We start from the raw sequence: 72,089 nt of genomic DNA, 5'->3' as shown, positions 1-72,089 counted from the left end.
CCCACACTTAGCATATTTCTGTAAAAGTATCTCATTGTTTTAAATGCAAATCTCAAAATGGCTTTCCCCTCTCCAGTCAGTTTCACTGCCTTTCTCTTACTCCCTCTTCTTTCGCCTCCCCCTTCCTTTACGTCTGCTTTCGTTCCTCTGGTCCAGGTGTTCATTCAACAGCGCCTTATGGGTTCAGCCCCTGGGTCGGGAAGATCCCCTGGAAAAAGAAATGGCAACCCCCTCCAGTGTTCTTGCCTGGAGAATCCCAGGGACAGAGGAGCCTGGCGGGCTACAGTCCACGGGGTCGCAGTCAGTCAGACACGACTCAGCATGCATTACGGAAGACCCTGTTTCCAGGATCTCTGAGGGCTATCAGAAGCTAAAGACAAAATCCCCCATGTGGAGGAGATTACCTGCTGCAGGGTCATCTTTTAACATTGAGATGATGCTATCACCCATACCATTTAAAACTATCCAATAGCTTCCCACTGCCTAACAAAATTGGCCATCGGGTCTCCTTAAAACCCTGAGTAGATGGCCCTAACTTCTCTCCGGTCACACCCCACTCTCTATCCCATCTATTCTGCTGCTGCTGCTGCTGCTGCTAAGTCGCTTCAGTCGTGTCCGACTGTGACCCTACGGACAGCAGCCCACCAGGCTCCTCCGTCCACAGGATTCTGTAGGCGAGAACACTGGAGTGGGCTGCCGTTTCCTTCTCCATCCCCTTTGTTCACATTTCTCCAAGCTTTGGTCAGCTTTCTGAATTCAGAGGCTCTTAGCTTTACGCCTTGATTACATCCTCTCTGCCATTGAGAGCCCATATCCTAATTTACAGATGTGTGCTTCTGTGGTCATTGATCAGTGTTGATCTCCCCCACCGGACACAACCTGCAGGGGTGTGGGGAAGAGGTTAGAGAGCCCCAAAGAGGTAAAACAGAAACATTAGCAGGAGTCAGATTGTAAAGAGGTTCACAGGTGCCAGACTGAGGAAACTGGCTATTACTTTGTATGCTCTGTGGAGTCCATAATGTTTTCTGAGCAAGATCAGAGATGCGCTTTAGGAAGAGAGTTGAGTCTAGTAACAAAAGTGAGGAGAGATAGAGGAAGATGGAGCACGGGCCCATTTGGGAGGCTGTTGCTGTAGTCTGAGTAATCGACATGAGATGTTGCACAAAGGTGATGGGGAAGAGAGAGAGGGCACAGACTGAGGATACTGGGCCAAATCAGCATCAATCAGTGTTTGTCGATGGGAACTGAGGGATGGGAAGGGTCCCGAAGGATTCAACTTCAAGTTTCTCATAAACAGAAACCAAAAGGTAAGAGGAGGAGGCCCCTGTGAGGAGAAGATGGTAGAATCACTGCTGGAATTTTTGGCTGGAGGCCAGCCTGAACAGAGGATGGACAGATGGGACTGGATGACAGACTAAAGAAATGTCAAGCCAGTGAAGACGTCGGCAGCATGTGCATGGAGATGGTGTTCATAAAGAGGAGGCGGAGAAGGAGGGAAAGGAGCTGGGGAACAGGAAGAGCACTGGGAAAGAAAGCAGAGAATTAGGAAGCCAAGGGAGGAAGGTTCAAGGAGGAGGCTGTGGTCAGTAACTCAGAGTGCTCGGCCAAAACTGAAGAGAAGGTGCATGGGAAAAGCTGGCTGACATAGAGAACAGGCTTGTGGTTGCCAAGGTGGGAGGAGCAGAGGGCAGGGAAGGTTTGGGAGTTTGGGAGTTGCATATGTAAACCAGTATAGACAGGATGGATAAACAACAAGGTCCTATTGTACAGTGCAGGATATCCTGTGATAAACCACAGTGTAAAAGAATATGAAAAAGAATATACATGCATGTGTATTATATATACATGTATATATATGTATACCTGAATCACTTTGCTGTGGAACAGAAATTAATGCATGCATGCTAAGTCGCTTCAGTCGTGTCCGACTCTGTGCTACCCTATGGACAGCAGCCCACCAGGCTCCTCTGTCCCTGGGATTCTCCAGGCAAGAACACTGGAGTGGGTCACCATTTCCTTCTCCAATGCATGGAAGTGCAAAATGAAAGTGAAGTCGCTCAGTCGTGTCCAACTCTTCAAAACCCCATGGACTGTAGCCTACCAGGCTCCTCTGTCCATGGGATTTTCCAGGCAAGAGTGCTGGAGTGGGTTGCCATTGCTTTCTCTACAGAAATTGATATAACATTGCACATCAACTCCCCTTCAATAAAATTTAAAAAAAAAGAAAGAAAGAAATGCCAGATGGCCATGTAATAAGGGAGATCTGAGTGAAGAGCCTGATAAGGGTAAGCCCACATTGCAAGGGTTTAATTGAGACTGCAAAGGTCGGAAGTGATTCTGCTGCCCTCTGCTGCTGGACTTGATTTAATTAATTAAGTAGGACAAACAGAAACATTTACTTGACTGTTGTTTAGTTGCTAAGTCACGTCTGACTCTTTGCGACCCTGTGGACTGTAACCCACCAGGCTCCTCTGTCCATGGGATTTCCCAGGCAAGAATACTAGAGTGGGTTGCCTTTTCCTGTGCCAGGGTGCCTCGGTCCAGCCCCGGTGGATCCAGGGAATTCGAAGCGGGGATGGCGTCGGCGAGGATCAGGAAAAAATTGCTTAATTAAGGATATAAAGAGTGGTGAAATAAGGATAGCTCAGCGAAGAAATTCAGTGAAGAAAAGAGGCTGAATAAAATTCCAAAGCAGGGAATTTACATCACCTACGAAGGCCGTAGGCGTCCTCTCGTTCTCCCGAAGGAGAGGAGACACTAAGGCCTCCCTGGTCAGATCTTAGAAGCCCAGGCAAAATTAGTAGGCTTGACGAGCTTCCCCGCCTCAGAGGAAAAATTCAGCCAGAAGGTGAAAGAAAGAACGACATGGGGAGACAAAATTTCGATGAACAAGGCCCGCACTTTATTTTTCAAAATAGTTTTTATACCTTAAGTTATGCATAGAGGATAATGGGGGAAGGGGTAGAGTCATGCAGGGACAGCAGTTCTGATCCTAATCGAAGCCAGGCTTTCAAACTTATCATATGCAAAAGTTTAGGTGATTTACATCATCTTCTGGCCAGGAGGCCTGTTAACATTTTAAGAAACTTATTTTTCTCTAAAGGTGATTATTCTAAAGTCAGGCGCCAGCCTCCAAAAAGCATTGGATAAAGTTGCATTCCTATAGGGCAAAGGTGAGGTGGGCTCAATCGAGAAAAGAATTAACTCAAGGGTCCAAGGTTACAAACATTGAGGTTACTACTTACATTTCTAGACACCCATTATATCAATCAATACACTGCCAAGGACACAGTAGGTAAGGGATATGGAGACTTAGCAGCAAACATTGGCCCAAAAAGTGAAAAACCCTTCACCAATACAATTTCTAATCAATCTTTTAACTACTCAAAGGAATCTGTGTTTAGACAGTTTAGAACATCTCTTGCCTCTCACAGTTGGGAGGCTCTGAACAATCACATGTGGCCAGAAAAACCTATTCAGGCAGGCTAGAGGACTTCCAAAGGAGTTTGTAGGTTGAAACACTGTCACATCCAGGAATTATTAACTGGAGCTGTAAGTTAATTCTTTTTTCAGAGAGAGGTAGTGGGGGACAGCCCCCCGTAAAGTCAGAGGTGTAGGTGAGAGCACAAAGCAGGAAGTAGGCAGACTCTGCTTTTGGGGGGTAGATGCTCGAGAATTTCCAGGGGGACTCCTGAGGCTCGATCCCGCCTTTGCCTATGCCAAGCCTCCTTCCTCATGACCTTTGCCAGGGGCGGAGCTCCTGCTCCCGGCACCAGGGGGTCTTCCTGACCCAAGGATCGAACCCACATCTCCTGCATTGGCAGGTGGATTCTTTACCACGGAGCCACCAGGGAAGCATATTTGCTTGACTACCAGCCACGAACTAGATGCTTCATGCTATTTAAATAACTTTTCACCATGGTCTTGTGAAGAAAACATCTTTCCTTATTTTAGTTTTCTAGTATCTACATAATACAGTTTAACTACATAATATACAGTTTAAATGGAGCTCAGGGAGGTACTGCCTGATGGGCTCAGTTCATGGGGTTGCAAAGAGTCAGACACAACTGAACAACTAACACTTTCACTTTTTCAGGGAAGTACTGTAATTTGCATAAAGACACACAGTGAGTCAAGTCACTGGACTATAAGTTTCACAAGGGTCAGACCCATGAGTTCTATTCATCGTCATTTATGCCTTCATAGATAGCAATGCTCAACATTCAGAAAACTAAGATCACGGCATCCGGTCCCATCACTTCATGACAAATAGATAGGGAAACAGTGGCAACAGTGGCTGACTTTATTTTTCTGGGCTCCAAAATCACTACAGATGGTGATTGTAGCTATGCTCCTTGGAAGGAAAGTTATGACCAACCTAGATAGCATATTCAAAAGCAGAGACATTACTTTGCCAACAAAGGTCCATCTAGTCAAGGCTATGGTTTTTCCAGTGGTCATGTATGGATGTGAGAGTTAGACTATAAAGAAAGCTGAGCGCAGAAGAATTGATGCTTTTGAACTGTGATGTTGGAGAAGACTCTTGAGAGTCCCTTGGACTGCAAGGAGATCCAACCAGTCCATCCTAAAGAAGATCAGTCCTGAGTATTCATTGGAAGGACTGATGTTGAAGCTGAAACTCCAATACTTCGGCCACCTGATGCGGAGAGCTGACTCATTGGAAAAGACCCTGATGCTGCGAAAGTTGAGGGCAGGAGGAGAAGGGGACGACAGAGGATGAGATGGCTGGATGGCATCACTGACACAATGGACATGGGTTTGGGTGGACTCCGGGAATTGGTGATGGACAGGGAGGCCTGGCATACTGCAGTTCATGGGTCACAAAGAGTCAGACATGACTGAGCGACTGAACTGAACTGAACTGAGATAGCAATGCTGGGCATACAAGATAGGATGATTTTTCGAATGAATCAAGTTCGGTGTCAAAGTTAAGTCTAATTCCAAAGCCCATAAACCTTCCAGATATCCACTGGTGCCTCTCAAATACTCTTTTTTTTTCTTTTTTTTTTAATTTAAATTTATTTATTTTAATTAGAGGCTAACTACTTTACAATATTGTATTGGTTTTGCCATACATCAACATGAATCCGCCACAGGTGTACACGTGTTCCCAATCCTGAACAAATACTCTTGTTCCAACAGAAGAGACTGTGGTATTGCCAGTTTTGCAACTGAAGAAAGCTCGCGTGCAGCCATAAAGACCCAGTGCAGCCAAAAATAAATAAATAAATCTTTTTAAAATAGTGCTTAAGAAATAAGAGTGAAGAAGCTGACACCGAGAGACATTATTTCTAAATAAAAGTATGTGATTATAACCTCACTTTGCAAATTACCCAGAAGATAAACCAATCAATCAAGTCAGTCAAAGCTAAATTCATCATATGTATATCAAAACTGACAAGTAAGTAAATGTGTATGAATTTTAAGAAATGTATTTTAGGAGAGGAAGTGCCCCTCATCCATCCCAAAACTCATTCTTGGGCCAAATTGTTTCAAATTATAGGGGACAACTTTTCAGATATTTTTTTAAAAGGAGATTATTTTCCAAGGTGACATTTCTTCCTATATATTTCAGAAGACAAATTCAGGGTAAATAACACTTATTATTTGAAACTAATTATTAGAAGTTGAAAGGGAAGAGATTCAAATATAACTTACATAAGTTGTACTTTCTGAGTGTTTCTGAAAACATTTGGAAAAGACATTTCATTATAAGAAAGGTCTGAACCACAGCAATCTATGTGTTTCTGTCACATGGGGAGGGGACAGACATCATCCTGATAGTCACCTTCTTCCAAGTACAGCTGGGAGCTGGGAGGCTGTATAGTTCATTCAGAAGCATTGTTGATGGAAACAAATTTCAGGTTTGTCTATTAACTAAATGCAAGTCTGGAAAATCAGCTGGATCTTCTAAATATCAGTTTTTCCATATGTAATGTGGAATTTTAAAGCGTCTGGTCTACTTGATTGACAGAGTTGTAGGCAATACAAGTATAAAATTGATAAGAACAATCATATTATACAAATGCAGGGTCATCCACATTATCTCTTTCCTAAAAGACGCTTCTCATCCAATCCCATCCAAACAGAAGAACAATCTGCAAGGAGTCATGTTGCTGTTGGGTTTTCTCTGTGCCATCATCTTACAGAAACATAGAATTGATTGGCTCTTCAAGAAGTCTCCAAGCCAAGCTGCCTTTAAGCACCTTGAGCGGGGGGGGGCGGAAATGGTCTTCTCTCATCTAGAGTTGCAGATGGCTGCCTTTTGGAAGCTTCTAGATGGTCCTGAGGTTTGACCTTCCATGAAGCTTCTAGAATCATATATCCCCTATATATTTGAGTATATGATTTCCAATTCTCAGGTGGAAAACCCCCATTAGCATCTTTCCCAAAGTAAAATTCAAGGAGGCTGTGGCCAGGATCAGCTTTGGGAGCATCCTTCCAACCAGGGAGGCCCCTGAGACTTAGCACTGTGGCTCTTTCCAGAGGTTGAGCCTAGACTGTAGCATTCTCCCTCTGGGCCCCATCTGGGCTAAAGAGATAGTTGGGAATGGGCCTGCTTCGCAGGAAGCCAGCTGCTTTCTCCTGGCCGAGTGCTGCCCTGTCTCGGGTTGCGAGTGGAGTTCTGCAGCTTTGTGCGGAAGTGGATGATGTGCGGAAGTAGATAATGATCGCTGGTCAGGGTGTCCCCTTCAGGACACCCCTCGAATGGCTCTAAGTGCAAACGAAGATGTTTGAGGGTGTGTAGGAGAAGACAGATGGAGAAGGCAATGGCACCCCACTCCAGTACTCGTGCCTGGAAAATCCCATGGATGGAGGAACCTGGTAGGCTGCAGTCCATGCTAAAGGTCGGACACGATGGAGCGACTTCGCTTTCACTTTTCACTTTCATGCATTGGAGAAGGAAATGACAACCCACTCCAGTGTTCTTGCCTGGAGAATCCCAGGGACGGGGGAGCCTGGTGGGCTGCCTAGGTCTATGGGGTCCCACAGAGTCAGACACGACTGTAAGTGACTTATTAGGAGAAGACAGGTAGAATGCAGACAGATTCACATTTGAGGGTTACCTGGAATAAGGTAACAGAGGGCAGTGGAGATGTTTGCCAACAAAAACTATTGTTACCATATATTTATTCAGTGCTTCTTATGTGCCAGGAACTTTAAATACATTGCCTCATTTAATCTTCTTAAGAGTTAATCCTTCCGGGTAGATATCATGGTATTTCTTCTACAGATGAGTAAACTGAGGTGCACGGTCTCATTTCCACAAAAGATTTATCTAGCACCTATCTTTTTTCAGACACTGTGAATATGGTGACAAATACAGCGCATTATTTTTGAAGAACTCATGGCCAAGAGGAGGTCGAATATCTTGCCCGGAACATTGTCCCTGACAGGATTTAAGAGTCAGAATTTGAGTATAGATCTGTATGCTGAAAGCATCGTTTATTTGATTAATGCGGCCCAGAGTCCGATATTGAGCACACACTGTGTGCCAGGCACAATGTCAGGGCTAGAGCAGCTAAAACCATAAGTCAGATCAGACAGGCTGGGTTCCCAGCTTCACGGAGCTTAATCCCTGTGTGGCCCGGGGAAGAGCTCAGGAGCCCGGAGCGGCTGTCCTCCCCTCCCACCGAAGCCTGCCCCCAGATTTTAGGCTGGTCTCTGGGGCCCCAGTTCATGTTGGTTATGTCAGGCACCACGGTGGGGACATTTCTAGCTGATTTTTCTTTCCATTTACGGACAAAACATTTTCTTTGAGAAAACGCCGGTTCAGGACAGACGAGATCGTTCCTAAGTGAGAGGTACACAAGTAAGTAAATGAAATAAAATCAAAGAGACAGAGACCCGCTATGTCCAAAGCTTGTTTCCTGTGAGGTGCATGCAGCCTCCAGGTCTCTATGACACACATCCTCTGGGCTGAAGGTAGCAAAAGGGCCGCTTTGTCCTGGGGCTGCGTCAGTGCCCACGTAGGACCCACGCACATCCCTGTGCACGCACATCCCTGTGCGGTCAGCTGCCCACGCTCCACTTGGGCTGCGATTTAGTTCTCCGGCCGCGTTAGCAGGATGGGAGGGGTGTTGTGTACGCCTGATGAAGTGGGATTGCCACCGCGGGGAGGCGAGCCCTCTGCGCCACACGCCCCGCTCCCCGCTGAAATCCACGGGGTTTGCAGCCCCCCAGCTCCATCTGTTGACTGTTCCCGGCAACTGTCGTCGCCTCTCCGGAACCCTCTCAGCGTCCCAGGGGCTGTGATTGATGCTCTTTCTTCCAATTTCCTTCAGCTTTTGACTTCAGTGTTAATTGTAGGATTAAGCTTTGTGTGACTAACCCTGGCACTGCCGGACTGTAATTTTGTGTTTGTTCCTAGTATTCAGGAAGGAAATTGTTTATGCCATTCTTTAAAAAAAAAAAAATTATTGTATAGTTGATTTACACTGTTGTGTTAATTTCTGCTGTAAAGCAAAGCTACTCAGTTACACATGTATATTCTTTTTCATCTTCTTTTCCTTTATGATTTTTCACGGTATTGAATAGATTCCCTATGCTGTGCAATAGGATCTTGTTATCTATCCATCCTCTATATATAATGGTTTGCATCTGCTCATCTCAAACTCCCAATACTTCTCTCCCCCCACCCTCCACCGCTTGGCAACCACAAATTGTTCTCTATGTCTGTGAGTCTGTTTCTGTTCTGTGGATATGTTGATTTGTGTCATAGTTTAGATTCCGCATGTAAATGATATTATATAGTATTTGTCTTTCTCTTTCTGAGTTACTTTCCTTAGTGTGATCATCTCCAGTTGCATCCATGTTCCTGCAAACGATGTCATTATTTCCTATTCATACCACAGAGGTCGACTGATGTTCGTGGTTCAGGCTCCTGGCAGGAAAGCTATAGTCATTATTACACCTATTACTTTGGTCATCTCTCCTGGCTGTTGTCTTGTCTCCTGGCTTTACCCACCTTTCTGGTGCCCTTACAAAGCCCATTTACATGTCCTCCGCCCTCAGCATGGCTGCATATTCCTTTCTTTTCTGAGGTGTGTCTGGGATATCTCGCTGTAGCACTGAAATGTTCTCTTTGCTGTTTACCTAGCTCTTTTCTGTAATTCTCCCAGGCTTTGTCTGCATGTCACATCTCAAGCTACTCAAGTATTTTGACAAACAGATGAATGACTATCCACCCACCTCAGCCTCTATTTTTCCACTAAAAAAACATACCAATGATAAAGATGGAATTTTTCTAAAACTGCATTTAGGTCAAATTTAGCCCTGATAGGGGAAAATTCTTTGTCTATTCCTTGGCACAAAACAAAATTTAATACACGTTTATTCCTCTCCTTCCTTGGAAGAAGTCATTTAGCCTGAACTGTCTTAGAGACTCTCCATTCTTAGATATGCACGAGCCCGAACTCAAGACGAGAGCTGTCAGAGTCCTGTGCGTGGGCATCTCCACCTTTCCTAAGGAATCCAGTATGGCAGAGCTTGTGAGATAATCGAATTCTGGAGCCGATATGGCCCTTCGAGATCATCTCCGTTGATCCTTAGGCAATTTGAAAGACTTTAAAATAGACCAGTAATGTTAAAAATAAGTGGACCGTGAGATGGTGGTGATTACTGGAAGATCTCATCTTAGTTTTTCTCTCAAGCACAATCTCCAGTGATAAACTAACCATATCGATTAATTGTGCCCAAGAATGATCCCCTTCCCAAGAAATGATCTGCTTCCCTCGGGTTTATGTCCTTTGATGTATCAGTTGCTTAAAAAAAAAAAAAAAATGCCACTGACTTAGGGTGGTCCTTAAAGAGACACTGCAGGCCCCTGGTGAGATCCCATAACTTTTAAACTGGAACAATTCCCTTCAGAAACCACACTACCTAAACCACATACCTAAACACAGGTATGCCCCCCAAAAGAGGGGACTTGGCCTGCAGCAGAGAGCACAGGCTTTGGAGTCAGGCACGCCTGGGTGTGAGTTCAAAGTCTGGCACGTTCTGGTTGTGGGACATAGTGTCAGGGAAGAGAGTTATGCCTCTGACCCTCAATTTCCACACCTGAAAAATGGGAGAGTAATACCTTTCACTGGAGATTGCTGGGGAAGTAAAATGACTTCATGTATGCAAAGTGCCTGGTAGATGATAAACACCAAGTACATGGTACTGATTTCCTGTCATGTCACTGAGAGTGGGAATGCAGACTGTAGTTTTTTTCTCATGGTGGTCTACATCCACAGACATAAACAGATTTCTGACAAATATGATAAAGAAGGCAAAAGAAAGACACTTTGCTGTTGTTTTAAATGTTGAATTCCACTTCCGCTATGTCGCTGCTGCTGCTGCTGCTGCATCACTTCAGACAGTACAAGGCTGTCGGAATCTGTGTGACCCCACAGATGGCAGCCCATCAGGCTCCCTCATCCCTGGGATTTTCCAGGCAAGAACACTGGAGTGGGTTGCCATTTCCTTCTCCAATGCATGAAAGTGAAAAGTGAAAGTGAAGTCGCTCAGTCGTGTCTGACCCTTAGGGACTCCATGGACTGTACCCCACCAGGCTCCTCCAACCATGGGCTTTTCCAGGCAAGAGTACTGGAGTAGGGTGCCATCGCCTTCTCTGGCTGTGTCACTAGATATGCCTTGTCTTGCTTGGAACTGTATTCACGCAACATTTTCTCTTTTAATTTGCTATCATATTTTTAGCACCTCTCATGTATTTTATTAGGTGTTTTATATACCCTTTTCTTGCTTGAGACTCCCAATAATCTATGGATAGAGTATTGTTATTCCAAGATTGTAAATAAAGCTCAGTGAAACTAAGTGACTTTTCTTGCTTGCCTGACATGAAAAACCCCCTGGATTTTGGAGGGTGTGTCTATGTGTGCGTGCACGTGTGTGGGTGTGTGTAAGGCTGACTTTCTTATGTGCATGTCACTGACTATGTTTGGAAGGAATGTACATGAGTGCTTTCTTCCACAATGAAGGTCACTGGTGCTCACTAGATATTTCTTGGGTAAGTAAATCTTCTCTTTCTCTTCAGACCTTACTTGTAATCAGCTCTGTCTGTGATATAGCTAGCAAGGTCCATGGATTGGAGTTTTCCCCTCTGGGCAGAGTACTTACTTTTGTATTTGCTCTGTTAACTATCTGGGATGAAGGCAAGAGTCATGTGTGGTCTCTTCTCACAAGCTTTGTACTGTCTGGCCCTTGTCTCCCCTCCAGCCTCCACACTAACTACTCTCCCCCAGGTTCCCTGCATGCTGGCTACACTGGGCTTCTTCCAGTTCTCAACAGTGCCACGATTCTCCAGCCTTGGGGTCTTTATGCATTGCTCCATCTTCCTGGAGCATCAGCCCCTTCTACCCACTCTTTGCGCTTGTGCAAAGTCACTCAGTTGTGTCTGACTCTCTGAGACCCTATGGACTGTAGCCCGCCAGGCTCCTCTATCCATGGGATTCTCCAGGCAGGAATACTGGAGTGGGCTGCCATGCCCTCCTCCAGGGGATCTTCCCAACCCAGGGATTGAACCCACATCTCCCACTTCTGCTGCACTGCGGGCAGATTCTTTACTGCTGAGCCACCGGGGAAGTCAATACCCACTCTTCAAATCTTAGCTACAATAGAACTCCCACCAGAAAACCCCCTTGGCCCTCTGTTTCAGTTCTCTTTTATGCAGAACAAGCCTCCTCAAAAATTAGGGGCTTAAAACCACCACCACGCATTTGTTCGTGAGTTTGTGGAGATGGGCGTCATGGGGGGCAGCTCACTTCTGCTTCACGTGGCCTGGACTAGCTCAGCTGGGGGTGGGGGACCCCAGGTGGCTTCACTCACATGTCAGGCACCTCAACTGACATGCCCAGCTGGGACTCACTCTCTCCCCATGAGATTTCTCTGGCTGGAGTTCTTCACGCGGTGGTTGGTTTCTAAGAGGAGTCCAGACACACGACACAAAGCAGTTATCACACATGCAGTAAAAGGGAAAGTGGAAGGTGCCTGGCACCCCAAGGAGTATGCTTGGAAGTCATGTGATGTCCCTTCTGCCTCTTTCTACTGATTAGAGCAAGTCCCAGGGCCAGCACAGATCAAGGTGGAGGGAAAATGGACTCCATTTCTTGAAACGACAAGTGCTGAGAGGGTTGGAAGGAAAAGCTGGTGGCCATCTTTGCAGCAATCTTCCACACCCTCCCAGGATAGATAGTTCTAATAAATAGATAGCCATTTAGCTATCTATTAGCTATAGCTAATAAATAGCACCACCTTCTTCTCTGTAAAGGCCTTCCCTGGTGGCTCAGCTGGTAAAGAATCCGCCTGCAATGCAGGAGACCTGTGTTCGATCCCTGGGTTGGGAACATCCCCTGGAGAAGGGAAAGGGCACCCACTCCAGTATTCTGGCCTGGAGAATTCCATGGACTGCATAGTCCATAGGGTCGCAAAGAGTCATATACAACTGAGCAACTTTCACTTCACTTCACTTCTCTGTAAAACTAAGAGCACTTGTAGGCACTTATTCAATGTCTGCCTATACTCTCCCATCACCTCTCACACCAGCCTGTAAAATCTATTAGAACAGAAATCCTGCCTGTCATGTTCATTGTTAATTATAAACATTGGAGTGAATGAATGGATGAGTAGGTGAGCGTACTGTAGTCCAGGCACATAATACAAAGCAGTTATCACACATGCAATAAGCGGTTTCTTGTTGATTTTAAGCTTGACACATAAAGTCCTGTGGCCTTGCTCTCCTCTGGAAATCCTGGCATGTCACGAGGACTGAAATTTGGTGATCTCTAAAGGCACAGAAAAAAGCTCATAGTCTTTTAGACAGCTTGGGAAATCCTGATTTCTCTAGGAGGGAAAGGCAATGATCATGTTGTCAGCAATTTTTCTTAAAGTTATTCTGACTTGTTTTTGGTGCCTGCAAAGCTGTTGCTGCAATATTAGAATATCTTGCCTTGATGTTTGTCTAGAAGTGGCTGTTTTGGAAACACATTGGAAAATCCCTTCCCCCGTCCCATCTGTCTTTTTTGTTCTAAATATTAACAAAAACCAGAAGGGGATTTCTAGAGAACAGCAAAACCAAACATGGCTATGTAGCCTTCATGGGAGTTTGTTTTAGAAACTCACATTTCAAATGCTAAATTAACTGCAGGCTTATGCGAGGGAAAAAGAGAAACTTCTGAGAATCAGAAGAAAAAATGAAAAGAGTAAGCCAGGGAAATTAATCAATGTACATTTCTTTTGATGTTATTTTCCATGAGAACAGAGCAGGATGTGAGGCACAGGGAAATTAGGCCTTTTTCAGCTAAAGCAAGGCTTGAAAATCTGGTTTTGACCTATGAGTCATTTGATGCAAATCCGGGGCCTCACTGGTCCCTGGCCATCTCTTTGGCCTTCATCTGCCTGAGCAACTGAGCTGAGCTGAGCCAAGGCAGATGACAAGCAGGAATTGGACGATCAGCCATGCCTGCATTGTGTCTCCCATGCTCCGCTCCATATTAATTATGCTGAGGTGCTAGGAGTGTTTGCAAGCATTTCTAAGAATAAAGGAAGGCCTGTTAGCAATAATGGTTCATTGCAAACTTTTAAAAACAGCTTAGTAAGGAAGAACTCTGATTTGCTTCAAATTCCTGTTAAAAAAACATATATATATATACACATACATATGTTTGTGTATTTGTGTGTTTTAACTTTTCCATTTCAGTGAGTTGAAAAGATAGTCTGGAAGCAGGAGAATGAGTCAAGCATGGCCTCTTAGCCTCCTAGACCAAACACAGCATCTCAGAGCTGAGTGGCACGTTTTTCATGTGGATTTCTTAGCCTAAGTTCATCACTTATTTCTTTATAAATACATACAAACAAAGTTTCTAGGCAACCATCGGGGAATAAAGTAAGGAGTTCTGAAAAGCAGAATACTGATGTTCATTTTATTTTTATATTTTGCTACTTAGAAAATCTCTTTCACTCTATACTCACCCCCGCCAACATTCCTTTATAAAAACAATGGTAGTTTGCAGGCTTTTTTCACCACCAAAGAGGGAAACTTTTCTTGAGCCCCAACACATTAAGTATCTGAGGCAAATGCCTTTACAAAATTCCATCAAGGTAGTGTCCTAAATTGGTGCATCTTTCCACCTAAAACATAAATCAAAGACTGCAGGCGATTCCACAGGCTTCTGGTATCATCAGCCTCCATGCAGACTGCTGGCATTGTTGCTAGTTGCCTAGCAACCAGCCTCACTCTTTCCTGCTCTTTTCCTTACACTGGTCCTTGCAGGGGGTTTTGTTTTGTTTTGTTTTTCTGTTTGTTTTGCCCCACAGGAGCAGAATCTGAACACACAATCCCTGCAAGGGTGGCTTTGAAGGAAGTGGGCACACGGGGACAACTGTTGGTGATTTCCTCCCAAGCTCCAACACATGACCACTGGGCTGTCCCCTGACCCAGGCTGATCCAAGCGCAGCACCTCCTTCCATTAGCCCCGTGATTGGTCCAAGCTGGGCAGGGTCCTTGGCTAGCATGGCCAGGATAGCGTAGCCGTTCTCAGAGGCTGAGCTCTGGAGTCTCTCCTTCATTTGGGAAGTGGTGTGGAGTTACTGTTATTTTGAAGCAGCAACAGGATCCACGCTTCTTACTCCAGCTTAGGAGGTGGTGAGAGTAACAGGCCACAACAGTGACCATCAGCATGGACAGGACGCTGCAGAGCACAGCCATGAGCCTGCAGGAGAAACAGTGCTGTGAGGGCCCTGGGGGGCCAACGGCGCGGGTATAGCTCTGAACCCGGGCTGGGGCCATCTGCAGGAGCAGTGAGCCAGGAAGATGTGTGCCAAGTTAGACATACTGGATCTGAAGTGTCAGAGGAACCGAGAGGCCAACGTTTTCCCCCAAGTGTCCTCCGGGAGGTCTGTCACCAGAGAGAGCATCCCAGGAGCAGGTGCTTTACTAGGCAGCTTCCTTCAGATCATAAGGACACTGAGAGGAAGTGGGCACACGGGGACAGCTGTTGGCGATTTCCTCCCAAGCTCCAACACACGCCCACCAGGCTGTCCCCTGACCCAGGATGATCCAAGCGCAGCACCGCCTCCCACCACCTCCACGATTGGTCCAAGCTGGGCAGGGTCCTTGGCTAAGGAATCAAGTTCCCTGCAAACATCTTCAGTGGAGGCTCAAAGAGCAAAGGTTTTTCATCTGAAAAGATCCGAGTCTAGAGCATGTTCCTGGCCATCAAATGCTGCCCTTTTTCAGAAGGAGAGGATGAAACCAATTTTCAGAGTCGGCAAAGAGGAGAACCTGGCAGTCTCGGTGGAGATCCAGCCCTGAACCCAGCCAGCTCTGAGGCCCAGCCTTTCCTCCGCTGGGCTCCAGGAGCTAATAGAGCCCCTTTTTGGATGTAGCAAGTTCAAGCTGAGTTTCCATCACTTGCAACTTAAGGAGTTCTGAGAAGTGTCATATTGCCATCCCAATTTTACTGAGAGAGAAACTGATGCTCAGAGAAGTTAGCTAAGTCCTGTGTGATCACAAGAACACTTTAGAGCACAAGCTTTGGAACCTGAGTCTGCATGGACTCCATAGCCAGCATTCTTTTCTTTATACCATTTGCCTCTCAACTAGTCCCACAACTGGGGCGCTCAAGAGAAGAGGTAAATAAACAGATGTGTTTGGATCTCTGCACATTGTCTGTAATCCTCCAGTGAAACCATCTGTGACATTTTTAGATGCCTGATGCCATGAAAAACAGGAGATCTGCTCATTTTACAAATGTTTTTCATTCTTTGTGTGATGATAACTCTTCCACCTGCTCCAGCTTTACAAGCAAAACACCTACTTTCAGCCCCAAAAGAATCATCAGACAGACTATCTGCAGCCTGCCACTTTAAGGGAATGGGAGAGAACTTTGTATCTAGGGTCAAGTCTTCACTCAGGACCACGGTAGAGATGGGGAGAGGTGCTCTAAATGGGGCAGCCATCCACCTTCCAGCTCTCGAGGAACCGGAGCTGACTCAGGTGGCTAGGGATTCAGGATTGCATAACATTATGAAACCTGCTCTCTAGAACTTTCTTGTTAGCATGTGTTGGCAACTTCTGAGCTTGTTTGTTCCAAATTTCAGACTCACAGAAGACAGATACTGCTTGGTATAGGATGGGTCGGGGGACGAATCCTAAATTACCCACCCAGGAGAGGGCCAAGGTCACTGAGGTCAGTAGGACCACAGGAGCCAGAGGAGAGAGGGTGGTGGTGAGTCAAACGTCCTAGGAGGGGTCCGCTGTAGCATGATGGTGGCCCACAGGTAGCGATAACATACTCTCACCTAGCTCTGCAGGCAGGACCGTGGGAGGACCACGAGATCGCGGCAGATGTTAGTGGTCTGTGAGCAAATGCGAGACACAAACTGGGAAACCAGGAACAAGAAGGACAGGCAGCTAGTGTGGTGAAAAATAAATAGTCATTGCTATCCGTTATTCAGTCGTCATGTACACAGCCCTGTCCTAAGCTCTTAATTATGCTAACCCATGTAATCCCCACCTCCACCCTATACAACAGGCACCACTGCACTGGACAAGCAAGTCGACAAGAATGGAGAGACTGAGCAACTTTCCCAAGGTTACACGCAGGAAAGAACAACGCCTCGGCTTTGAACCCAGACAGTTCAACCCCAGAGGCCCCATGCCTTACCAGCATTTTACTCAGCAAATCCAGCAATGAAATACGGGTATTGTTCTTATTGGGGCCCCATCTGAAGCCACTGATTACAGTCAGGCCTGCTGCGGGCATTCAGCTTGTTTTGTTGTTGTTTCAGATTGGCTTTATTCACCATTTGACAGAATGTGTCCAAGGGGTAATTACTCAGAAATACTTTATTCTTCAGATTCCACATATGTCTTCACGTTTGAAACTGTCTATATCCTTGCAACAAACTTTTCTCTACTGTAACCCGTAATGATGATACCATTACGTCCCACAGCATGCAATCGGTCTGTCCCACATATAGATACTGAACTGTGTCATCCAAAGCTTGTCCAAAGGCACCAAAGTCTGGACGTGTGTATTCACAGGCCGCCCAGTCCTTTCTAGAGGAAGGCATGGGGTACACCGGCTGTGATTTTTGTGGTCATGTAGAAGCTGCTGCTGTTGTTATTTAAGTTCTAACTGTGGCCTTCCTCTTAATGCCCTTTGAACTAGACCTTACCATGCTCACGTATACCTTCTGGAGGCATTCCTAAGCCAACGAGCATGGGTTTTTACATATGCATTCAGAGTTGGGAATGGGGTTGGATGGTGAAGAAGCAGGTTGTGCAGATGCGTTTTAAACAGATAAACCACCAGAGGGAGCTATAGTGGACTGCGTTCAGGGATGGAGCAATTCATATTCAGAATCCCTCCAGAGCCAGTAAAAGAAAGACTATAGTCTGGGGCTACATTTCTGTCATGAAGATTTGCCATCTAATTCCTGCATGTTTAGCTAATTATATTTTCTCAGCTCCCCTTAATTATACAGACCAGATGCTTTATGACTAGAAATAAACACAAAAAGAGAAAGAGCATCAAAGACAAATCGTCTATGACGAAGAGTCATAAATCGCAAGAAACCAACAAATTAAGTAGTCTAGTCACTGTCACGCTTCACTTGTTGCAGTCCATCTTCTGCATTCAATTAGTTTTAGCGCTGTGTGTAATGGTAAGCATTTTTTATAAAATTGGAGCCAAAGTATTTTGGTTAATTTCTCTTCTTTTTTTGAATAAACAGTAAAGGAAAATATCAATGCTAATTTCCAAATCCTTTAATGGAAAAATTCATCAGCTGGAGAATGTGTTCCAGAAAATCCGTTGGTAGTGCTCATTTTTTAAAATTAAATTTTAACTGTAGAAGTAACACATGAATACATTATCTTTGTTAAAAGAAAGTCCCCTTTGAACAATATCCACAGTCTTCCCCCACTTTCCATCTCCGCAGTGATCATCAGGATGTCCTGTTAGTGTATTTTCATCCAGACTCTTGTCTAGTTATTTATGTAGGTGATGATAATCTATCTGAAGGACAAGCTTCCTTATACCCTTCTGATCAGCCAGGTTTGAGTGAGGCCTTACAAGACACTGCACAGAGCACCAGGCTTGGACTGGGTCAGCCTACACTTGAATCTCTACTCCATTCCCTGTTATGTGGCTCACTTTGCAAAAGCCATATTAGTGCCCTGCAAACAAGGTGAGCAAAACCTACTTCACACATGGGCTTGTTCATATATTCCACAAATATTTTACTGAATCCCTTCTAAGTGCCAGGCACCTGGGCAAAGCTTTGATCTAAGGCAGCTCATAAAGAAGTAAACAGACAATTATAGTATGATGCAGTATGGTAGGGAGCATGTTCTAGAAGTACACGGTGCTGTGGGATCATGGCACCCGGGAGTCAGGGACGTGTTCCCGGGGGAGATGATGACAATACTGCAGTCTGAATGATGAGAAGGCATTAATCAGGAAAACAGGAGTCTGGGGTGTGGGTCCATGTGCTGGAAGTTTGGGGAGGTAGAAGCCATTTCCTAGACAGATAGAATGTTCTGTCCAAAAGTTCCCTGGTTAAAGAAAATGAAATATATTTTAGATTATTTTTAAGCTTAATAAGCTGAAGCTTGGTTGAAACAGACAATTTGGAGGGGACATAACTAAAGATGAGGGGGGAAAAGCTTGGCAAGGACTTTATGTGAGGGAGTCACAGCTGGATCCCAAGGACAATGGGGAGGCACTCAATTTAGCCAGGAACATGCTGTGTTCAGATCTGCCCTGGAAACGGTGAGTGCTAATAATATTAGCTGTTACCAACCCATTGTATTCCTTTAGCCAACATCGCCTGCACTGTTGTCAGCAGTAATTGTTATCTAAGAATCAATTTCCAAGAGAAGAAGAGAAAGAAAGAGAAGGCTGGCTGGGGTGGGGGTGTGTGTGACAGTTGGCAGCAGTCACTTGGAATCGATATTCCTTCACGTGGACCGTCCATCCCAGTGGTTGCTGTGGAGTCCAGCTGTGACTTTCACATTTTCCCTTCCCTAAAACCAGAGACTGAGAAAAGAGTGAAGAAGAAAAACAGAGAAATCTTCCCAGGAGCACAGAATCCAGAGACTCAGGGCTCCAGGTCATTGCTGGTCCTGTCCTGTTGGGTGGATTTGTGCTGTTTTGGTAACCCCCTGGCAGACACAGGAGTGGGACCATCAGGTTAGAGAGGCCAGGCTCCACCAAGTGCCACGGGATGCCTGGAGCATTGCTGTTTTTAGGGTCTCTCTCGGCTCAGAATCGGGTCATCAGACTGGAGACGAAGCTTACAGTTTGTGCTTGTGTGTTCTTGATGAGGCCACCCTCATTTCTCTTTGTTACACTCTCTGTGTCTCATGTCTTCACTGTTAAAGCAGGGGGAGGAGGGGTGGGCATAAAGAAAATGGTAGACATTGCCATCTTTTCTTGCTCAGACATTCCATGATTCTTGCACTTGGGGAACCTGTCCAGAACAACTCAGTAGGACCCAGAGTCTCTGATTCTTCTGGGGAAATCACTTCCTTCAAAGGACACACGATGCCAGGCCCACCCAGATGTCTACCCAGGGATGAATTCACAGAAGCACCAGCAGCAAGACAGAGACAGAGTGCCATGGGGCCTTTTGAAATATTGAGGCATTTTCCCTTCTCATCATTAGAACCAGACCACACTGACTGTGCTAAGGAAGGGAACACACAAAGGAACCCCAAGAGAACTGTTCCATTCTTGGCTTTGAGTTCCAAGGGTCTTAAAGCCATGATTTTTTAGTAGCAAGAACCAAGCAGTAGGATGGGAGATGGGGAAGGGTAGATTTCTTTGGATTCAAAAAGCTTAGCTTTAAACATCTGGTGCCAAGCCGAGAGGATTCAGGGCCTAGAACAGAGGTTAGCAAACTTTTTGTAAAGGGCCAAAGACCTCAACTCAGTGACTCAGCCCCATATTGTACAGGCAGCTCATAGATAGCAAGTAGACAAATGCTGCGCTCCAATGCAACTTCACAAGAACAGGCTTCACCAGGTTTGTCACTTGAGCCCTAGCCTAGGCTGCATTTTGGAAACCAAAGAATAAGAAAGAATAAGGTCCTTTTCTCTTATGGGTCTGGGAAAATGTTTTGGAAGGGAATGGAAGAGGAAAACAAGGAAACGGAGCTGCTAGAATAGCTTCATCTCTTTGCCCTCACTTGGGTGGATGAGCGCAGGGGTAATCAAATCTTGCACGGGCTTGGAGGTTTGGGAACAGAAGGCCTGGTGCCCAGAACATTCTTCCTAGCTATTGGAGGAGACAGTCCTGAAGAATGCTCCCACACCCTCCTAGGATGGCCAAAGGAGAGCAGAAAAGGCCGTGTGGTGGGGTTAGCAGAGAGGATCTGAGTCAGCCTGCCCACACCGCCGGCTCTTACTTTCCTCCCACAGGACAAAGAGGCAGCTGAACTTTCCATGCCCCCAAGCAGTGGTGTGAGGAGCCGTGTGGAATGTGTCTCTGGAGAGTCCTGCACTGGTTAAGAGGATGGTGAGGATGGGGAGGGCAGACCCCATAGCAGAGCCAGGAGGTGGACCGCACGGGGCAGTCACCTTGGTCCGAGTCAAGTGGATGCTTGGTCAGCAGAAGACCCCTCCCAGCTCCCAAGCAGTCCTCGATATCAGCCTTGCCGAGAGAAGGGACAAATGGTACCAGTGGTGGGTGCCCAGGGAAGAACGTCCATGGAGGCTCAGGGTTCTTTCCCGACACCATCACATGTATAAACTGAAATCACTCAGTTGTGTCTGACTCTTTGCGACCCCATGGACTGTAGCCAATCTGTCCATGGGATTTCCCAGACAAGAGTACTGGAACGGGTTGCCATTGCCTTCTCCAGGGGATTTTCCCGACCCAGGGATCAAACCCAGGTCTCCCGCATTGCAGGCAGATGCTTTACCAGTGAGATGTGACACACAGATTCCTCGGCTTAAGTTCCCCCTGGGCAAGAGGAAGGAAGAGAAAAAGGGAACCAGAAACTGAGGATTAAACCTAAAGGGACATAGGTTCTAAACAGGAATCACCTAGAATTGGCAAGATTAGGTTTTCTATCACAGCCTGAGAAGGGGGGTCTGTGAGAACGAACCTAAGTTCAAGTATAGGGAAAAAATTATATTTGGGATAATCAGACTCTGACTATGAAACTGAGCCAAACCACTTAGGATAAGAAGGGAGAAACCAAAGCAAGATCATGAAAAGGTGGGCAGGTCCCTAAAGTAGACAGTGCTTGAACCTCAGGGATACATACTCAAGTCTGTGCTGGACTTCAGGTTATATAGACAGTCACTTCAGCCCCATCAGTGAAGCTCAATGGAGTGTGAAAAGGCATAAGTTTTGACTGGACGAAAGCAAGGCCTCATAGGCTAACGTGCAGGGTCTTTCTTAAGTCTGTGGGTGTGGCTGGTTCGTACCTGCAAGTGTGTCTACCCGTGGAGCTGCCCTCACTTCAAACAAACATGGACATCTCAGGGGCAGAGGTGGGAAAGGCGTGAGTGCTGTGTCTTCCGTCAAATTTCACAGCTGATGATTCACAGGGTAAGCGATCATCCGGCATCTGACACAGGGCTTGCCTGTCATAGTCTGAATTAATTAGCTAATGAACACCTTTACCATTTCCTCCTGGTCTGGTTATTCACTCATCTTGTCACTGTCCCATTGCAATTATGCCAAACTGTAATTATCTGTTGAGCTCTTAATCTCTCTTGATGAACTCAAGAGCAAGGACAGTGCCTTCTTTATTATTTCTAGCTTCAAATTTATGTTAATAGATAAAACATTAAAGTGAATTTCAGAATACTCGGTGGATCACTGCTTTCTGAGAGAGAAGCGGGAGGCTGACCGAGTCCAGCCCGCTAGGTGAGGGGTCGTATCTCCTGCGGGCCACTCACTGATGTCTTTCCCAAGTTCCATCTCACAACCTGTTGTAAACATGTAGACCCATAGTTTAAAGCGTTGAAGACATCATCTGAGATGGAATACTTGTAGCATTTTAAGGTACTTTTGTGTTTTCATTCTATCTCAGTTTATTTCCATGCAAGGGCTCTCAAAATTTTAGGGTTGGTGATGATCAATACTGAACATTACACAGAAGATGCACTGTTGACACGAATTGATGGTGGATGAAAAACCTGCTCCATCACAAGGAAGAGGAAGTGACTCTTTCCCGCGCAGAGAGAAGATACCACAAACCCTGCCAAAGTCAAGGCAGTTTTCACATGACAAGTGATGCTTGTGTGAAATTAAATGAAGAATACACAAAAAGCATAAACAGCATTAAATAGATTAAAAACTCCACCTTCACCAAAAGTTAAGGCCATTTTTGTCAAGAACATAGCATGAATCTATCACTAGCATCACAAAACAGTTTCCATTAACTACAGTAGTTAGAGGCAGAACTGGATATAAATTAAATTGATGGTCCACCTCTGTTAGTTTTCTATTCTGCCATAACAATTACCACCAACTGTTAGTGGCTTAAAACAACATAAACTTACCTTACAGTTCTGGAAATCAAAGTCCTAAAATCAAAGCATCGGCAGGGCTGCATTTCTTCTGGAGACTCTAGAGGAAAACTCATTTCTGTGCCTTTCCCAGCTTCTAGAAGCCACCTGCATTTCCTGTCTCATGTTCCCTTCCTCAAATCATTCTGCCCTCCGTTTCTGTCATCACCTCTCTGAATCTGCCCACCACCCCCCCCCCACCATGTCTCTTATATAAGGACACTTGGGATTACATTGGCACTACCTGAATAATCTAGAATAATCTCCCTACCTCAGTTCAGTTCAGTCACTCAGTCGTGTCTGACTCCTTGTGACCCCATGGACTGCAGCACGCCAGGCCTCCCTGTCCATCACCAACTCCCGGAGCTTGCTCAAACTCATGTCCATCCAGTCGATTATGCCATCCAACCATCTCATTCTCTGTCATCCCCTTCTCCTCCTGCCTTCAATCTTTCCTTACCTCAGCATCACTAACTTAATCATAATAGCAAGTCCCTTTTGCCATTGGTAATATATTCATGGGTCCCAGAAATCAGTACACGAACATCTCTGAGCCAGGGGTAGATTATTTAACCTATAATACTACCGATGACACGAAATCAGAACCAGAGCAAGCCTGCCACAGATGCCGTGATCTGCCTGACCCTGGATGAGAGACTCAAGGTCTGGAGCAACCAGAAAAATAGGCAGCTAGAGCTCCTCTCATCATTTCCTCTCCCCTTGCTCCATCGTGTTCTACATTCAGTCAGAGATGGTCAGAACACAATCAGGAAAGAAGTGAGACTGGGACTCCGGGGACCAACTGAGGCACACTGCATCCTGGGAAATGTATTTCCTACAGGTTAAGAGCTGTGGGAAGGGTCAGAGGACCCCGGTAGAAATGCATTCTGGGAGTTGTAGGCTGTCATGTCCGAGCTCTGTCAGAGACTCTGAGAACCAGGTGGTGGAGATAAGAATGCAGTCGGCCTCTGGTCAGGAGAATTGACTGAGATAAACGACGGCCAAAGAAGGCATCGTGCACATCCTCTTGCCATTTATCGAAGGAGCTGAAAAGGGGCTTTGGTCTCCTCTTGGTTTGGCTTCTTTCGGCCCGGGAGTTCTGCTATACAGTCTAGAGAGATCTTTTCATATCTGAACCACAACTGAGAGCTAAATTCAAGTTCTATCCTTCGGCATTCCTAAGTCCAAGCAAAACAAGGAGTAAAGATTTCCAGTTCTCTTATGAAAGACGTAATTAGGACCAATCCACTCACTGAGGACAACTAAAAAAGCTGGAAGAGAAAAAAAAAATTTAAGCACCAAAGAATAAACATGTTAGTAAAGAATTGCTGGGTTCAAATCTAGGAAAGGATAAGAACTCAAAAACATAAACCCAGTGGTCAAAGCTGCCTTCATCCTGAAAGCATTTGCTGATAAGAAAGAAACAGTTGGATACTGAGTCTGGCAGGTTTCCGGGCTCAAGAAGATGAAAGTCAAAGCCTGGAACACACTAAAAATACTGTGTTAAAAAAAAAATCCCCTATTTAAGCTGGGAACCCAAAGAATCTCAGCCTCAGAATAAGATGAACCAGCAGGAAGCCTTGTAGTGACCCATAGCCCAGTTTACCACATCTGGGCAGTGAAAGAAAATTCAAGACTTAGATGAAGGGAATCCTAGACTAGAAATACCTTTAGGTACCCAGCAAAAATAAATGAAAAAGCTCTCAGGATAGACATGTCCTTATCTTAGGTCTCATAATTAATATTGTAAATAACTTTTCAAAATCAATGACCAGCACATGGTGAAAGATAACCAGACCTACTCAGAAACCAGAAACTAGAAATTCAGACACCATACTCCATAAGTTAAAAGGAGCAGGAAGACCAGAGGTACAAAGCCCTAACTATGAGATGCACAAATACTTAACTATTAGAATTGTCATATTAAAATTATAAAATAGTTAGGCTTACTGTGTTTTAGAGGTAAAACACAGGCTTAAAAGTTTTAGCAGAGACCTGAGAACTGTATTTTAAAAATACTATGGCAGAGCTGAAAAAGAACCAAATAGAAATTACATAGTTTTAAAATGCAATCTCAATAGAGGGTTTAATAGTAAACTGTCCATAGCGAAAGAGAGACTTGGCAAAGTGGAAGATGAGAGAGGAGAAACTGTGAGATGCAGCACAGAGAAACAGAGATGGAAAACACAAAAGTAAGAGTAAGAAACTCCAAGGAGTCCCTGAGAAAGTTCAACAGGTTTTTGAAGTTCCAGAAGAAGAGAGGGGAAAGAAGGAAGCAGAAGCAATATCTGAAGAAAGAAATAATTTGGACAGGGATATCAGATTCCCTGAATATTCCTTCAGAGCTTAACTTTCCCAAACACTCCCCAGTTAGCAGCCTGGTTAGTTCAGAGCACATGGGAGTCCCCTAGGAGGCAGCAGTGCCTAATGCCAAACACCAGTCTGAACACCTCAGCTGTGAAGAAGCCCAAATGCTCTGATGGAAGGGAGGCACTGAGCCAGAGGAACAAGGGAAGGAATGTTCCAACCTGAGGAAGTAGCATATGCAGAGGCTGGACGCCAGGGGAAAGGAAGAGATAAAGGCAGAGAGGGAGAGAGAATATAAATGACTCTAAAAACAGAACACTGTTCAGTATGTCTGGGATATAGAAGGTGGTGACAAGATGATTAAGGAAGTCCCCAAAGGGACATGAAGAACCTCATGGCCATGAGGACACTTAGGTCTCATTCTGTGGGGTATGGAACATAAGAAGGGATATTAGAACAATCAGTCTGGGTAAAGTATGACAGCTAAGGGCGACCTGCTTCAGGTAGTGGCACTTAAGAAATGACAATACCTAACGATGAAGAAGGGTGAAGAAAACAGGCATTCTTAAACGCTGCTGTTGAGATACTTGCTGCAACTTTTTGAAAAGCAATTTAGGAATTTATCTGTTGTTGTTCAGTCACTCAGTTGTGTCCAACTCTTTGCAACCCCATGGACTGCAGCACGCCAGGCTTTCCTGTCCTTCACCAACTCCTGGAGCTTGCTCAAACTTATGTCCATCGAGTTGCTGATGCCATCCAACCATCTCATCCTCTGTCATCCCCTTCTCCTCCCGCCTTCAATCCTTCCCAGCATCAGGGTCTTTTCTAATGAATCGGCTCTTCACATCAGGAGGCCAAAGTATTGGAGCTTCAGCTTCAGTATCAGTCCTTCCAATGAATATTCAGGATTGATTTTCTTTAGGATTGACTGGTTTGGGAATACATAACAAAGCTTAAAAATGGATATAAGCTTTGACTCAAAAATTTTCCTTCTGGGATTTATTTTAAATAAATAATTAAGAATGCGTAGTTTATCTCAATATTAATTATGAAAGGAAAATGCTGAAAACAACGTAAATGTCCAACTCTGGGCATCATATATATGTACCCAATAATACTTTAGACAGTAAAGTCATATTTTAAAAGATTCAATTTCCTCTTTATGCTTTTATCTTTTATTTTTTCTGTTGATCTATATGAACTACTTTTGTAATCAGGAACAAATTAGTGAAAATGTTTAGAATTTATGAAAACATATACAAAAATTTACCAAGAACATAGGAACAAGTTCCAAAAATGAAAATTATGCAAAGCATATGCTTCAGTCACTAGAAAATAAAATTCAAAAGTAACACCATATGTATAAATGTCTCCAGCCAGGAGGGACGCAAGTAATGCTACATTGTATTTATTTCTCAAATTAATTAGAACTGGTTTGAGTCCCCACATTCCAGACTGGTGTGAAGCTATGGGTTCCATTCTTAGACATTTATCTGCCATGGGTCCCTTACACTCATCTAAAGGGTTCATTTTAGGCAGTTTAAGAAGGAAACGGGCAGGCTTTAATTCTCAAGCTGAGAAGAATTCTAGCTTCTTTAAGCCTGCTGCTGCCTTTACCACACCTTGCTTCACAGAAAAATTTTGCCAGTCTGGGTCTTCCTCTGTCTGTCCAGAACTGCTGGTCCCAGCATCCCAAGTCATGCCACGAGGTTGTCTTTCAGAAGGGGGCAGTTTTGTGAGCAAACCCACTTCTTCCACGTGAAGTTCACTCCCCTTACTTGGGCCCCAGTACTGCAGGTCTTGGTACATGGATCTGTCTTCACCCGCAGCCACTTGCTTCCAAGGTCCTATACTTAAAAGTTGGTTCCATCATCTTCTCATCCTTAAACCAGTCTCTATTCCCAGGACTTGGAGACCACACTTCAAACTGGAGCGCTTTAGTTTTTCTCATCCATTATCACACATCCCCAAACCCTCCTTTGAAATTAAAGATGCATCATGTTCCTTTCTTTTACAATAGGGCTTGTTTGTCTATGGTGAAGGGTCACACTTTAGAAATACCCACAAAAAGCCTTTTTACTTGAAGACGGATGAGGATGGAAAGATAGTTTCCATTCTTTCCTGATGAGTTACTATTCCCCAAGGACAGATCAGAAGACTTTCTGCTGAAAGAGACAATAGTATAAAGATCATCCTAACCATAAAGATAACAAAAACTTAAAAGAAAGAATCTTGGACAATAAGAAAACAAAACAATTCTCCTAAATAAATTTTGGGGCAAACCAAAAGCTAAAACATAGTTTATAGACAATATTACATTCATTTGAAATTTACGGAATATTGTCAAAGCTATGCTCAGAGGCAAATCAGTAGCCTTAAATGTTTTCTATGTTAAACAAGATAAAATAAACTCCAATTAAGTATTCAGTGTAAGAAATTAGAAATCTAACTTAGGCAAACTAAAAGAAGGTTAAAGTTAATTGAATTAGAAGACAGAGAATCTGTAAATTGGTTCAAGTTCTGTTTCTTTGCCGGGAAAAAACAGCAACAAAAGCAGTTACAAGAAAAGTCTCTAGTAAATCTAATTAGTAAAAGAAAGGAAAGCAAAATAAACATAAAGCATTAAAAGGAGGGATGTAAGAAGAGACAAATGTAAAAGCCTTAACAGAATATAAATTATTCTCTGGGGAAATGTAAATTATCAATATTTATCCAAAATGTTGATGGTTGAATACACTGTCATATTAGAAATTAGAAACTTTTTTAAAGAATCATCTATAAAAAAAGAGCTCAGAGCCAAATAAATGTTACCAATTCTACACTAAGTGAATTACCTTAGAAAACAGAAAAGGGTAAAAAAAGACTTCACAACCTATTTTGCAAAACCAGCATTACCCTAATATCAAGATCTGACTAAAATAACAACTGAAAAGTGAATTTATTGATATAAATATATGTGTGTTTGTGAAGGTGTTAGTCACTCAGTCATGTCCAACTTCGCATGGACTATAGCCCACAAGGCTCCTCTGTCCATGGAATTCTCCAGGCAAGAATACTGGAGTGGGTAGCCATTTCCTACTCCAGGGGATCTTCCCGACCCAAGGATTGAATCTGGGTCTCTTGCATTGCAGGCGGATTCTTTACCAGTGGGATTGCTGGGTCATATGGCAGTTCTATTTCCAGTTTTTTAAGGAAAATAAACTTAAAATGGACAAAAGATCCAAACGTAAGACCAGAAACTATAAAACTCTAAGAGGAAAACATAGGCAGAACCCTCTATGACATAAATCACAGCAAGATCCTTTATGACCCACCTCTCACAGTAATGAAAATAAAAGCATAATTAAACAAATGGGACCTAATTAAACTTAAAAGCTTTTACACAACAAAGGAAACTATAAGCGAAGTGAAAAGGCAGCCTTCAGAATAGGAGAAAATAATAACAAATGAAACAACTGACAAAGAATTAATCTCCAAAATATACCAGCAGCTCATGCAGCTCAATACCTGAAAAAACAAACAACCCAATCAAAAAGTGGGCCAAAGAACTAAACAGACATTTCTCCAAAGAAAACATACAGATGGCTAATAAACACATGAAAAGATGTACAACATCACTCATTATTAGTGAAATACAAATCAAAACCACAATGAGGTATCATCTTACACTGGTCAGAATGCTGCTAAGTCGCTTCAGTCGTGTCCAACTCTGTGCGACCCCATGGACTACAGCCTACCAGGCTTCTCCATCCATGGGATTCTCCAGCAAGAACACTGGAGTGGGTTGCCATTTCCTTCTCCAATGCATGAAAGTGGAAAGTGAAAGTGAAATCGCTCAGTCGTGTCTGACTCTTAGCGACCCCATGGACTGCAGCCTACCAGGCTCCTCCATCCATGGGATTTTCCGGGCAACAGTACTGGAGTGAGGTGCCATTGTCTTCTCCCACTGGTCAGAATAGCCGGCATCAAAAAGTCTACAAACAATAAATGCTGGGGAGAGTATGGAGGAAAGGGAACCCTCTTACACTGTTGGTGAGGATGCAAACTGGTAAGCCACTATGGAGAACAGTGTGGAGATTTGTTAAATTTTTATATAATTTTTAAAGTTTACTTTCCATTTACAGTCATTGTAAAACATTGGCTATATGCCCCATGTTATACAATAATCTTTAAGTCTGTCTTATACCCAATAGTTTGTACTTCTTTTCCCCCAACCCTATATCATCCCCTACCCTCTCCCCACTGGTAATCACTAATTTGTTCTCTGTATCTGTGAGCCTGCTTCTTTTTTGTTGTATTCACTGGTTTGTATTTTTTAGATTCCACATATAAGTGATATCATACAATATTTATCTTCCTCTGTCTGACTTATGCCACTTAGCATAATGCCCTCCAGGTTCATCTATGTTGCTGCTAATGGCAAATTTTTGTCCTTTTTATGGTTGACTAATATTCCACCTCTTCTTTATCCATTCATCTGCTTGCTTCCATACCTTGGCAATTTGTAAATAATGCTGCTATGAATATTGGGGTGTGTCTTTTTGAATCACTGCTTTTGTTTTCTTTGGATACATACCCAGGAGTGGAATTACTAGGCCATATGGTAGTTCTATTTTTTAGTATTTTGAGAAACTTCCATACTGTTTTCCACAGTGACTGTACCAGTTTACCAATTTTTTTTTTTATTATTATAGCCATCCTGGCAGATGTGAGGTGATATATTTCACCAGGGATGGTTTTGACTTGCATGGTTTTGACTTTAGTGATGTTGAGCATTTTTTCATGTGCTTGTTGACCATTTGCATTTCCTCTTTGGAAAAATTTATATTCATTGCTTCTGCCCATTTTTTAATTGGGTTGTTTGTTTTTTGATACTGAATTGTATGAGCTATTTATATATGTTGGATATCAATCTGTTATCAGTCATATCATTTGCAAATATTTTCTCCCATCCAATAGGTTGTTTTTTTCACTTTGTTGATGGCTTCCTTTGCTGTGCAAAATGTTTTAAGTTTAATTAGATTCTATTTGCTTATTTTTGCTTTTATTTCCTTCACTTTAGGAGATGGGTCCAAAAAACATGGCTGTGGTTTATATCAAATAGTGCTCTGCCTATGTTTTTCTCTAGGAGTTTTGTAGTATTCATCAACCATATATTTTTAAATGCTATTTTGGTTTTTAAAAACCTATGCTATAATACATTTCAAAAAGAAAAAAATGAGATCAGTTCAATATATGTCAAAATATCATTTGATAACATTCAAAACCTAATGTAGGCTAAAAGTGTCTTGGTAAAATGAAAAAGGCTATTTACTAGATATAGCATAAAAGTATAGCATATAATATATATGTATATATAGTAAATACACTGCATCAAACTACCAGTCAAGATCACCCTTAATGAACACTGGAATTGTTTCCTGTGAAATAAGGAATAAAAAGGAATTGCTCATGATCACTCCTCTTATGTAACTTTAACTTGAAAGATAGTGTAATAAGAAAGGAAAGTACATTGAAATAAGATAAGAAAGGCAGAGTCAGATATATCATTTTCAGATTATATCATTTTCTATCTACAAAACTCAAGTGAATTAATTTAAGCTATTATAATTCATAACAGGAGTTAGTGCAGAATGAAGAGAAAGAAGAGAGGAGAACGATTGGGAAAGTGAAAAAGAAAAGGATATGGCAAAAAAATAAACAAGAAAAGACAGAAACCATTGTCTGCCTTGTCATAAACACCAAATTCTAAGTGCTATCCTCGCTGTTGGAAGTCTAACTCAGTAACAGAAGAGGCTTTCTTTTCAGGGATTATATATTGAGTGCATTTTATGAGCCAGGAATTGTTTATGTTCTTTTAGAGACTGCTGGACAGTTTTGAGTTGTTGCACTGAGACTCAGACATGGTGAGGAGAGAAATGTCTTCATGCCCAGGCCCCAGAGTCTCTATGCACTCACTCATGCACCTGGAGCTTCATTTGTGTAACTGGGGACTGAAAGAGGAATCGGAAAAGGAAGGATGAGCAGGGATTTTTTTTTTTCTGTCTCCTCGAATAGTGTTTAATCCCCGAAACTGAACTATATTTCTTGAGACTTTTGGTGGGTTCATGGGCAACAGGTTACGCCCCGAGGTGAAGAAACTGAGAGAAACTTTTGAGGCTCTGAGCACAGTCTGGGCTATTACAAGGCTCAGGAGACAAAGCAGCAGGGACTGGCTAAGAGGCGATTTTCTTCTCCTTCGAGGAACCCAACATTACTCTGGTACCCACCAGAAAGCGGAAACTTTTGGAAAAACTGTAGGGATCACCTTGATGTGAACATTGGTGTTCTTGTGAGCTTAGACTTCCCTGTAGCTCAAATGGTAAAGAATCTGCCTACGATGCAGGAGATCAGGGTTTGATCCTTGGGTCGGGAAGATCCTCTGGAGCAGGGCATGGCAATCCACTCCAGTATTCTTGCCTGGAGAATCCCATGCACACAGAAGCCTGGTGGGCTACAGTCCATGGGGTCACAAAGAGTCAAACACGACTGAGTGACTAACACACATTCTCGTAGGCAGGAGGGGCTTATACCCAAGTGACCTTCAGGGGCTGCAGACTTGGATAACTGGGAGCTAGAGAAGAAAGCTGGGAAGACACTGGATGGTCACCCCTGGAGACAATCTGATTTGGAAACTCACACAAGCCCTGCCCTTTTGGACTGCCAGATACTAAGGTGATACACATCAAGAACACCAATTTCTAATATTTCAGGGCATAGGAAATTGACTTACTGGTTTTAAAATTCATATGGCAACACAAAAGCTCAAAAGGAGTGAAGGCAATCTTAAACAAAGAGACTTTTAAAAAGCCTGAAGACTTAAACCCCCATATACGAAGACTTATTATAAAGCTTTAGCAATTAAGATAGTGTGGCTCCTCAATAAGCGTAGACAAAAAGACCAATGGAGCAGAATATGAGTTACACATGAACAAAAACCTAACTTACAACAAAGAGGATACTGTCATATTCTTTTCAGAGGGGAAAGGATGAGTTTTTTTTATAAACAGTGCTGGTTCAATTGGTTATATAATGGAGGAAAATATATCTTGACCCCTACCTCACATCAGAAACAAAAATGAATTTCAAATGAATCACAGGCCTAAATGTAAACAGTAAAAATAATAAATCTTTGAGAAGATAACAGAAAATCTCAAGACCTTAGAACAGGCAATGATTTCATAAACAAGACACAAAGGGTGCTCATCAGTAAAGAAAAACCTGAAATATTGTACAATGTTAAAATTAAGGGCTTCTGTTCACCAAAAGACATCATTAAAAGAGTGAAAGTATTAATAGGGTACTATTAAAACTATTAATACTTTACAGAGTATTAAAGATACTCTGCAAAGTATCTTTACAGGTAGGACAGATATTTGCACAGAGTAGGGCAGGATATTTGCAATACATATAACCAACAAAGCCTTACACCAAATATATAAAGAATCATACAAATCAATACAAAAAACCCACAGCTGACTCAATTAAAAAGTGCACAAAAATTCTAACTTATTTCACAAAAGAGAATATCCAAATATTCAATAAACATATGAGAAAATGCTAGATTTCCTTAGCCATGAAGGAAATGTACTTTAAAACCGCTAAGTTCGGTTCAGTTAAGTCGCTCAGCCGTGTCCGACTCTTTGCAGTCCCATGAATTCCAGCACGCCAGGCCTCCCTGTCCATCAACAACTCCCAGAGTTCACTCAAACTCATGTCCATCAAGTCGGTGATGCCATCCAGCCATCTCATCCTCCGTCGTCCCCTTCTCCTCCTGCCCCCAATCCCTCCCAGAATTAGGGTCTTTTCCAATGAGTCAACTCTTCACATGAGGTGGTCAAAGTACTGGAGTTTCAGCTTTATTATCAGTCCTTCCAAAGAACACCCAGGACTGATCTCCTTTAGAATGGACTGGTTGGAACTCCTTGCAGTCCAAGGAACTCTCAAGAGTCTTCTCCAACACTACAGTTAAAAAGCATCAATTCTTCGGCGCTCAGCTTTCTTCACAGTCCAACTCTCACATCTATATATGACCACTGGAAAAACCATAGCCTTGACTAGATGGACCTTTGTTGGCAAAGTAATATGCTATGTATGTTGGTCATAACTTTCCTTCCAAGGAATAAGCATCTTTTAATTTCATGGCTGAAATCACCATCTGCAGTGATTTTGGAGCCCAAAAAATTAAAGTCTGACACTGTTTCCACTGTTTCCCCATCTATTTCCCATGAAGTGATGGGACAAGATGCCATGATCTTCGTTTTCTGAATGTTGAGCTTTAAGCCAACTTGTTCACTCTCCTCTTTCACTTTCATCAAGAGGCTTTTTAGTTCCTCTTCACTTTCTGACATAAGGGTGGTGTCACCATCGGCAGTGATTTTGGAGCCCCCCAGAATAAAGTCAGCCACTGTTTCCACTGTTTCCCCATCTATTTGCCATCTGCTTTACTGACTATGCAAAGCCTTTGACTGTGTAGATGACAATAAACTGTGGAAAATTCTGAAAGAGATGGGAGTACCAGACCACCTAACCTGCCTCTTGAGAAACCTATATGCAGGTCAGGAAGCAACAGTTAGAACTAGACTGGTTAGAACAGTTAGAACAACAGACTGGTTCCAAATAGGAAAAGGAGTACGTCAAGGCTGTATATTGTCACCCTGCTTATTTAACTTATCTGCAGAATCATGAGAAACGCTGGGCTGGAAGAAGCACAAGCTGGAATCAAGATTGCCGGGAGAAATATCAATAACCTCAGATATGCAGATGACACCACCCTTATGGCAGAAAGTGAAGAGGAAATAAAAAGCCTCTTGATGAAAGTGAAAGAGGAGAGTGAACAAGTTGGCTTAAAGCTCAACATTCAGAAAACGAAGATCATGGCATCTGGTCCCATCACTTCATGGGAAATAGACGGGGAAACAGTGGAAACAGTGTCAGATTTTATTTTATTGGGCTCCAAAATCACTGCAGATGGTGATTTCAGCCATGAAATTAAAATATGCTTATTCCTTGGAAGGAAAGTTATGACCAACCTAGATAGCATATTCAAAAGCAGAGACATTACTTTGCCAACAAAGGTCCGTCTAGTCAAGGCTATGGTTTTTCCAGTGGTCATGTATGGATGTGAGAGTTGTACTGTGAAGAAAGCTGAGTGCTGAAGAATTGATGCTTTTGAACTGTGGTGTTGGAGAAGACTCTTGAGGGTCCCTTGGACTGCAAGGAGATCCAACCAGTCCATTCTAAAGGAGATCAGTCGTGGGTGTTCTTTGGAAGGACTGATAATAAAGCTGAAACTCCAATACTTTGGCCACTTCATGCGAAGAGTTGACTCATTGGAAAAGACTCTGATGCTGGGAAGGATTGGGGGCAGGAGGAGAAGGGGACGACGGAGGATGAGATGGCTGGATGGCATCATCGACTCGATGGACATGAGTTTGGGTGAACTCTGGGAGTTGTTGATGGACAGGGAGGCCTGGCGTGCTGCAGTTCATGGGGTTGCAGAGTTGGACATGACTGAGTGACTGAACTGAACTGAACTGATGGGACTGGATGCCATGATCTTAGTTTTCTGAGTGTTGAGCTTTAAGCCAACTTGTTCACTCTCCTCTTTCACTTTCGTCAAGAAGTTCTTTAGTTTTTCTTCACTTTTTTTCATAAGGGTGGTATCATCTGCATATCTGCTGCTGCTGCTAAGTCACTTCAGTTGTGTCCGACTGTGTGTGACCCTATAGATGGCAGCCCACCAGGCTCCCCCGTCCCTGGGATTCTCCAGGGAAGAACACTGAAGTGGGTTGCCATTTCCTTCTCCAATGTATGAAAGTGAAAGGTGAAAGTGAAGTCGCTCAGTCATGTCCAACTCTTCGTGACTCCATGGACTGCAGCCTACCAGGCTCCTCTGTCCATGAGATTTTTCAGGCAAGAGTACTGGAGTGGGGTGCCATCGCCTTCTTTGATGTAATCTGCATATAAGTTAAATAAGCAGACAATATACAGCCTGACGTACTCCTTTTCCTATTTGGAACCAGTTTGTTGTTCCATGTCCAGTTCTAACTGTTGCCTCCTGACCTGCATATAGGTTTCTCAAGAGGCAGGTTAGGTGGTCTGGTATGTCCATCTCTCTCAGAATTTTCCACAGTTTATTGTGATCCACACAGTCAAAGGCTTTGGTGTGGTCAATAAAGCAGAAATAGATGTTTTTCTGGAACTCTCTTGCTTTTTCAATGATCCAGCAGATGTTGGCAATTTGATCTCTGGTTCCTCTGCCTCTTCTAAAACCAGCTTGAACATCTGGAAGTTCACAGTTTACGTATTGCTGAATCCTGGCTTGGAGAATTCTGAGCATTACTTTACTAGTGTGTGAGATGAGTGTGATTGTGCAGTAGTTTGAGCATTCTTTGGCATTGCCTTTCTTTGGGATTGGAATGAAAACTGACCTTTCCAGACCTGTGACCACTGCTGAGTTTTCCAAATTTGCTGACATATTGAGTGCAGCACTTTCACAGCATCCTCTTTTAGGATTTGAAAGAGCTCAACTGGAATTCCATCACCTCCACTAGCTTTGTTCACAGCGATGCTTCCTAAGGCCTACTTGACTTCACATTCCAGGTGAAGTGGAATGTGAAGTCAAGTAGCTCTAGGTGAGTGATCACACCACTTTGTGTGATTATCTGGGTCGTGAAGATCTTTTTTGTACAGTTCTTCTGTGTATTCTTGCCACCTCTTCTTAATATCTTCTGCTTCTCTCAGGTCCATACCATTTCTGTCCTTTATTGAGCCCATCTTTGCATGAAATGTTCTCTTGGTATCTCTAATTTTCTTGAAGAGATCTCTAGTCTTTCTCATTCTGTTGTTTTCCTCTATTTCTTTGCATTGATCACTGAGGAAGGCTTTCTTATCTCTCCTTGCTATTCTTTGGAACTCTGCATTCAAATGGGTATATCTTTCCTTTTCTCCTTTGCTTTCACTTCTCTTCTTTTCACAGCTATTTGTAAAGCCTTCTCAGACAGCCATTTTGCTTTTTTGCATTTCTTTTTCTTGGGGATGGTCTTGATCCCTGTCTCCTGTACAATGTCACGAACCTCCGTCCATAGTTCATCAGGCACTCTATCTATCAGATCTAGTTCCTTAGATCTATTTCTCACTTCCACTGTGTAGTCAAAAGGGATTTTATTTAGGTCATACCTGAATGGTCTAGTGGTTGTCCCCACTTTCTTCAATTTAAGTCTGAATTTGGCAATAAGGATGTACTCACTCAGAACCCATTCCTCATTAGTGGGTTGTTTCTCCAGGAAGCACAAGAGAAAATATGAGGCGGCATGTGAAATATAGTGAAATCTGCCACATTGGGGCAGTATAACCACATCATGTCAGCAATCCCTAGCCAGCCGGGCTGCTGCGGTCCCAGCCCCCCATCCCTGAAGAGCAGCCCCACGCGGGGAATGAAGCACACAAGGAGGGAGAGGCCGACAGAGCGCTAAGCATCTGTTTGGGACATTATGATCTCTGGTTTAGAGCAAATTTGAACTGGAAAATACCTAGATGCATGTTTTGTGGAAGAATCAAGTGGGAGGTTCAGCAACAGAGGAAAATGCATTATCTGGGATCTTACTGATGTTGTTCCCTGGGGGTTTCAAAACGGGTAGTTTACTTCTATGAGTTAGCCAGGTAAACAGCTTGTCATAGATCTGATGTGCCTTAGATGCAATCTAAGGGAAAATATGCTTGTATTAGCAGCAAACATCCAATTTCTTTTTTCTATTCAACAGATGGGCAGGGGTGCTTCCCTGGTGGTTCAGTGGTAAAGAGTCTGCCTGCCAGTGCAGGAGATGCAGGTTCAGTCCCTGGGTCAGGAAGATCCCCTGCAAGAGGAAATGGCAACCCACTCTAGTATTCTTATCTGGGAAATCCTGTGGACAAAGGAGCCTGGTGGGTTACAGTCCCTGGGGTCGCAAAGAATTGGACTCGACTGAGTGACTAACACTTTCCTGTATTCTTGTCTGGGAAATTCTGTGGACAGAGGAGGTTGGTGGGCTACAGTCCACGGAGTCACAGAAGAGTTGCACACGACTTAGCGACTGAACAACAATAAGAATTCAAGAGAACCAAATAAACAGACCCACAAGCTTACAAAAAGGTCATTTCCAAAAATGTGCCATTCAGTTAATTTTTTAGAAGTTACAATGCATTTTTGTACAGAACCAAAGCAACGTCTGAGAATTAGCTTCTCATGAACAAAAGAAATGGTTTAGCCCGTAATGAAATGAAAATATGACTTTTGCGTTGAAGAATAGAAAATAACTCTGTACTGAGAAAGAACGACTAACAAGCTGAATAATTCAGTCGTCATTTATTACATATCGCTTTGTGCAAGAGGCAGTAGGTCTGAGTCTGATGTTTGGAGGACCAGCAGAAGCCTGTGAGGGCAGGGCAAGTACAGCAAGGGCAACAGTAGCCGATGCAAGTGGAGGAAGGAGGAAGGGGCGGTGAGAGAGGGAAGCCACGTGGGGTTGTTCTTTCTCGGACCTGACTGAGGGCAAAGGAGAATGTCATCATGATAGCTGGAGAAAGATTCAGGACCAAGGGGTCAGAACTCTCTGAGTATGCTTTTAGGCTGCTGAAAGGAAGCCAAGACAGAGGGGAAACAAAGATACAGGTGAGAGGAGGTATAATCAACGGGTCTATATTCTTGTGACAAAGATTACTAGCTGTCTGGCTCTCCAATCTCTGCCTGCCTAGTAAGAGAACCCTGATTGTATTCGGGGTACTGATGTACTTAGCTTAAGGCCACATTCTCCAGCCTCCCTTGCAGCCAGATGTAGTCCAGTGACTAAATTCTGGCCTGAGATACGAGTAGAGATTTTCGGTGGAACATTTAGGGAGACTGCTGACTCAGCTGGGAGAAAGCCCTTCTGTCCTTCCTGCTTTTGAAACCTATAAATGTTAGAAATGTAATTCCCAAACATTATCTGAGCACATGCCACAGTGTAATTGATTCATTAATGAGAGGAGCCAGCAAAATTACATAGCTGGTTCAGTAAGGGAAAAAAAGAAATCCTCGAATAAGAATACTAAGATAAAAAAGCAGCAAATGTTCTTCAAGGTAATAAAAATATATATCCTGAGGAAACTTCATTTACATCTTATTGCTTTTTTTTTTTTTTTTTTAACAAATTAACACCTAATTGTAGAGTCTGAATGCTAATCAAGAGTAACTAAAGGGTCATTCTCCAAGTGAGATTTCCCTTGGGGGGAAGTGACAGTGCTCTCATAAGACACTGGTAGGACATACAGGCTTCCCTGGTGGCTCAGATGGTAAAGAATCCACCTGCAATATGGGAGACCTGGGTCCGATCCCTGGGTTGGGAAGATCCCCTGGAGGAGGGCATGACAACCCAGTCCAGTATTCTTGCCTGGAGAGTTCCCATGGACAGAGGAGCCTGGAGGGTTACAATCCATTTGGTCACAAAGAGTAGGACATGACTGAGTGACTCAGTACAGCACAGTCAGCTTTATTTCTAAGTTTTGGATTACTTTGCTGAACACCTGCTATCTGGAACGTGGATGCAGGGGCTGGAGCTGCAGCAGCCCTGAGGAGGGAAGCTGTGAACTATTCATAGAAAGAAAGGGCAGAAAGGAAGCCTGGGTCCTTGATGAACCATCAAAACGCCCTTCACTGCTTACTCTTGGGCTTCTTTTATGAGAGAGAGGGGACAGAAACTTCTCTATTAAGCCACTGTTATTTTAGATTTCTCTGATCTGCACTCAGGTTTAATCTTCTAATCGAGCAGGAGGCAGACAGAATGAGAAATCATTATTAAAGCATGCTGGAAATCCAGTGGACCATTGCAGTCAGTGAAGGTGCCTAAAGGCAGGGATTCTGGCAGGGAAGACTCTTAGTGAAACCACCAATGGAGATATGGAGGACATAGGACTTTCCAGAACACATTCAGAGAATGAAATGCCGTGTCATACTAGAGGGTAGTGGTGGCTTTACTACAATCTGGAAAAGGAAACTGAAGAACCACAGACTAGAGAGGATAAAGTTATCCATGAAAACTAGGATGGGGACAGCAAATGGGAAGGCAGAATATCACTAGTTTGTTCAAGGTTCCAAAAAAGCTTACTTAAGTAGTTTTCTCGACGTAATCCCTCTTTGGAATTTCATGCTATACATTACCATGTACTCTATGTAACCTTATACAGTATACATGCCTTATACCTGTATATTACTGTCTGCTTGATATATTCATACCTATATATTACTTTCCAGGACTATATTCTCAAAGCCACATTTGATCTGCTGTTGTGGGTAATGTAAGAAATCTACTAGGGTAATTTTGACTGTATGTGACTTTTGTCTGTGTGCAGACTTAAGAATCTAATCTCCACCTTAAGATGTGATTCCACGTAGAAAAGCTGAAGGCAAATCTGATTAACAAGACTGGTAGAGAGGTGAGACTTAAACCAAGAGAGAAGGAGAGAGGTGTAGAAACAGATCAAGTCATTGGCTAGGGAGTAGGAAATTCGGCAAGTTCTCACTTGACCACCTCAATGTCCTTGGTATGGGACAAGCCATCTGTTGAGAGCCAATGGGGACAGAAAGAGGAGGACTTTCAGGAGCTTGGGGAAGTGATGGAGTTCTGAAATAGGTGTTCTGGGGAATGGGCTTAGGAATCAACCAAGGACTTGCAAGAAGATTAGCAAAGGGAAACACTAGAGCCTCAGACGTGATTGGCTCCCCATGGGCGTGTTCTTCCTCTCTCTGTTTCCAGTCCCTGCTGGGGGAATTGGGGAAGAGGGAGGAAAAAGATCAAGCAGTTATGTATTAAGCCTGTTCAGAGTAAATAGAGTCAAATTTGTAAATAAGATAACATCTGGCAAGTTGTGCAATTTGATTGCATTTGGCTAAGAGCTGAGTTGCTTAATTAAATTAAAATTAAACTTACTTTATTTTTTAATATTCTTTTTAAATTAAAATATAGTTAAGTTACAATATTATATTAGTTTCAAGTGTACAGTGGCATGATTCAATACTTATACTCCATTTAAAATCACTATAAAATAATGACTATTCCCCTGTGCTGTATATTATGTCATTCTTAAAATCTAAGGATGTGTGGTGGTTGTCCCCCTCATATGTCCATTTAGTTCACTAGCTTGTCCCTGTAAAGCCAAGTGGGTCCTAGGAGTGAATTCCCACCGATTTAACTAAGCAGAAGCTCTAATTGCAGCTGTCAGGCTAGCGTCATTACTAGAGCACATCAATATGGTCAATATGGCTTCTGGCTCATGGTACATGGCCATTGATTTGGCAAATATGTTGTCTTCTATTCTCATCAGAAAAGAGTGGTAGAAGCAGTTTGCACTCATGGGGGGCCAAACGATAGTATACATTACAGGTTCTCTCTAGGTTTTCAGTTAACTCATGTCATCTGTCATAAGATAGTCCCAAGGGCTCCAGGCTATCTGGAAATTCTGTAAAATATTTCATTGCTCTACCATACTGATGACATTATGTTCATTGAACTGATGAGCGAGAAGTGGCAAATATGTTGGAGGCCTTAGTAAATGTTATAGACTTAATTTAGAATTAAATTCTGTTCCTGATCAATAGTAGACATTTAATAACTGTTGAATGATTGACCAAATACAAGCAACGGAGCAGCCTGTAGCTGTCTGCATGATGTGGAAGCCATTGTTTAGAAGAAAGCTTTGTCATGAAGAGATCCCCACAAATAGCAAGGAATTCACCTGTACCCCACCTGTGAAGACCAGGAGAGCTTACATAACTGTTGCTGCTGTTTCTTTCTGCTTTTGAAGGCATAACTTTCTTTTTCTTAAAAACAAACAAACAAACAAAAAAAAACCATCCTTTGAGGTTACCATCCTTGGAAGCTATAGTAATCCAAATGGTATGGCACTGGCATAAAATCATACATATAGACAAATGAAACAGAAATAAAAACATGCATATATGGTCAGCTGGTCTTCGGGAAGGGTGCCAAGAACACCCTTGAAAGGACAGTCTTTCAACAATGAATTGGTGTGTGGAAAATTAGATATCTACATGTAGAAGAATGAAGTTGGTCTCATACCCACCCCACCCCATTTTTGCCTTCTCTCTCTCAGTTCAGTTTAGTCGCTCAGTCGTGTCTGACCCTTTGCGAACCCATGAATCGCAGCACGCCAGGCCTCCCTGTCCATCAACAACTCCCGGAGTTCACTCAGACTCACGTTCATCGAGTCAGTGATGCCATCCAGCCATCTCATCCTGTCGTCCCCTTCTCCTCCTGCCTCCAATCCCTCCCAGCATCAGAGTCTTTTCCAATGAGTCAACTCTTCACATGAGGTGGCCAAAGGACTGGAGTTTCAGCCCTAGCATCATTCCCTCCAAAGAAATCCCAGGGCTGATCTCCTTCAGAATGGACTGGTTGGATCTCCTTGCAGTCCAAGAGTCTTCTCAAGAGTCTTCTCCAACACCACAGTTCAAAAGCATCAATTCTTTGGTGCTCAGCCTTCTTCACAGTCCAACTCTCACATCCATACATGACCACTGGAAAAACCATAGCCTTGACTAGATGGACCTTTGTTGGCAAAGTAATGTCTCTGTTTTTGAATATGTTATCTAGGGTGGTCATAACTTTCCTTCCAAGGAGTAAGCGTCTTTTAATCTCATGGTTGCAGTCACCATCTGCAGTGATTTTGGAGCCCAAGAAAATAAAGTCTGACACTGTTTCCACTGTTTCCCCATCTATTTCCCATGAAGTGATGGGACCAGATGCCATGATCTTCGTTTTCTGAATGTTGAGCTTTAAGCCAACTTTTTCAGTCTCCACTTTCACTTTCATCAAGAGGCTTTTTAGTTCCTCTTCACTTTCTGCCATAAGGGTGGTGTCATCTGCATATCTGAGGTTATTGATATTTCTCCCGGGAATCTTGATTCCACCTTGTGCTTCTGGAAGCCCAGCGTTTCTCATGATGTACTCTGCATATAAGTGAAATAAGCAGGGTGACAATATACAGCCTTGAAGTACTCCTTTTCCTATTTGGAACCAGTCTGTTGTTCCATGTCCAGTTCTAACTCTTGCTTCCTGACCTGCATACAAATTTCTCAAGAGGCAGGTCAGGTGGTCTGGTATTCCCATCTCTTTCAGAATTTTCCACAGTTTATTGTGATCCACACAGTCAAAGGCTTTGGCATAGTCAATAAAGCAGAAATAGATGTTTTTCTGGAACTCTCTTGCTTTTTCGATCATCCAGCAGGTGTTGGCAATTTGGTCTCTGGTTCCTCTGGCTTTTCTAAAACCAGCTTGAACATCTGGAAGTTTACAGTTCACATATTACTGAACCTTCTCTCTCTAGCCTACTTCTTCTCTGATCTCCAGTCAGAAAAGCAACCTGTCTATGACCTCACGTGCCTCACAGTTTATCTAGGCTATCATGTATCACTGCCCACAGCTTTGCTGGTGCTAGTTCAGCCAAGAAGGGTTCTAACTCCAGAGTGAGCTGGACCATAAAATTCCCAGGAGGTAAGTAAGCATGAACAATGGATTCTTTTTGGCTTCCAAAGTTCTTGTTTATTTTTCTCTGGCTCCCAACCTGACTTGAACTATGCTTTTCCTCTCTGCTAAAATCCCAGATTCAAATACCAAAGACCCAATTCTGGAATGGTGGCAGGAACAGCCTCCCAGACCTGCTCTTCAGTGAAATAGTCATAACTGGTGACAGCTACTTTAAAAAACTTAACCATTTAAAGTCTGTACAGATTGTCCTGAGGGCATATAGCCAATGAAGAAACGTATATTCAAGAAAACCTACTAAATTTCAGTAAGAACTGTGAGAATCTACGGCATTTGAGCTATGAACTGCTCCCCGCCTCTCCCTGTCCCCAGAGAAAAGTAGGATGTATTCTTCTGCCGTAATTTGTAGGTTATGAAGAAGCTGGCACATAACTGGTCTTGGGTCACAGAGAAAGTACTTGAAACAGTGAAAGAGAATGACTCTATTTTCTGCAATTTCACATGCTCACACAAAAGGGCAAAAAGGGAGCCTCATGATCCTGTTTGGAGAATTCTTACACGGTCACAGCCCAAGTGGTCTAGACTCGGAATGGACACTTATTTGAAGAAGCACAGCTCAAACAGGCATTTCAGCTTTACTCACCTCTCTAAAAGTTTTTAAAAATGTAAGTCATGATTTGTGATTAATCTTTAAACCCTTTTTAACTCTCTGGTGGCTCAGCTGGTAAAGAATCCGCCTGCAATGCTGGAGACCTGGGTTCAATCCCTGGGTTGGAAAGATCCCCTGGAGAAGAGAAAGTCTACCCACTCCAGTATTCAGGCCCGGAGCGAATTCCAGGGACTGTATACTCCACGGGGTCACAAAGAGTCGGACTAGACTGAGCGACTTTCACTTTCACTCACTTTCAACTCTTCTCTAGAACCTACTAAATCTTCAGGGCCTCACACTCTCCTCCATACCCTCCCTCTGCCCTCCTCTCCAGTGGGTCTGCTAGAGTCTTTCCACCTCTTTGTCCCTTCCCCCTCCCCAATCTAGGGGCTTCCCTGGTGGCTCAGTGGTGAAGAATCTCCCCGCAATGTAGGAGATCCAGGTTGGATCCCTGGGTCGGGAAGATCCCCTGGAGAAGGAAATGACAACCCATTCCAGCATTCTGGCCGGAGAATCCCATGGACAGAGAAGCCTGGCAGGCTACAGTCCATGAGGTCACAAAGAGTCGGATACAACTGAGCGATTAACACACACACCTCCCCCATCTATGCAGTTGGCAGAGGAAGCAAAGGAGAATAACAGGACAGCCAACACCCAAGTGATTTTGCCCAGTTGCACTTCAGTCACATTAAGTTTGCGTGGTTTTGGACTTTATCATAGTGTTTTTGTGTATGTTGTTTAAATTTGTGTTTGTAAAAGAATTACCATGTGTTAGTGGGGTGTTTTTTTTTTTTTTTTTTTGGCAAGTTATCTTCTTTCTATGGACAATGGCTTCTGTGTGCCTCACTGGTGCCCTTTGTCTGCATGTGAGTTTGACTATCTTAGCGTTATGGGTTCATTTCCCTTTCTGAGAAAAAAGCCTGCCTCTCACCTCTCACAACTCCTCAACCCAGGTGGCTGGCAGAGCAGACAGACCGGCAGCCAAGCCCATGAGCGGGCAAGGGAGTGCTACTTCTCAACTTTGTTGCAGCTGCCCCAGGGCTTGAGCCTGTTTAGAGTCTGAGCGAGGAGGGTTCCTTTGTATGAGGGCCTGTCTGGCATGCAGTAGGAGCTTGAGAAAGCTGCTCTGGTTCTGTTTGTAGCTCAGTGTGGCAAAACTGCTGGTCTCTTCTGTGTCGCACCAGTAACTCTCTTAGAAGGGCAGTGAGGGCAATTTAGGTGAATGTGGCTACCATCACAAAAGTTGGAGACAAAGTTCATGTTTGGTCACTGCGGGAGATCATTCAAACTAAGTTTTCAACTCTGTCCTATATCCAGTGTCTTCTCCGATCAGGGTCACCATTGCCCATGCCCTGAAGAGTTGTCTTGTTGAGGCCTGTCATGGCTCAACTATATTCCTTTAATTACCTAAGAAGTGGACTTTCTGCAGAGGGACATAGGATTTCCTTCCTCGCAGGCCAATCTGACCTTTCCCTCCCTTAGCCACCAAGAAACTGAGCTCCATGTTCATGAGCAAAGGCTGCTAAGGCTAGGAGGCTACTGCCAGATGCTGCCCCCTGCCTTCACTTTGACTTGATCCTTGTCTAAAAGCCCAGGGGAGATGAAAGGCGCTGCCCACGTCTCTCCACAAAAGATGCTAGATTACTTCATCTGAGTTTGTGAATGCCCAACACAGCTGACCACTCCGATGATGTCAGAGTGTTCCAGAGTAGACAGCCGGTGGAGAACCATTCAGCACAGCATGCGATTCTAAAATATAGTGCTCTCAAAAGTAAATATAGACACTAAAGGTAATGGTATGAAGTTTAAATCGCGGCATAAAAAATATGTTACGTAAGATTCTAACCTTCATGTTCAGTCCTTTTCTCTCAGGACACCTTTCCCTGATTCTTGTTGCAGCTGCCCCAGGGCTTAAGCCTGTTTAGAGTCTGAATGAGGAGGCTTCCTTTTGTATGCTGGCCTTGAGTCATTTTTGCTATTATAGTTCCAGATCTTTCGACATGCATACATACATTTCCAATAAAATCAGATTGTACTGATTTTGTGCATATTGATTTGAAACCTGTTTGTCCACTTAATGTGCTTGTGCTTAGTCACTCAGTCGTGTCCAACTCTTTGCGACCTCATGGACTGTAGCCCACCAGGCTCCTCTGTCCATGGGGATTCTCCAGGCAAGAATACTGGAGTGGATTGCTATTTCCTTCTCCAGGGGATCTTCCTGATTCAGGGATCAAACCAGGGACTCCTGCATTGCAGGCAGATTCTTTACCAACTGAGCTACCTTTTTAGATATTTCATGTTCATGGATTGGAAGAATTAATACTGCTAAAATGTCCATTCTACCCAATCCCTATCAAAATTCCAGTGGTGCTTTTCACAGAAATAGGAAAAAAATCCTGAAATTCATATGGAACCAGAAAAGACCTTAAGTAGCCACAACAATTTTTAAGCAAAAACAAAGGTGTAGGCATCACACATCCTGATTTTGATATATATTACAAAAATTGAAAGTGAAAGTGAAAGTCACTCAGTCCTGTCTGACTCTTTGCGACCCCATGGACTATATAGTCCATGGACTTCTCCAGGCCAGAATACTGGAGTGGGTAGCCTTTCCCTTCTCCAGGGGATCTTCCCAACCCAGGAATCAAACCCAGGTCTCCCGCATTGCAGGCAGATTCTTTATCCGCTGAGCCACAAGGGAAGCCCATTACAAAAAATAGCACAAAGCAAAATAAAGTGAAGAACAATGAAATGAGGTTTGCCTATAAATAGAAACCTCATTTAAAGTGGCTCCAGGAGGGGCACTCTCATGCTCTACCACTGGAATTCGACTGCAGACCCAGCTGGAAGAGCTGTACCTTTGCAGCTCCACAGGAAGAAAGTTACAGTAGGAGGAAGGAACAATTTCTCCTTGCCTGGCAACAGCCCAACCATTGAAACCGTCACAACTCAGCCAATGAAAATCCACTACACTTTAAATTTTCTCCAGTGGACTCCAATGTTTATAACAGACTCTCCCACTTCTCCTCTATATTAAAAAAAAAAAAAGTTTCTCTCTTGTAGTCTCCAAATTCGCCTATGGTGTGCCACAGATTGCATGTCCTAAAACTCAGTGTTCTTGCTGTTCCCAAATAAATCTATTGTGCTAGTAAAAGAACTCGCTGCATTTTGAGGGTTTGGAATTTGGAAGCAGCTTTTCTAGCCCAGGATCTCACTGAGGCTGTAAACGTGCCATCAGTTGGAGTTGCCGACTTTGGAGTCTTGACTGGAGCTGTGATGTCTGCTTCCAACTTCACTCGTGACTGCGGCCAGGAGGCGCCCATCCATGAGGATGTGGCTTTCTCTACAAGGCTGCTCGCAACATGGCTCCTCCCAGAACGGGTAATCCAAGAGACAGTAGGTATGACCAAGACAAAATTTGCACCATCTTTTATAATCTGATCTGAGGAGGGACATGCCATCACATCTGCTAATGTTCCATTGGTCACACAAACAAATCTTACAGAGCATACAGACTATACAGAGTATTCAGTTCAGTTCAGTCGCTCAGTCATGTCCGACTCTTTGTGACCCCATGAATCGCAGCATGCCAGGCCTCCCTGTCCATCACCAACTCCCTGAGTCCACCCAAACCCATTTCCATCGAGTTGATGATGCTATCCAACCATCTCATCCTCTGTTGTCCCCTTCTCCTCCTGCCCTCAATCTTTCCCAGCATCAGGGTCTTTTCAAATGAGTCAGCTCTTTGCATGAGGTGGCCAAAGTACTGGAGTTTCAGCTTCAGCATCAGTCTTTCCAATGAATATTCAGGACTGATCTGGATGGATTGGTTGGATCTCCTTGCAGTCCCAGGGACTCTCAAGAGTCTTCTCCAACACCACAGTTCAAAAGCATCAATTCTTCAGCACTCAGCTTTCTTTATAGTCCAACTCTCACGTCCATACATGACCACTGGAAAACCATAGCCTTGACTAGACTGACCTTTGCTGGCAAAGTAATGTCTCTGCTTTTGAATATGCTATCTAGGTTGGTCATAACTTTCCTTCCAAGGGGTAAGGGTCTTTTAATTTCATGGCTGCAATCACCATCTGCAGTGATTTTGGAGCCCAGAAAAATAAAGTCTGACACTGTTTCCCCATCTATTTCCCATGAAGTGATGGGACTGGATGCCATGATCTTCATTTTCTGAATGTTGAGCTTTAAGCCAACTTTTTCACTCTCCTTTTTCACTTTCATCAAGAGGCTCTTTAGTTCTTCTTCACTTTCTGCCATAAGGGTGGTGTCATCTGCATATCTGAGGTTATTGATATTTCTCCCGGGAATCTTGATTCCAGCTTGTGTTTCTTCCAGTCCAGCGTTTCTCATGATGTACTCTGCATAGAAGTTAAATAAGCAGGGTGACAATATACAGCCTTGACGTACTCCTTTTCCTATTTGGAACCAGTCTGTTGTTCCATGTCCAGTTCTAACTCTTGCTTCCTGACCTGTATATAGGTTTCTCAAGAGGCAGGTCAGGTGGTCTGGTATTCTACAGAATACCATCTCTTTCAGAATTTTCCACAGTTTATTGTGATCCACACAGTCAAAGGCTTTGGCATAGTCAATAAAGCAGAAATAGATGCTTTCTGGAACTCTCTTGCTTTTTTGATGATCTAGCAGATGTTGGCAATTTGATCTCTGGTTCCTCTGCCTTTTCTAAAACCAGCTTGAACATCTGGACATTCACAGTTCACATATTGCTGAAGCCTGGCTTGGAGAATTTTGAGTATTACTTTACTAGCATGTGAGATGAGTGCAATTGTGTGGTAGTTTGAGCATTCTTTGGCATTGCCTTTCTTAGGGACTGGAATGAAAATTGACCTTTTCCAGTCCTGTGGCCACTGCTGAGTTTTCCAAATGTGCTGACATATTGAGTGTAGCACTTTCACAGCATCATCTTTCAGGATTTGAAATAGCTCATCTGGAATTTAGTCACCTCCACTAGCTTTGTTCATAGTAATGCTTCGTAAGGCCCACTTGACTTCACACTCCAGGATGCCTGGCTCTAGGTGAGTGGCCACACCATCATGATTATCCAGGTCATTAAGACCTCTTTTGTATAGTTCTTCTGTGTTTTCTTGCCACCTCATCTTTACACGTTCTGCTTCTGTTAGGTCAAAACTCTTTCTGTCCTTCACTGTGCTCATCTTCGCATGAAATGTTCTCTTGGCATCTCTAATTTTCTTGAAGAGATCTCTAGTCTTTCCCATTCTATTCTTTTCCTCTATTTCTTTGCATTGCTTACTTAAGAAGGCTTTCTTATCTCTCCTTGCTATTCTCTGGAACTCTGCATTCAGTTGGGTATATCTTTCCCTTTCTCTCTTGCCTTTCACTTCTCTTTTTTCCTCAGCTATTTATAAAGCCTCTTCAGACAACCACTTTGCCTTCTTGCATTTCTTTTTCTTTGGGATGGTTTTGGTCACTGCCTCCTGTACAGTGTTACGAACATCCATCCGTAGTTCTTCAGGCACTTTGTCTACCAGATCTAACCCTTTGAGTCTATACATCACTTTCACTGTGACGAATAATCATAAGGGATTTGATTTAGGTCATACCTAAATGGCCTAGGGATTTTCTCTACTTTCTTCAGTTTAAGCCTGAATTTTGAAATAAGGAGTTCATGATCTGAGCCACAGTCAGCTCCCAGTCTTATTTTTGCTCACTATAGAGCTTCTCCATCTTTGGCTGCAAAGAATATAATCAATCCAATGTCAGCATTGACCATTTGATGATGTCCATGTGTAGAGTTCTCTCTTGTTTTGTTGGAAAAGGGCGTTTGCTATGACCAGCATTTTCTCTTAGTAAAACTGTTAGCCTTTGCCCTGCTTCATTTTGTACTCCAAGGCCAAACTTGCCTGTTACTCCAGCTATCTTTTGACTGCCTAATTTTGCATTCCAATCCCCTAGCATGAAAAGAACATCTTCTTTTGGTATTAGATCTGGAAGGTCTGTGGGTCCTCATAGAACTTGTCAGCTTCAGCTTCTTCAGTATCAATGATTGGGACATAGACTTGGATTACTCTAATGTTGATTGGTTTGCCTTGGAAACAAACAGATCATTCTGTTGTTTTTGAGATTGCACCCAGGCACTGCATTTTGGACTTCTTTGTTCACTATGAGAGCTACTCCATTTCTTCCAAGGGGTTCTTGCCCTCAATAATAAATATAATGGTCATCTGAATTAAATTTGCCCATTCCCATCTTTTAGTTCACTACTTCCTAAAATGTTGATGGTCACTCTTGCCATCTCTTGCTTGACATGGCCAACATTCCAGGTTCCTACACAATATTGTTCTTTACAGCATCAAACTTTACTTTCACCACCAGACACATCCACACCTAAGCATCATTTCCTCTTTGGCCCAGCCACTTTTTTCTTTCTGGAAGCTATTTAAATTACCCTCCACTCTTCCCCTGTAGCATTCTGGACACCTTCCAACCTATGTAGGGTGGGGCTTATCTTCTCCAAACAATGAACAAGTCCAATAAACACTTTCTAGGTTGGACTGAACTAACTGAACTGGCAGTTCAATCCAGCTATAATGTTCCAAGACTTTGATGGGTGACTGGTTAGGTCACTCAAGTTCAGTGTCAAGTTACCTCATACCTAGGTCGAGCTCAGTGGTCATGCACTACCGTAACCAAAGAATCGAGAGAAACAAAACATTGTTTGAATTAAACATATCAGTTTATTAAATGTGAGCACAGACATGAAAGACTAATGGCAATATGTAAATCACACAGATGTCTCTTACCTAACTACCAGCCCTTTCTCAGCTAGAATTAGTCAAGTCTCCCACCTGAGTGGCTGGAAGCCAGATTTCAGCCTGGCTATGGCTATGGCTCACCTCGGTTGTACTTCTTTCTCCCAGTCCTGCCCCAACTACCTCTAACATCCCATGCTTTGCTCAGCTAGTCTTTACCGTCTCTGGTAGTTCTTTCTCTAAGTGTATGCTAGCTGCAAGGATGCTGCAGCCACTGTGTACAGCTGACCCTTGAACAACAAGGGTTTGAACTTCCCAAGTCCACTTATATGTGGATTTTTTTCTGTAGTAAATAATACAGTGCTACTTGATCTATGGTCGGTTGAATCTGTAGACGTGGAATCACAGATACAGAGGAACGGTAGATTCGGGTGAACTGAGACTATAAAGGGCTGACTATAACTTATACTGGATTTTGTACCATGCTTGGAGGTTTGGGGCCCCTGTCCCCTCCTCGTTCAAGGCTCAAATGTATATACACCTAAGGCTTTCTCTGTGGCTTGTATCTTTCTACCTCACCTCTCACCATGGAGATTTCAACAAGTGAACTGGGGAGCTGAGGAACTGCATACTTGGACACCACCATGCATGGCTGATTCTTTCCCCATTTGGCACACGCCATGGGTGGCTCCATTCCTCTACATGTTAGACTAACTGCTCGATTACACGGGTGTTTGCTGCTGCTTCTGAGCATCTTTGTCTCTGCTTTCCAAGGGCTTACTTGGCTATTGGCCATTTGACAGCCCTCAAGTCTTCTCAGTTCCAAAGGGATCATCCTGGTTATTTGGAGAGACCAGGCAGTGTGATGTGGGTATTAAACGTACAGAACTTTGGAATATCCACATATGGCTTTGTTCGCTGGGTGATGAGGAATGAGCTATCTCACCTCTTTGTGTTGGGTAAAATAGGGGAAATAATACTTCAGTTTAAGGATCACATTGGTCAGGTCCCGGCAGGAAACTGATTTCATGTTACGTTGTTCAAATGAATGGATTACTCACAGAGGTGTGAGCAAGGATGAGGGTACAAACAAGGGTTGTTGAGGCACCCGGAGACGAGCAGCAGTAGGAAGCCATTAGCATCCCTAAAGCTGAAAGGCGAAAGGGAGGAAGAGCCCACCGAGAACCAGAATTGTGGAAGAGGTGCTGTAGAGTGGACAGGTGCAGCTAAAGCTGGGGGTGCAGCCTGAAGCGTGGAGAGAACAAGGAAGACATTTCCCAGTGTCTCTCTCATCTCACCCGCGGGTGCTACCTATGGGCTGAATGGAATGGGAATTAGGAGACAAGAGAGCCTGACAGGTGCAGCTGGAGAGCAGGGCTTCCAAGCGCAGAGCAGGGCACAGAGGGTTTAGTGAAGGGGCTGAACAACCAGACGAGACTAGCAGCACGGGATTAAATGAGAAAATATACAGTATACTTTCCACAGGACCTGGCACATAGCAATTACCCCACAAAGAGTGATTGTGGTTATTGATAGTATCACCAAGGCTTCAAGGTCACTGGACTTTCCGGTTATACCTGAAGCCATCTTTGTCCCTCTAAGCAAGTCGTGAGGCTTGGTTTAGTAACGCACTCTCTCTGGATCTGCTGACACCAGAGCTTTAATGATCTAGTTTCTGTTTTCATCAGGTGAAATGTAGGCTGTTTAACCTGTCCCCAGATTTAGAGCAAGAAAAAATAATTTCTGAGCAAAGTTCTTTTGAGAAATCTGTCCATCTGGGCACCACAGATCCCTTTACATATGGCCTAAGACTTTCCTTTGTTCCTCTTATCTAATGAGCCAAGACGAAATAGTCATGCTAATGGAAACTGCTTTGTACTCCAACTGCTGCAGCCCAAGCATAAAATCCATGATTTCGTAAGGGCTTAAAAATGTCTTTTAAACTCCCTTACCTCACCACTATTCGGCTGCCTGCTGTCTTTTCCGTTTTGTTTTTGTCCCTGTCACTGGTCCAAGGTGTCAGAGGACCTGATGCTCCCTGCCCCCTTTACTGCCTCTGATCACACCCCTCTCTTTCCTCACCTTTCCTTTTTTCCCCTTAGATCTTGTTTCACATTTCCCACTCTTCTCAGTTTTCATGCTTGAAGGCTGACCTCTCAGTCAACACTACCAGCCAATCAAATCGGTCTTATTGTTTAAGGAGATAGACTGATTAAATCACCACAGGTGAGATAAAAATCTTTGGTTCTTTGACTCTTCTTGGCTGCTTGGTGTGGCTCTGCACTCCAGGTTTGAGGTTTCTAAAGGGCTGAATGTGATGACTAACCTCCTTACACCCGTGCATGCTAAGGCACTTCAGTCGTGTCCACCTCTTTGCAACATGGCCAGGCTCCTCTGTCCATGGGATTTTCCAGGCAAGAATACTGGAGTGGGTTGTCATTTCCTTCTCCAGGAACCTCCGTGCACTGTAGTTAAGTCTGACTGTTCAGTTTCGTTGACTCTGTGCTGAAGACAGAGAGTGAGCTAGTGACCTGGGTATAGCTTAGACAAGCAGAGAGGTGTGACTCTAAGACAGTCTTAAACCCCCCTCAGGGTATGAAGTTGAACCAACATGAAATACTGTTATTTTGGAACCAGGTGCCAGGTACTTCCAAATAGCTGCTAAAGTGCTTGGCAGGTCCTCAAAGGAATACTTCTCCCAACCTGTGTAAAAGGAGCTGAGGGAGGGGACAAGGGTTATATGGGGACCATTCAGCGAAGTTTTACTGGGGGAAATAAGCTGACTTTGGGGGTTCAATTGACTCACTTGAAAACTGACTTTTTGAGGTCTCTCCCAATGAACACAGGAAGCCTTCTCCTCTAGAGGGCTAAACCCGTGATGGGCCTATTTGTACCCTGGTACTTTAATTTTTTCGTTTGAATATTCTTTGCAACAGGGAACTAGTTCAAGTTTTAGAAATCATTGGTTTTTACCTATAAAACAAAACTGAAATTACTGGAATAAATTACTTCTCTGCATCTAGATTGAGATGTTAACTTCTGACAAATGAAGGAGAGAACTTCTTAAAGTTCACTTAGGCTTCTTTTAAAATTGATTGTACATCTCTAATGTAAAATGAAGTGGATGCAGAACATTTTTTATTCAATATTGTGTTGGCTCAGAAAGACAAACAAAATCCACAGGCCCTGACCTTAATTGAAAACACTGATGGACAAACAAGATAAAGTTAAAAAAAATTATTAGAACAATTTAAAACCAGACATGTATGTGTTTTAGGAACCTAAATATTGGCTACATTACTGAGCCTAAATTGTGTGGTCCTTAGAGTATATGCATTGAATAATCATTATTAATGGAACATGAAATGCATGAATTTCATCCTTCTTGATAATCATTTACTTTGAAGACTTAAAAGTTGAAAGCTATTTAGAAGACAATACTGTATACTGTTAGGATTCAATCCAAGTATAAATTTTGTTGTAAGAACCAGGCTGGCTGGATTTAGCAGGATTAAGCTTGGCTTTTAAAGTTTATTTCTGAAAGGAACAAAAAGTGACCTTCATACTGTAACAAAGTCTATTTATATACCATTTACCCAGCATGTCCAGGTCTCAGCTACAGTAAATAGTAGTTGTTTTATTAATGAAAAAGGTCAGAATTAAAGTATGTTCATGAACAGACTAAGGATAGCAGTTGTCTAGACCCTCTTGCTACACCCAAAGACAAAGCTAACGATAACCCATATTCAGGCATGTGTTTGACTAGTGAGCAGGAAATCTTTGTCTAGGAAGAATTAATTTTTTAAAAAAGCTGAGATATTCAAATGAGTTATATTATTCCAGTCCCAATTTAACAGTCAGCATTTAATCCACTTCTTTCTCATCCCTAATCCTAGCTATGGCTGATGGGAGTAATAAGCCAAGACCATCAAAAACTGGAGGGGACATATGTATACCTATGGCTGATCCATGCTGATGTATGGCAGAAACCAACACAATATTGTAATTATCCTTCAATTAAAGATAAATAAGAAAAAAAAAAGCAAACAGGAAAAACCAAGGTATAATTTATCTATTTTTTATAGGATAGTCATTGGTTCAATCAGTTAATGAACTGTTAACTCAATAAAGTTATCAATGGGAAAGATACAGAGAAGTCATTAGCTAAGGAATGCTCTCTAATCTCCAAATTTTTCACCAAGTTTCATTTTCATTGCTTGTTTAAAGGGCATTTTTTCTTTAAAGTCCTACCATTAAGGTATGAAACATAAAACTCGCTTGTAATCCATCATGTTTTTGATGTTAAATCTACACTTCAATCAAATAATATCTCTGGGAATTTGTAACCTAAGTTAGCTTTTAATGGGGAGAAGGGGCCGATGATGCCCATCAGCAGTGGATAAACTGTTCTATTCATACTATGGAATGCTACTTGTTAGTAAGGAGACTATGAATACACTCAACATAAGTGAATCTCAAAAAAAATGAACAAAAGTCACATATGAAAGAGTAAATATTACATGATTTATATGAATTTCTAGAACAAGTAACACTAATCTATTGTGACAGAAGTCAGAATAGTTCTATGGGGAAGGATTAACCAGAAGGGGGCATGAGGGAATTTTCTGTTGGAGTAATGGAAAAGTCCTGTATCTTTACTGGGGTTGTAGTTACCAAATCTCAAATTACACATTTAAAATCTGTGCATTTTATTGAATGTAAAGTATACCCCAGTTTTTTTTAAAAGTGCTATCTATCTAGAGGATCCTAAAGTTAAATATAACCTATCACCACACTGCTGCTGCTGCTGCTAAGTCGCTTCAGTCGTGTCCGACTCCGTGTGACCCCACAGACGGCAGCCCACCAGGCTCCCCCGTCCCTGGGATTCTCCAGGCAAGAACACTGGAGTGGGTTGCCATTTCCTTCTCCAATGCATGAAAGTGAAAAGTGAAAGTGAAGTCGCTCAGTTGCGTCCAACTCTTAGCGACCTCATGGACTGCAGCCTACCAGGCTCCTCTGTCCGTGGGATTTTCCAAACAAGAGTACTGGAGTGGGGTGCCATCGCCTTCTCCACCTATCACCATAGAAAGCATCTAATGAATCTATTAATTAAAAAACAACACAGGTCGTTCATTCAGAAAGCAGATACGAAGCTTTAATTCACTGTGGGCATTTCTGTTCACTATATAATATATAAACTTTTCATATTTCTTCAAACAGATAAATCTTTTGTAAGACTTTTTTTCCCTCCAAGTACTGTGTACCATAACACCATTACATTTAACTAGCTAAGGACATATAAATACCATGAGCCACTGACTATATACAGAAAATGACACGTTAGAAAGTATAAATTAAAAATGTTTAAGAAAAGCTAAATACAATGGAAGTTTACATGTATTCTTTAATTCTAGATATCACATCACAGTGACAACCAATTACAATAAAATCAAAACTTTTTAGGTGATAATACATTCAAATTTCTAACATCCAATTATTTTCATTTCCACACTGTTAATACTACAGGCTTAACACGACAGGCTTTTAGACTGCAGACCAAGTTTCTTGTGTAATAATAACAAAGTTTCTGGTGTAATAATAAGAATTACTATCTTGATCATGATCAAAAGAAACCAAATTTATATATACTGTACTATATAGAGATGAGACTTTACTAAGTATAATATGGAACTCTTTAGTAAAGGTGTTCAAGAGAAGTTCAAATAGTAGCCTGAAAATGAGTTTTAACTGCTACTGTATTCTACATACATTCCGTTAAAAAATGAAGTCTCTGTCAAAACATTTATAAATAAGTATATAGTATAATAGTTTTTCCCCCTCCAAAATACCACCTGGGAGAAAATTTCCAAGGTGACTCAAGGAGGGAAAAAAAAAAGGCCTCAGAAAACAAACATTATATGGTCTCGTAAGTGGCAATCTTCCAGAGTCTATTTTCAATTGGAATAAATTCTGCAGCCAATTCTACCTTGCTTCGGTGTTCACAGTCCAGAGTCCTTGAATATCTAGTTCAGTATTCTACCGAAATCTGCAAGGACTCCCAAACACCCCTCAACTAATTACACAAGGGAAAACTGATCATGTTCTGTATTAAAACTTATGTGAAAATTGTACATAGTCATAGCCATTCTTTTAACAGTGATGCTAGAATAAGTGATGAAATATATGCACAGCTGTACACGAATCACCATTAAACACAGGAACACAATGCCATTTGATGCATATCAAATAAGCTCCCCAAAAGCCAATCTGAATATATTTATTTTCATTTACTTTGATACAGCGTTGGAAGGGTCTGCATATAATTACGGAGACTGCTGCAAACAATATTTGATGCTATTAAGTGTTCCATTAAGCAGCAGGCATGCACAATAGTTACTTTAAAAAATTTCTTATGTATGTATCTTAACATTTCTATTTATAAGCTACAATATGTTTAAAGCATTCAGTAATCTTTAAACCAATTATTTAAACTGACCTACACCTAAGTGGGGAAAAACAACAACAAAAAACTTCATCTCAACACCTGAAGGTAATACTTAAACTTTATTCCCCCAAATTATGTAAATTTTTTTAATATGTCATCCTTAAAATTCCAAACATGACAAAAATTCTTACCACTACTAGATTAGAAGTATGATTTCTCAGCAGCAGTCTACCCACCACACACTTAAAGCATGCCACACTTCAGGGGTTTACATGATAAGAGTGACGTGCTGGCTGTAGATGACAATAATTGAACATCAGTCTCTTCTCTTCATTCTGGATCTTTTATTTCAAACTAAATAAAGCTTTTCATTAATATAAACTAAACTTTTTTTTCCCTTTATTTAACACCAATAGAGGAGATAAAACACCTTTATTGTCTTCAAGTGCCTGGCAAAATAGAAAATCTTTCAACTACATTAGGTAATCAGGTGAAGGGCTAGTGTTTGTTTTCTCATTTAAGAAGCATTCCAAGTCAAATGATCACACACAATGACAAATTCAGATTGCCTGGTTCTCGGTCCTTTATGGCTTAAAGTAGTGGATTTGAAAACTACCTTTGGTTAAAATAAAGTTCATGAATAATGCACAGGTTGTACATCCAGGAAATCATGCAATAAATATATGTTCTCATGTACACTGGAATCTTGGTGATGAAAGGGGTCTGCAGGTGTGAACAGTAATGTTTCTTCATTTTACTAAAAGAATACACCCAGCAAGTTCACTGCTTTGGGCCTATTCAAAACCCTGTTTGCCAGGTCATCCTGATTTTCTCAAGAGTGATAAGAGCAGCCAATGTCGTAAGCCATTTGCAGTTAAGGAACTGGTGGGCCTCAACTGCAGGTGCTGTGAGGTCCGAACTAAGCAGAATGAGACTCTCAGGATCCTGCCACTCTGCTACAAAGTCACTTTGGACTACCTGGCAGACTAGAGTATCAAATAGGGAAATGCTGAGAATGACCCACTGGAAATATTTACTATAGTATTATCTTTAAAAAAAAACCTATCTGCCCTTTAAATCTATTTGAGAATTGCCTTGGTAAGACCCACTCACTGTTCCTGGTTTTGATATGCCCCTACAACGTGAGAATTGAACTGAACTACAATGATTGTAATGTCATCTCTGTACATCCGAGCAAGCTCTTCAGGAAGACTAAGCATTTTGGAGAGGCGCTCATGATCAACAGCCCCAAACTCATTGTTGCCCACAGCGTGGCGAATAAGGTGGGTTGCTGCATTCTGGTCCTCAAACACTGATGACATCTTAGCTCTCCGTTCTGTTAAAAGGCCATGCATCTGCCCCAGAGTCACCTTATAGCCACCAACGGCTATTGGCTGCTGGTGGTGCATGCCTGTTAGGTACTCACCCACAATCCTAACCACATCCTGCCTGTGCATTGTCTCCCACAGCCCATCAGTCGCCAGTACCAGAAATTTATCCTGTGGCCTTAATCGGTGGTAAGTTACTTCTGGTTCAGCAGTGAGATAAGGAGGTGTGTAATAATTAGGAGGGATGAACTTGGTGTATTCATTGTCATTCAACTGGTCTGGGCCAGATTCTATCACTCTCTTCTGAAGGTCAATGCTCCATTTGAACTTGACGTCTCCAAAAGCCCGAAAAGGCATCAGCAAGCCAAGCAGCCGATCCTGTTTCACCACACTCTTGGCCTCGTTCTTTGGGTGCTCCAGTTTCAGCCGTTCCACTTCTCTCTCATTCTGAGCGTTGTGGTCATTAGACAGGGTGACGGCCGACCAAGAGCCGTCCTCTTCCTGCACCCCCAGCATGGCTCTGCTATCGCCAGTGTTGGCCACATGAAGGTCAACGCCATCCACATGGGCCACGCAAGCTGTGGCCCCAGAAAATGCCACTCGAAGCACTAGGTAGTTGAGGAAAGAATTGGGATCACCAACTTGAGCCTCCAAGGAGATGTCATTATCAAGCCTCTTAAAAGCATTAATCAAAGCCTCCTTAACATCAATATCAGTCGACTCCCCAGTGTTGAGGTCAATAAGCTCTTGCCAGTAAGTCCTCAAGCTGTTGAAATATAACTTGGACGCCTCCTTACTGAAGTAATCGTTGGGGTGCTTGTGCCACTGGAGAATGGGCAGCAGGGCTCGACCGCTCTCCACGGCATTTTCGATTTCCAGCAAAGTCTCGTGGGGTAACAAAGAGACAGCAATATAGTAAAAGAGTCTTTCACTAACTGCCTGGGAGCAAGCACAGCCTGCGTGGCCATCGAAAACCCCCAAAAGCATCCCTCTGGTCTGCAAGCAGGTTGCTGCACTCCTCCGGTCCTCAATGGGTGCATTTGCCGGCAGCTGATTGCTGTCAAATCCAAGGACAGAACTTACATTTTTGCCATCAAATTCTGGCACTTTGAAACTGTACTCATTAGCTTTCAGGATGCTATTAACTTGGGGAGGTGTGAGGTAAAACTTCTGCGGTGTGGAAGCGTATCTCCTTCCTTGGGTGTACTGCCACCAGCTCTCCTTTGGCCTGTAAAAGGTAGCGTACGCCGGATGGGGTGTGTATCTCGGGTGACTCTGCGGAATATAAGGGGGTGAGCAGCAGAGATGTTTGTGGTGGCAGTAACATGCAGTGCCATAGATTCTGCTCAGTTCACAGTTACGAATCAGAGGGAAAAACAGTTGAGTTGGTGCTGGCATGGCATCAGAGAACAGTGGCAGGCTGGAACTTCTGACCGGGATTCCTAGACAGCAATTTCACAGGTACGCACAAAGAAAAAAGTTACATTCAGATTACTTAATCTATTTTTGCTTTCATAACAGATATTTAGCAGGTGAATTTACAAGTGCCCTGTGCCTCCTAAGGTACTATATTTTACACATATACCATGTACTATCTCTACAGGATATACTCTGCTAAGTGCACTCGATTACTTAATGGAGCCAGGGGCAAACTGTCTTCTAGCTTTACTTTTCTCTTTGTAGTTCTTTATGCAGCACAAACTGGGCAGAATGTACAATAGATCTGGCTGGGAAGAGCGGAGATGAAGGTTATATAACATTATGCAGTGGCAGTCTACCTGGCCAATCACCCTTCTTTTTATCCTTAAAAAAGGCCATGGGTCTCCCATATTGCACAGGGACTTTTCCCATTTATGAAGATCCTGTTTCTAGAGCCATGGTCAATGGTTAGCATTTGATACATCTGGATAGCACCATAAATGTGTTTGGATGCAGCCTCGACCTGTGTGTATTCATGAATTATTTGTACAATATATACATGTTACTATAATTAACACGTACAAGAAAAATCTTACATAATGGATAAAAATAGAAGTTCCAAAATGCCCTCCTTGCATCCAGGAGATGGTCTTGCAAACAATGCTTCTCCAGACCACTGTGCCGATTTGGCAAGTTTAGGGACACAGGTCTGCCACCAAGTCACCAAATAATCCTGGAAAAGCGGGCAGGTTTCATTTATTCATTAATTTTACTGTATTTTTTGTGATTAAAAAAAACCAAGTATTTTAGTAGCTCTAAAACTTTATTAGTAACATAAATGGTCTCAGTTCTGGAACTTAATTTACTTATTAGTATTTTCCTCTGCCTATCAGCCGTAAAAGAAAGCTACATAAATATGGTCTTCATCTTTTATGGACCCCAAGTAGAATTCACCCGTAGAAAAATATTCTCTTACATTTTAAAAAATGGTTATCTATTTGCCTTTGGAAATTAATAAACAGTGAAACAGTAGTCTAATGTTCTACGGTTTGGCTTAAAAAGGTAGAGCATTATACTCGTGAATAAATGAAAAATCGTATCACTTATATCTGGAAGTGGAACACTGAAAATATTTTGATGAGCATTTATCTAGAAAATGTACTAAACATGTATCAATAAGCCCGGTAATCTATACAAGAAAAGAATCCCTCTTGTAACACATATTTCCCCTGAATTCTTGAGGTATTGCCTCAAAGTATTCAACTGGCCTATAAACAAATAGGCTTTAGAAATATCTTAAATAGGGAAACAAATGCAATAAACAAAAAGGAATAAGGAATAGAAAATCACTTGAGCCTTAATATCAACTATTTCTTCCTAAGGTTGAACACGTTAAGAAAATTTTTTACAAGTATCAGAGTATTAGCTATATATTACATTATTTTCACATACCCTCTTTAGAAAAACAGTTAGAAAAATGATAAGTGGAATATAGGGAGCAAACACTGAGTTTGCTTCGGTAATAAGCACTGTGTAAGCCAGTCATATGGAACCCGTTTTGCATGTGATAGAATGTACCATTATTTTAACTGCACTATTTAAGAAGAAATTTGTTTACAAAATTGAAAACAAGATTAGGCAAGAGAAGGTAATGAATAGAATTTTGGAAATAAGAGCAATAACTAAATAACGTCTGAAAGGCAGTCATGAAAGACAGAAATTCCAGAAGAACAGGAATCTATCAAGAATAACCACTTAAATAACAGCACTTTAAACTGAATACCTGAAAGTCATCCAAAGGTTAAGTGTACATGACTAAGCCAGGAGATGTGCTACAACGCTGGGCCACATGACATTGGCTTTCAGATACGAACGGTATCTCTTGCTAGGTTTGTATGCAGAAAGCACATGGACTCATTTCATGCTTTGTATGAAGATTATTTCTATTATTAAAAATGGAAACATACTAATTTTCATGAAAATAAATTTTCTCTGTAAGTTTATATATGTCTGCATTTAAGCTTACTTTACTATGTAAGAATTTTAGAGGAAAAAAAATACCTGTGTTTCTGTATGGAATGCAGGTTGAATCCAAGTACTGTTTGTGTTTGGAGGCGGGGTTTGAGAGACAGATGTGTAACAGAATTGGGCTATTTGACATCTGATCAAGAAATAACAAGACCGGGAAACCCACACTTTCCTTAAATTCTTTTGTTTTGACAATCCTCCTGCTTTTCTAATTGACTGCAAAATGAACTATTTTGGCAAAAGAACTGATTCACGCAGCAGATGCTTTGAATACATAAATTCAAACACCAGGCACTCAAGTAACATACATTTTTCCTTCAGGCATAAATTCTCAAGATTAAAAACAAAAAAGCAGAGAGTCAATTTTATTAATTCGATCTTTCAATTACTCAGGGGTTTAGCATATGGACTGAGATTCCCAACATGCCTCTCAAAGTCAAATTCCTAGGGAAGTTACCTACTCTGTGATTAAAGAGCATTCGTTCACCACCAGTACAAGTGACATACTCTCTCTATCAGACCAGTTACTCCTGGAAGTTAATGTACTTTCGAATGCTTTCATAAACCATAAGTGAACATTCGAAACACTCTTGAGTATCCTTCTGAATATCCTGTGATTCAACAACAAAAGTCCATGAAATCAAAACTCTTGTTGACAACTTGCTAAATTAACGAAGTTAAAGGGCTCTGATGCAGCAGTAAGTATAGCAGCAAGGTACAGTTGTGGTAAACTGAAGCACCGTCAAATCTTCAAGTTATTTCTGGCCACTATTTCACTTAAAAATTCCGATCCCATGATCCCGACTTGGCCACCTTAGGTACAACATCTTAGTCTTAGGCAGATTTTGCCAGTGACTAATAAGGAAAAATAAGCTGTAAGGAGAAACAGGAAAGAGATCCATCCATTCTTACTGATGTACTCTGCAGGGCTTGTGCCAGGAAATGATTCCACTTTATCAATAAACTCTCAGAACAAACTAATTAAGAGAATGCAATTACTGCCCCGACTCCAGAGCTCTTTAGCTTTGCAAAGCTTTTGGTGTAAATGGAAAAAAAAAAAAAAAATGCTTTACTAATCATTAAATGTGTCAGAACCCCAGTTTATGTAATCCGATTGCATTAAACACCCCGCATAAAGACTCTCTGCGATTTTTCAGCATTTTGGGGCAACGTTTAGCCATTTCACAGCTCCTGTTATCTCTACATGAATGAAGAAACCTGCTGCCTTTGGAATACTCCGAAGCCCCAAGTCAACACTTGTTTGATCAGTTTCCTTTGTACCCTACCTGAAAATGGCACTCACTTAAGGAATCAACTGCTATCCTGGGGCAGGATCCCTTTGTCCACCTCACCTCTTCATTCCACACAAACCCACCTAACACCATCCACACGCAAAATCAGTCATCATCCTCCCTGGGTACCCAACGCTAGGTAGTTAAGGGAATACCTACCAATTCGTCTGGGCCCGGGACACACACACATTCTCCTGTCATCACAACACGGAGCCGACAACATCCACAACCCGCGCGGAGAGCAGCAGCGACAGCGGCACCGGCCCATTGAAAAGCAAGGCAGAGATGCTCGTTAGAGGAGGCGTCGGCAGGGGAGGCGCGAGCGGAGGAGGGGCGAGGTCTCGCTGCAGCCGGGTGAATGGGGCTAGGAGGTGGGGTGGGGTGGGGTGGGGTGAGGTGAGGTGGGGTGGGGGAAAGAGGACAGAGGCGCAAGACCGGGGGTGGGAAGGAGGGCGGAAACCTAACCAACAAACCCACCCCTCGGGAGCCGCGGAGCTACAGCTGGAGGCGGCGGGGGCCCAGACGCCGGCGGAGGCGCGCCCCGGGACCGGCCCGTCCATCCAGCCCAGGCACGGAGCCCACGGGAGCGTAGCATCCTCCGCCCGCCCACGCTGCGCCGGCCGCCGACCCGAAAACCGAGGGTCGGCCCGCGGGGTCACCCTGGGCCCAGGGTGTGCGTGTGAGGGGGGAATCCTCAGGCAGTCCGCCTCCGCGCCACCTGAGCCGCACCTGCCTCGGACCCACCCTCGCGCCGGCCCTCACGGCGCCCCGGGCGCGGCCAGCGGGCGAGGCGGGCCCGCCCCCCCGGCCCTGGAGCCCCGCGGGCAGTCCCCCGGCGCCGTCACGCTCGCCGCGGCCCCAACGCCCCTCGAGCGCGCACCTGGCGCCCCCAGGCTCGTCTCCTCACGCGTGCCGGCCGCCCGCCTCACAACTTAGGGCGGGCGGAGGAGGATTCCGGACAGGGCGGTTCGGCGCTGGGGTGAGGGAATACGAACCGGACAAGGCAGGGGGAGGAGCCGCCTCTTCTCAAGAGGAGGAGGCGGCGGCGGCGGCGGCGGCGGCGGCGGCGGCAGCGGCGGCGGCACCTCCCGGCGGTCCTTCCTCACAAGCGGCCGCGACTCCTAGGAGCGCGGCCCCGGGCCCCAGGCCGGCCCACTCCGCCCCGCCCCCTCCCGTCCCCCTACGCCGCGCCGGGCCCCCGCCCTGCCCCGCCCGCGCTTTCGGGTCCGAGCGCTTCCCGCCTTCCCATTGGGTGCGCATGGCGAGGGGGCGGGGCGCAGCAGAGCGGGCCGCAGCTCGGCGCGTGGGGGCGGAAGAGCCGCGCGCTGCCCGCCCGCTTTGTGACGTCACGAGGGTCAGACACGCCCGTCCACTCCGCGCGAGCTGCCCATTGGCTCCGCGGTCCCGCCTCACGTGACCGCGTCCGCGCCCGCGCCCCCTATAGCCGGGTGGAGGGAGGGCTGCGCGTGCCCGCGGGCTTGACGGAAGGGCCGGGAGGGAGGAAGCGCCGGGGTCGGCACGAGCGTCCCCGAGCGGGCGGGGCCCGTGAACGGCCGCTTCCCGCAGGCAGGCTTCCACGACGCCCCGGCACCTCGGCGAGCCTCCTTCCCTCCTTACGGGTGGGCTGGAGCTTCGTAGATTTGGGCTGCGAGGGGAGGCTCCCTGCCCAACGGGAAACTAAATTCCCAGAGACGGCCCTACCTGGAATAACAAGGCATGAGAGGACCCCGGGGTATCTGAGGCCTGGTGCATGGGATTCTTTTCGGAGCGTTGACTTTGGAGCATGTTTTCTGTCGTTTTCTGGACATGTCTCAGGGCCCAGCAAGAGAAAGGCGGCCTGAACAGCAGCCAGAGGAAGTTGTGATGAAGGAATTATTGACTCTGTCGAGTAGGTGTGTGTGCTCACTTTTTCTGAAAGAAAGTGAAGTCGCTCAGTCGTGTCCGACTCTGCGACCCCATGGACTTTAGCCTGCCAGGCTCCTCCATCCATGGAATTTTCCAGGCAAGAGTACTGGAGTGGGCTGCCATTTCCTTCTCCAGGAGATCTTCCCGACCCAGGGATTGAACCCGTGTCTCCCGCATTGTAGGCACACCACGTTTTCTGAAGGGCTTTGAAATCAGTCTTTATTTGCCCTGAATAAGAAAAGGGTAGAACGCACAATGCGAAAATGGGAAGATCCCTGAACTTTCTGTGTCAGGACCTTCATCCAAGTCACTTCTGCTCCGTGAGCCTCAGTTTCCACTTCTGTTAAGCTGGATTGGGGTGGCGTTGGCAGTCTTGGTTAAAGGGTAGACATGGCAGGGGCTGCTTCACTTGCTTCTGTCCATAGGTAATCTCCTCTTTATGGGAACTGAGTCACTGATAGTGGCTTCTGAAAACTTCCTTGGAGATGGTATCAGGCAGATCATTGCACTTATTCTGCTGCTGCTGCTAAGTCGCTTCAGTCGTGTTCGACTCTGTGCGACCCCATAGACGGCAGCCCACCAGGCTCCCCCGTCTCTGGGATTTTCCAGGCAAGAATATTGGAGTGGGTTGCCATTTCCTTCTCCACCCTGTCTACTGTTAAAAACAGTTAACTGACTTATTAAGCATATCTGCTTACGAGCCGATAAAATTCCCAAAGTGATGTGCGCAGGTTATAAAAAGCTGTCATATTAACAGTATTGTGGAGTTTTGTTTTTTATTAATTTGCACTATCTGATTTTATGTATTAAAGGAGAAATTTTATAGACACAAAACAGTGCCAGGAATTGGTTCTTTATAGCTGCTAGATCTTTCCAACTGCCTCCTCTATTCTCTAAATAGAGGGCATTTTGGCCTAGCCCCAAGCTTCCCACGGAACTCTTGTGGCTATTTTTATGTGGCCCTCATCCATTTTACATGGGCCTATCTGCTTCACATCAACCCCTCTTTTTTACTTCTCAAATGAGCTTCCCATAAGTTGATATTTTTTTCATGGTCTTTCATTCTGTTGAGTATCTGATTTAAGTATCTGTTTTCTATAGTCTCATAGAAGCTGTATGGGGTGGTATAGCAAAGTGAGGAAGAACACAGCTGGAACTAGACTACCTGAGTTCCAGTCCCAGCTTTGCATCTTGCTACGTGGTCTTGGGCAACTTTTTCCTGGCTCGGTTCTTTCATATATAAGATAGGAATAAAAATAGTAATATTTTAAAACTTTTTACCCTCACAGGTTTGTATTAAGTGAGTTAATATATATATATATCATGCTAAGTAAGTACAAGTAAGTAGTAAGAGCTATGTAAGTATCAGTTATTATTAATATTATAGACAAGTCCAGGTCAGTGTGTTTGTTTTATTAAGGACTCCTAGAGAGTAGGAGGGAGAAGGCAATGGCACCCCACTCCAGTACTCTTGCCTGGAAAATCCCATGGATGGAGGAGCCTGGTAGGCAGCAGTCCCTGGGGTCCCACAGAGTCGGACACGACTGAGTGACTTCACTTTCACTTTTCACTTTCATGTATTGGAGAAGGAAATGGCAACCCACTCCAGTGTTCTTGCCTGGAGAATCCCAGGGACAGGGAAGCCTGGTGGGCTGCTGTCTGTGGGGTCGCACAGAATTGGACACGACTGAAGTGACTTAGCAGCAGCAGCAGAGAGTAGGAGATAAATACACTCAAGTAGAATATATTATACAGCTAGATACTAAGCGGTTATTAATAGAGTGGCTGCTGCTGCTGCTGCTTAGTCGCTTCAGTCGTGTCCGACTCTGTGCGACCCCATAGACGGCAGCCCATCAGGCTCCCCCGTCCCTGGGAGTCTTACAAACTTAGGATATCAGGTTAAGGTGATTTATTTACATGAGGAATGTCACTACCTCTTAGCTCCTGCTTTACAGACATGGAGACCAGGTAGTTGAATATAAGTGGATTTTTATTTTGAGAGTTTCTGCCTGAGGACTCAGAAATGAAGTTTATACTAGGTTAGTTTGCTGTCTACAAAACTTTTTCTATTGTGAAAATAGAGTCATGAGACTCCAGGACCATAGCAATGACCTCTTTAGATCACCTTGGTAGCATATACCTTATTCAACACCAGTATTGCCATTAGTCAGAGCCCTTTAAAAATTACCTTTTCAAATTGTTTTTGGATCTGCACAGGAAACTCCAACTTATTTTACTATAGTTAGCACCTTGGTTTTTATACCAAAATAGTATTGATTCTCTCATGCTAATATTCTTAGTTTTGAACAACCTATTTCTGAAAATAACACCTACTCTCAAAAAATCGACATTTGCCACCACTAAATATAGTCAAAAGAATTTGTCCTGAGAATTGAAGGCATTGCCAAGGTATTTCTGGAATCAAAATAAAGGATCCCCCAAAGTAATGCCTATGAAATAAATTCATTCAGAGGTGTAAGTTTTGTTCTCTAGCTGCAGTTATATGCTTCTGTGACGTGTATGTTGTAAATAAAGTTATAGTCCTGCACAGGAACCAAGTGCTTGTACCACTGGGGGAGGTTCTTAAGTATCTCAGCCTTGTTCCCCTCTGGTCTGGCTTTCTTCCTGTCTCTAGATGGAGCTCCTTTTGGTCACCAGGTGAATAGGCTTGCTTCAGAAGTGCTCTTTTTATCACATGGCCATCTGGCCAAGGCCAGAGCAGGTCTGTGGGTTTGCTGCTCTCACAGACTGTTTTAGCCACCAGAACACCTGTTGACACTTTAACATTGGAAGGTGTGGAAAAATAGCACCAAATAACCCAGAATTTTTGTTAAGGGCAGGCAAGGAGAGAGGAGGAGGGGGCTTCCCAAATACTCCAGTACAAAGAAAGCACTGTGCAAAAATACCTATTTTTGTTAACACAATGCTTTTTGTAACACCAAAAATGAAAGTCAGTACCTGAATTAGACCCTTAACACATAGTCATTTTCTTGCCCTAGAATAAACCTGGAAATGAGCAAGTGCTTAGCCAGATTGGCCTGGTATTCTTATGGGTAGATGATATAAACCTTTGGGTTATTGGAGGTTAGCTGTGACAACATGGAGATGGTCCAGCAGAATCTCAGTGGTGCCAGACAGGAAGCTTAAAATAGACTTGCAAGTGGGTCTGCGATGCTGTTCGCCTGATGGCTAGTGAGTTAACCGTGGCCTTTGCCAAAATCAACGATTAGAGGAAAGAGAGGCTGCTAGACAATCTTTAGCTCCTTCTTCCCTCCAGGTCTTAGATAAGAAATCAGCGAGTATTTACTATTAAGCATTAGGTACTTGTTTTATTCATCCTGGCACTGAGAATTGCTTTGAAATTAAATTATTTGGAGTTGTGCGCTGAAATCAACAAATCATCTGTAAGAAAGAAGCAGATCACGTACTGTGGCTCATTTCTTGTGGGTCAGAGGTTATAGGTGTGTTCAGACTTATTTAATATTTTAAAAGTAGTCCATCCTCATCAGAATTCATGAAGCAGTAGTAGTTTGAGGGAAATATATGTATCATTGTTCTCTTGCCAAATTAGAAGCAAAAATCTCCTGCATTGACCTAACATGACAACGAATATGGAAAGTAGGTATCTGGGGTTGCTTTCCTTGAGAAATCCCTGCTAATGGGGTTGTCTTTGAATATTAAGGATGATGTGCATGGGGGAAGGGGTTTTATTGTCTAGCCATCAGACAACTAGGCAGTGAAAAATTACACTTTTTTATTCAGTGTGTCTCTATAGATGATTCTCCAGAATACAGAAGGTAAAAGGTTTCAGAAAGGTTTCAGGGGAGCTGAGACCTTGGGGTGGATCTAGAGCACATTACAGTAGGTGCCAGGTCATGAGTGCCCCTGAAGCAGGCCATGCCAATCTGCAGACTTCAGCAAAAGCCCCCACACTATGAACTCAAAAATAGTAGCTGCTGATCTACACACTTCTTTAAAACTATAATTCTCTGCTTACCTGGACAGCATAACTATAAGAGTATAAGCTTCCCAAGGACAGGCATGGATCATGTCACTGTTATACATCCATATATACCTGCAGCTTGGCATAATAGTGAGAACTGAGGGGTAGTGGATGCTTACTTTATACTGTTTTCTGTTCTAAGTGCATTGTCTGGCTGTATCCTCATAACAGTCATAAAAGGTAGGTTTTACCATTATATCCATTTCACAGAAGAGGAATCTCACTGAGGGTGATTTGCACTGCTTACATAAATAGGAAGTAGCACAGTATCCGTCTTACATTCTGAGGCGCTATGCTTTAGTGACCGCTGCACAGAATAGATGCTCAGTAATGAACTCGTGTCAAAGTACAGAAAGTTTTCACATTTTCATTATGGACCCGAAGGTAAAATATATCCTTATAATTGCAGAATTTCCACCCATGTTTCTGTATCTGTAACCAGCAATAAGTTTTGCACAGATAAGTGTGTCTCCACTGAATAGCCATTCTTGTCAAAGCACTGTAGGGTTTGGTTATGGTTTTTCAGGAAAAACAGTTGTAGCTAGCTGAGCAGCCACAACTGGTCCCCCGCTGACACCTCAAGATACTAGCAGGAGCATTAGACTCTGATTGACAAAGTGAAACACAAAGCAACCACATTTTCTCATTCTTGTGGTCAAGGGAATTTCCCAGCCACACAGGCACAGAGTAGGTCCTTGGGGTTCAAGGGAGGGAGAGGGAACTAGCCCATAATATGTCCCACCAACTTCCCAGAAACTTTCACACTGGAATCTATCTTGACTGAGAGATGAGTGCACATCCACCAGAGAGGGCCCTGAGTCAGGCCAAATATGGAGACAAGCAAGATGACTGGTCAGAGACAATCTGGAACACTGTCCATACATAAACCATGTAAACAATCCTCATTCCACACTTCACTGAAGCTCCACCTGTGTGTTCTTCCACACTACTTTGCTTCTAATAAATGATTTCACTGCTTCACAATCTGTCTCTGTGCTGAATTATTTCTTCAAAGAAGACAAGGACCGAGTTCCTGTTTCAAGTCACTGCACCCATTACCCCATGAGATCAGCTATTATAAAAGCATATTTTCCTTGGAAACTAGATGTAAATATTTGTAGGTGAATACCTCATGTATACCTATAGAAGGCTGAATGCCAAAGAGTTGATGCTTTTGTGGTGCTGGAGAAGACTCTTCAGAGTCCTCCTTGGACTGCAAGGAGATCAAACCAGTCAATCCTAAAGGAAATCAGTCCTGAATATTCACTGGAAGAACTGAAGCTAAAGCTGAAGCTCCAATACTTTGGCCACCTGATGTGAAGAGCCGACTCACTGGAAAAGACCCTGATGCTGGGAAGATTGAGGGCAGGAGGAGAAGAGGGCAGCAAAGAACGAGATGGTTGGATGGCATCACCGACTCACTGGACATGAACTTGGGCAAACGGAAATAGTGAGGGACAGGGAAGCCTGGCATTCTGCAGTCCATGGGGTCACAAAGGGTTGGGCGTGACTTAGTAACTGAACAATATCACCACCTAATATATTCAGTTCACACCCTAGTAATAAGCTATAGTTGATATACAAAGTAAAAAATTTAATCTATTTAAAGCTATATGTTCAGTTTAAAATAAAGCACTTTTTAATCAGTATCCACATGAGAGGTGAAAGTTCAAGGAGAGAAAGAAGACAAGAAGAATGTTAGTTATCGAATTATGTGTCCAGTTTCTGCTAGGAATAATGGAGTCCAGAAGTCTAATCAGAATATACTACAGTACAGTATCTGGGTTGTGATTTTATCCCTTCTTAAGGCATTGAGATTTTATAAAATGAACATAAGTTGGAGCCAGAGACACCTGAGTTCAAATCCTAGCTCACTAGCTGGGTAATCTTTCCAAATATATCCAATAGCTTCAACACTTTAAAAATCTAAACAGTGTTGTAAGGATTCAGTTCAGTTCAGTTGCTCAGTTGTGTCCGACTCTTTGTGACCCCATGAATCGCAGCACGCCAGGCCTCCCTGTCCATCACCAATTCCCAGAGTCTACTCAAACTCATGTCCATTGAGTCAGTGATGCCATCCAGCCATCTCATCCTTTGTCATCCCCTTTTCCTCCTGCCCCCAATCCCTCCTAGCATCAGAGTCTTTTCCAATGAGTCAACTCTTCACATGAGGTGGCCAAAGTATTAGAGTTTCAGCCTCAGCATCAGTCCTTCCAATGAACACCCGGGACTGATCTCCTTTAGGACAGACTGGTTGGATCTCCTTGCAGTCCAAGGGACTCGCAAGAGTCTTCTCCAACACCACAGTTCAAAAGCATCAATTCTTCAGTGCTCAGCTTTCTTCACAGTCCAACTCTCACATCCATACATGACCACTGGAAAAACCATAGGGTAGCCTTGACTAGACGGACCTTTGTGGGCAAAGTAATGTCTCTGCTTTTCAATATGCTATCTAGGTTGGCGTCTTTTAATTTCATGGCCACAGTCACCATCTGCAATAATTTTGGAGCCCAAGAAAATAAAGTCAGCCACTGTTTCCACTGTTTCCCCATCTATTTGCCATGAAGTGATGGGACCAGATGCCATGATCTTAGTTTTCTGAATGTTGAGCTTTAAGCCAACTTTTTCACTCTCCTCTTTCACTTTCATCAAGAGGCTTTTGAGTTCCTCTTCACTTTCTGCCATAAGGGTGGTGTCATCTGCATATCTGAGGTTATTGATATTTCTCCCGGCAATCTTGATTCCAGCTTGTGTTTCTTCCAGTCCAGCATTTCTCATGATGTACTCTGCATATAAGTGAAAATAAGCCGGGTGACAATATACAGCCTTGATGTACTCCTTTTCCTATTTGGAACCAGTCTGTTGTTCCATATCCAGTTCTAACTGTTGCTTCCTGACTTGCATATAGGTTTCTCAAGAGGCAGGTTAGGTGGTCTGGTATTCCCATCTCTTTCAGAATTTTCCACAGTTTATTGTGATCCACACAGTCAAAGTCATAATGATAATCTAAAAGAAAATGCAAAATGATGGCTGGCAAATAGCACAAAGTGGTAGCACCGAAATGACTCCCCTATTGCTGCCGTAACAAGTTACCACAACTTCAATGGCTTAAAACGGCACACAGACCTTGCAGTTCTGGAGGTCAGAAGTCTAACGTGGGTCTCTGTTGGCTAAAATCAAGGCATGTCAGCAGAGCCACATTCCCTTCCGGAGGCTTTGGGGAGGATCTGTTTTCCTGTCTCACCCAGTGTTTAGAAGCTGCTACAGTTCCTTGACTCACAGCTCCTTTCTTCACCTTCAAAGGGAGACAGCAGCATCTTCAGGTCACTCTCACTGTGATTCTTCTGCCTTGTGATTACATCGGGCCCATCGGGTTATAATCCAGGATAATCTCTTTATCTTAAAGTTAGTTCATTAGCAACTGTACATCCATCTACAAGCTTCATCCCCCCTTGTCATGGAGCACACAGCATACAGTTCTGAGGGACTGTGGTGTGGACATCTTTTAGAAAGGGCTGTGGCTCTGCATTTCACAGTGCTTTTTGCTCTTAACGCTTGTTCATTCATTCATATACTTACTAAAGGAAAATACGAATGATATAGTAAAAGTATCTTTCAGTTCAGTTCAGTCACTCAGTCGTGTCCGACTCTTCTCGACCCCATGAATCGCAGCATGCCAGGCCTCCCTGTCCATCACCAACTCCTGGAGTTGACTCAAACTCACATCCATCAAGTCAGTGATGCCATCCAGCCATCTCATCCTCTGTCGTCCTCTTTTCCTCCTGCCCCCAATCCCTCCCAGCATCAGAGTCTTTTCCAATGAGTCAACTCTTCGCATGAGGTGGCCAAAGTATTGGAGT

The 72,089-nt window shown here is 43.4% G+C and overlaps 1 protein-coding gene across 9 annotated transcripts; it reads right to left on the bottom strand.

The window, feature by feature from the left end:
* Positions 1 to 54,938: 54,938 nt before the first annotated feature.
* On the bottom strand, positions 54,939 to 63,460 carry PDP1 (pyruvate dehydrogenase phosphatase catalytic subunit 1). Of its 9 annotated transcripts, XM_025265034.2 has the most exons (4): positions 63,317 to 63,437; positions 62,481 to 62,515; positions 59,598 to 59,734; positions 54,939 to 59,024 (listed from the first exon to the last, which is right to left on the bottom strand). In XM_025265034.2, exon 4 carries the CDS (start codon positions 58,978 to 58,980, stop codon positions 57,364 to 57,366), a length of 1,617 nt encoding a protein of 538 aa, XP_025120819.1. In that variant the 5' UTR covers positions 58,981 to 59,024; positions 59,598 to 59,734; positions 62,481 to 62,515; positions 63,317 to 63,437; the 3' UTR covers positions 54,939 to 57,363. The 9 variants fall into 9 exon arrangements, with proteins under 9 accessions (XP_025120819.1, XP_025120817.1, XP_025120818.1 ...); XM_025265032.2 differs by lacking the exon at positions 59,598 to 59,734 and having other exon boundaries at positions 63,317 to 63,460; XM_025265033.2 differs by lacking the exons at positions 59,598 to 59,734; positions 63,317 to 63,437 and adding an exon at positions 63,202 to 63,311.
* Positions 63,461 to 72,089: the final 8,629 nt, after the last annotated feature.

This window comes from Bubalus bubalis, chromosome 15 (genome assembly GCF_019923935.1).
Source record: "Bubalus bubalis isolate 160015118507 breed Murrah chromosome 15, NDDB_SH_1, whole genome shotgun sequence".
In the NCBI taxonomy this organism is placed as follows: Eukaryota; Metazoa; Chordata; class Mammalia; order Artiodactyla; family Bovidae; genus Bubalus; species Bubalus bubalis.
The sequence above is the reverse complement of the archived record's forward strand: the minus strand, read 5'-3'. Positions and strand labels throughout refer to the sequence as shown.

Bases quoted from the DNA above. Each gene is read 5' to 3' on its own strand.
- PDP1 (XM_006055172.3), bottom strand. From the start codon at position 62,589: ATGGGCCGGTGCCGCTGTCGCTGCTGCTCTCCGCGCGGGTTGTGGATG. The intron at 59,025-62,480 runs GTAGGTATTCCC...ATTGCTGTCTAG, and splicing joins TCCCGGGCCCAGACGAATTG to GAATCCCGGTCAGAAGTTCC.